General features: G+C 37.9%; 1 protein-coding gene across 3 annotated transcripts; it reads right to left on the bottom strand.

The window, feature by feature from the left end:
- Positions 1–20,159: 20,159 nt before the first annotated feature.
- On the bottom strand, positions 20,160–56,726 carry EMC2 (ER membrane protein complex subunit 2). 3 transcript variants are annotated; one of them, XM_053988194.1, is made up of 11 exons: positions 56,391–56,707; positions 50,288–50,401; positions 49,576–49,640; positions 45,211–45,296; positions 42,327–42,384; positions 31,465–31,550; positions 31,235–31,294; positions 28,719–28,800; positions 27,467–27,577; positions 26,474–26,578; positions 20,160–20,582 (listed from the first exon to the last, which is right to left on the bottom strand). In XM_053988194.1, exons 1-11 carry the CDS (start codon positions 56,476–56,478, stop codon positions 20,496–20,498), a joined length of 942 nt encoding a protein of 313 aa, XP_053844169.1. In that variant the 5' UTR covers positions 56,479–56,707; the 3' UTR covers positions 20,160–20,495. The 3 variants fall into 3 exon arrangements, with proteins under 3 accessions (XP_053844169.1, XP_053844188.1, XP_053844178.1); XM_053988213.1 differs by lacking the exon at positions 56,391–56,707 and adding an exon at positions 55,954–56,026; XM_053988203.1 differs by lacking the exon at positions 20,160–20,582 and adding an exon at positions 25,236–25,755 and having other exon boundaries at positions 56,391–56,726.
- Between the last annotated feature and the right edge of the window lie 15,363 nt (positions 56,727–72,089).

The raw sequence follows: 72,089 nt of genomic DNA, 5'->3' as shown, positions 1-72,089 counted from the left end.
TGCCAGAAGCCAGGCTCAAGCTGCAGCAGGAAGGTGTCCATGCTGTTTAGCTGTTAGGCTGCTCCCACTCCACACAGCACTCGCCCAGGCAATGTCGGGTCACACTGCGGGGCCAAGGACTTGCCCAGCAGGCAGGAGTACAGGGCATGGAAAGAGTCTGCCTGGGCACAGCCTGGGCCTGCTGCCTGCCCTTGGGCTTCGGTTTATCAATGTGTTGTGAGGCTGGGAGTGCAAGGCACTGTTACAGCCCTGCAACCCTCCTGCCTCTGTGCCCTGAGCCTCTTGCAAGTCCAGCCCAGAGAAGAGAAAATGCTCATCTCAATATTTATAAGGAAGTCAACCCAATGTCTTCAAATGTTTAGTGCGCTTCAGCTTGGCTTTGTCAGTTGGGTAGTGCTGGCATAAGGCATGTTTTTACAAAGAAATATGGTTTTAAAAAATAAACCCTATCCAATTAGTCTTCTTACATTTATTAAGGCAATTTTCTGAATAAATTCCATTTTCTGAATAAATTCCATTTAATTCCATTTCATGACAGAATGTCAGATTTTGGATGAAAAACTTTAAATGAATCAAGTCCCTTGGAAAACTCAGTGATTAATTTTTTTAATATTTTGGAGCAAAAACAACTAAACCTTTTTCTCTCCTGTTATAAGCCAAAGTTCAAATATTGGAGCAAGGTCACTTTTAAACAGACACATTCCACCCAATCATTGTTTAGGTGAAACAAAATGTGAAAGTCTTTGTAGATTTATGCAGTAGCCACCAATGAAATTCTATTCGATATAAATCAAAGAAATTGGATCTATACAGATTGATGGGAATAGGGGTCAGGAAAGCATGCCCATTCCTCAGCAGTCAAAGTGACAGATTGTGTAGGTTTTCCACAAATCTGACGTGGTTTCTTAATTAGAAACATAAAGGAAGCGGATATACAAATCCCACTGGTATCCGGTGGAAATGAGAGGAGAATGCCAAATGATAAACCAATATTTATAGGGGATTGTTTCCAAGAATTTATTACATTGTTTTTCCATTTAATTACCTTGAACTGGTTCTACAGAAATACTATAAAAAATATGAATGTGCTCTTCTTTTAAAAAAATACCAAAGTCCAGTTTAAAATGAGCTAATTAGTCTAAATATATTTGAGATCTGCTGTGAAATCCCAAGGTTTAGTCTGCTCACAGCATAATCACCTCAGCTGACATCTCTCAATGGAAAAGTCTAAGTTTTACAGGGCACTGGGAAAGACGATCTCATATATTATTCCAAAATTTACAAATCTCTAGGGCAACTTGTTCCATTTTTAGCAAAAAAAAATCATACATATTGTATGACTTGTGGTTTATTATTTGCATTGAAGAAATTAATTGTAATTGCAAAAGAAGGAAGCAAGCAGCAAGAAATCCATTTGCCACAAAAATCACCTTTTTTAAAAGTAACTTTTCCTAAAAGAAATTTTTTGGGTAGACTGGCTCTAGATTTTTTTTTTCCTATCAGCATTCAGAATTAAACAAGAGAAAATATGTACCATTTCCTCTCAGTCATATCTTTGAACCAGATTCTGTTTTGATTTTAACTTTAAAACAGACATCTTGGGAAATTGCTGAAATCAGCACCTATTTTGAGATCAGAAATAGTAGTCAAGTGTTTCTATTCCAGACCAACAAAAGTATAACAGTACATACAAAACCATACAAACACTGTGAGGCAGCAGAAGATAGGGTATATTTCCTGCAGAATGAAGTAGGGTCAGGTATTTTTCCAAGTAGTGTTATTTTTTAAAAATACTCTGTGCTACAAAAACACCTTAGAGTTTATTCCCAGACCTGTCTGATTTAAATAATATACCAACCCTCTTCTAGAAGAATTTAACCCAAATTCAGAAAAAGACATTGAGCTTCATATGTCCTATTAAAATGTATCGTTCTGACAAACTTAAGCATATTGGAAAACCTCATTTCTTCAACCAAATCTAAAGCCAAAGGCAATGGTTTGATATAGATTGGCAAGACAGTATAACTATGAGGTATGGATAGTCAGTGATATTTCACATTCCTCTAGTTTTCCATAGGCGGCAGGTAAAACAAAGATGTGCATATGGCTGTAAGGAATGGGGCTGTGGATAGAGCCCTGCCCGTGCTGCAGTACAGCAAGGGAGAGAGCTTGGCAGTGTCTGGCTGAAAACCTCTCACAGCGGTAATGGAAGGTGGAGTAGATCCTTTTTACTGAACAATGGGTGGGATGGAGATTAAGTTTGGAAAGGTTTTGTGAACTGAGAGAAAGGAGCTTATTTTTGAAATGATAAAGAGGGACCAGGGAAGCATTACAGAGAGAAATGACACAGTCAAAGCAACAAGGCTGAAGGATGACCCATGCAGCAATATGCTGATGGAAGCAACGAGCAAGGCTGCATTCATCATACCTAGAAAAAGCATGCAGATATCAAGACAGGAGGTGGTGAAAGCTACAGGGTGAGTTTTAGCCATGCAGTTAGACAGGACCAGCCATGTCTTAGAGAGGCTAGGCATCTTCAACCCTTCTTTCTCTCTGAAAATTCAGTCCTCTTTCCAGGAGTGAAAACTCTGAAAGATGTGGGGAGGTGATGTGTCAGTTAGATGGGTGACAGCTGTGAGGTGCTGCTGTCTGCAGAAGTGATGACAGAAGGGCGACTCAGAGCCTGTCAGGCTGCTTTGTGGTATAAAGAGGACAAGATATCTCAGCTAAATACAGAGTCTCAATTAACAGAATCAGGTTACAACCAGAGGACAATTTTTTGTCCCCAATGTACACATATCTGTTGCTTATTTTATTGCGTACAATGTGCGAGAGTGTGTTTTGACTTTGCACAGCACAGCTCATGTCAACGCAGCTGTACCCTGCCCCTCTCCCCTCCAAGAGGGTATTCTCATCTCTACTGGCTTTTGCAACAGTTCCTTGACTGCCCTGTTCCCCAGACTGTTGGGGATGTCCTTTCTGTGGACAATGGTTGTCACAGCTCAGGTCTGGCTAGAAAGTGTGCTATCAGTTACACTGCATGACTGCACAGCAGTGCTGTGTCTTGTTTAGTTTACTAGGAGTTTTCAGACTAATTTTGTTTGCCAAACTAATGTTAATGTGCTAGAGCCAATCTGAAAGCAACCCTATTACTGGGGAGAGTGGACAGGGTGGAAGGAAACATGTAGAGGGGGAAGTTTGCAAAAGAAACCTGCTGAACAATTCCCAAGATTAACTAACTCACATAATCCCAAGAAAAGGTTCCCCCATGGTATATGTACTCCTAGTTGGGAAAAATCTACGAGAGCCAAGTTTCTGCATTAAGTTGTGGGCCTGGCTTTCCACCCACTGCAGGCTGGGAGGCTGACCAGGTTCTTTTAATCTGTCCTATAACACATCGTGCATATTAATCAATCAGTACTAGGGAGACACGTGCATGCCCATCACTCATTTTACCAGACAAATTAGGGCTGGCTTGTTCTGCAAAGCTATCTGCTCATTGCATGGGTCCCACCTTAAAGCTCCCCTGATGATTAGTATTTATTATCTGCACCACAGTACAGCCTGTGCACCCCAAGCCTCAGCATATGAGGTGCTATATACAAAACCAGCATGAAAAGAGGTTCCCGTGCTCCAATGAGCTTATTCCAATCTGGCTGCTTAGCAATATTGAAATGTTTTGTTGAATATTAAGATTGAATAAGCAGACAAGGTATGTGGCATGTACTCAAATATTTTTTAATGAAAATTTCTGACCCAAATGACCTTTGAAAGGTAGAAGCTGTCATTCCAAGAAATACATAGGGACAGGCGTCATCTTTTACAGCGCAGAATCTGACACGCTTTCAAAACGCTGGCACCAGAAGGGAGACTTGGGGACAATTTTTGGCATAAACATTAAGAAAAAGTGCCTAAACACTGGAAGAAACAGAAAAACTCACACCTTTTTGAGAATTTAAACTAATCTATGGTGCTTCAGGGTATTTTTCTCTAGAATAAGTATTTTGTCTTCTATGGTGCTATACAGTACATACAGCAGGGAATACCACTTTTGAGAAGCAAAATAAGCCTCATGACACAAATCCTGCTCACTGCACTTAAGCAAACATTCTTCATATTGAATCCAATATGACAACTTATGAAAAGTAGAGGAGAGAATTTGGTCCATTATGTGGCTATCAGATTTAAATTACACCAATAACTGAGACGCATGGGGTATCAGTGACAGGAATACTGGACCCAGAGTGTATGATTACTCAATTACTTCAATGTCTGTTGGATGCTTAAAGGCTAAAACAATTTTGGGTTCCTTCCAGTCAGCGCATATCACTGTCAGCTCTTCAGACAGTTTACCTTTCCCAAGAAGCTTTTGCTTACCTTATCACCTTCCCAGATCTGTTGCTTGCATTCTCCAATTACTGCACTTAACTGCAAGCCACATTACATATACTTTACACTTCATCTTTATCTGTTCCATTTTGGTGATGTGATATTAGGCAAATATCTTAAACTTACAGCACTGGGCTTTAAGTCACTGACATCTTAGATTTATTTTTCCCAAAGCTTTCAGTTTTAGCAGGAGCTCAAATGGAGCACTGAGAAAACAGAGCAGGGAGCTTGTAGCCACAAATGTGAAGGCAGTTAGTTTGGGAAATTAATGTATTCTTAAAGTGCAAGACCAAAACAGGTAAAAATCTTCAGTACTCTGTAATTCTGACTCATGAAGGAAATTGCAAAATTTAAAGTTGAAAAGAAACTTAAAACATAATATGAATCAAAGAGGTGAAACATGAGAAGCAAGTGGTCTAATTAATGTAGGTTATAAGAAATCTATAAAAGATAATATAATAGCTGGAAATATTTCTTATAACTGTTATTTCTATTTTAAAATCTTGACAGAAAGAAGCTGTTCACAGAGTGAGATAGAAATATCTATTTCCTTCATTAACCACTTTTATCTGATTTAACTTTACCCTGCAGTACCACTACTTGAAATGTAATGGATCATTCAGGGAAATAACAGCCAAGACATAGATTACTTTATAAAAGGAATGTGCTTAATACTTAATATCAGAATCAAACATGTTTGTTTTTTCTAATTTGTCACATGGGTCTTGCTTATGTGTGCTGATAAAATTAATTCATAACCAAGTGGCTGCTGTTTCCATCAATTACACATTTTGAGCATCAGTCATCACTTTTTACAAATTCTCACTAATATTTTTCTTGGTTTGTTTTTTCTCTGAACTCTTTCCTGATGCAAAACTAAAGGAACAGTTGTGTAAGACAAATAAAAAAAATCAGCAAAGACAAATGCGATACATTTATCATAATCAATATATGCAGAAAATTTGTACCAGTAAAGGAAAATACTAAGAAAATCAGCAATGACTACAGTTAATAAAATTACTAATAGTTCTATTTTTTCATATTAAAATATGGTTGTAATATGACATAATAATCAATACATTGAAAATACTTTCTAAAGAAAGTGAGGCTCTCCACACAACTTCATATTTCTTATCCTTATGTTTCCAGGGCAAGGGCTGAGGCTTACAAAGCACAAAAATCCCAGAACAGAGGGCTAGAAACCTAATTAGCTCTTCACTGTAGCCAGTGAACCAAGGCTCTGAAAGATACTTTACAGGCACTGAAGGCCCTGATTTAAAACCATCTTTGGGTTACTGACATCTTCAGTGAAGCACTTCAGCATTCATTTGATTATGAGCTAATGCTTAAACAGGGCTGACTCAAAAAATATGAGAAACTTTCTTTCTTGAGAGGATTTCATCAGCACTGCTGGTTGCTTAGCAGGTCTGTAAATCATGTTTTTTAAATATCAAGTCCAAATCATACACACATACCCCACCTATGTGTACATAAAACATAATCATATAAATTAATGGACTGCCTTTCTCAATAAGGCCATATAAACACACTCCATTATTTAAAATTTAAGAAAAAACCCTCCTTAGGTAATTATATTAATCATTGATTTGAACTTTGCATAATTCAGAGCTAGCAACCCAAAACCTGTCTCAAATTAGAAAAAAACTTTGATATGGTAGTAGTTATTGTTAAGGTGGAATTCTTGTGATTGAACTATATATCTGGTAATGTTTCAGATAATTAAACTGAGCTCTAAGTAATATGAAAGGGTACAGTTATGGTCAGTTTTTATCTTCTAGCACTGCAGGGCTAGAAGAAACAGAGAGACTTGAAAATTATACGCAGGCAGGTTTGGAATGGGTCCAAGGTAGACCACACTGGACTAAGTAACATCTGGTGTATATGGCTTAGGTTTTTCAGAAGTGTGTCTGGACAGCTGTAAAATAGAAATTACATACATCTCTGACTAAAGGCTACATGTAAAGCTGGCAGAGTCAACCATGTGTTACTTGGAAAGGCACTGCTCTCTTCTCAGAGCTGGGTACAACCATCCTGGAACATGTGCAAAGACATTCCAGTTATGCTGTAAAGAATTTATTTTACATCAAGTGAATGAGAAATTCTTGTAAAACTTTCATCTTTGACTAACATTTCTCCTACTTCTCTTTCATGTTTAACAAGTTGAAAATAAAACAAAATCAAGACATTTCTAAGAGCCTGGTTCAGCCTCAGGACATTACCAACATGGACAACACGCAGACGACTTCAGGAACTGTTACTGTGGTATAAAGTGCTCCAGAAAGCACCTGAGCCATCCAGTGCCTTGGGTGTTACTGCAATGACACTGTGTAAGCACGAAAGAGCATCTGACCTGGCATAAGTCTAAAAAGGTTTCTCCATTTAAAAAGAGATCGAGGGAACCAAAAAGATGCATCTAAGAAATTAAGGAACTAACATGTTTAAGTACAAGTCAGGATTTTTTTTTAAGAAAAACTAAATGGCACAAAACCACCAAAAACATTTTTCTATCATTTGACAGGCAAATTTTTGTTGGAAAAGAAAGAAAATTTGGGCAGAAAAAAGTGTAATTTATCTTTAGTGAAACAAGTAAAAGGCAGGAAAGCAATCGTATATCTAAAATCATAGGCTGTCTTTAAAATAAGTTACATATTTAGGTCATTTTTACCATTCCCCAAGGAGAGCTGCTTGTTCCTGGGAGTGGCCACAAGACATATGAGGGTGTAAGGGATAGCCTAAACCTCAGCTTTCCAAGATAACTTCCACCTCCCGGTTCAGTGTGCTGAACCCTCAGACCTCACGACCACGTGGTTGGTTGCATTTTTGTTTCTTAGTAGAAGAGCTGAAATGCCTATTGATCAAATTTGCCTTGTCTGTGCCAGGATGGGGATGCTGGCTGCTTTGGAGTGACTGTAGGAGCAATGCTGCTCTTTGATGGATGAGCTCTCACTCCACCACATTCCAGTGTTTCAGCCACTTTGCTGCTGTGACTGGAGGTGTGAGCACAGCGTGGGATTGGGCTCTTCAGGAGGGAGAGGTAGGGCAGTGTGGTTCACACAGAGGGCTCTACTTCAGTTGTAGGGAAAGGAAAACACAAGAATTTGCTCTAAAGATCACCACAAAATATATGCTTTTTCTTTATAATTAAGCTCATAGCTAACCCAAAGGCATGCCTGAAACAGTACTAATAATACATTGTTATATATAAATAAATAATAAATATGTGAGACAGTGGTGCCCATGGGGAGCTCCTGCTAAGAGCAAACCTCTCCCACTAGATTGGGTGCCCAGCAAAGTTCCAGTTGTGGTAACTAAGTCCAGTCAATACTTCAATAAGATTGGGCCACATATGTTCAACATGCCAAGCCATTATTAGTCCTTGAGCCTCTAAGATCTGAATCCTTTTTCTTCTTCTTTGTATGCAACACAACGCATTTTTTCTAAAGGGATGTCTGAGTGTTGTCTCCTGCTGCAGCCACCCCCCAGCATGGTGAAACACGGGGCTGGGCACGTTGGTCACACTCCGTCAGGGTGGCTGCAACACCAGCAACTTCAGCTGTCACTCCTGGCTGGCTGGAAGCCACTTTATGAAGGTTTGTGACTTGTTGCTTTCACAAAGAGTCATACTGCAAAACTCCAAGAGACACCCAAGAACAAAGCACCTGCAAAATTCACTTACTCCAGAAATATTTTTTTCATTTAACAGCATCTGAAACCATTAAGTAAGAAAAGAACAGTGTTCCTGAAAGTAAAAAAAAAAAAAATAAGCCAAACCATTTTCCTTCCAAAGTGTGAAACATAATTCCTAGACTATAAGTATTGCCAAATTTTATCCCTCAATTACATTTTTGCTCATTTTAAATCTAAATTTAATGCAAACTGCAACTGAGATTTTACAGCATATCACCTCCATATTTAAAATTCTGTCACTAATTCCAATATGTCAGATTTCTTCCAGGCAAAATGGACCTTTAAAAGCAATGGTTTATATTAAAAAGGGCTTAAAGGGCTAAGGACCTCTTTACAATAGGAATGCTCATTGCAAAGGTAAAGCAAAGAGAAGTTAGAGTGCAAGAGTTAGAAATTACATGATTTTGTCTTCAGAGAGGAAGGTTGCCTATGCAAATATGCCACTGCCTAGCAAAACATTTCAAGTGACCAAGGTAAAGGATGAGCAAAATTTTACTATCAGGAATGAGACCTGGTTCCTGGTCCTGTGGAGCTGAAATGACAGCTGGGTAGAGCCCCCTTAGAACCACTATCGATCTGAGAGATGAAGAAATGCAGAGAGGTGAAGGACTGAAAATATGAAAAAAGGGACACATAAAAATTTTCTGTGCAACAGTGTCACTTCCAAGTTTTCTTCTCAAAACTCTGCCTTGCTTGAAGCCATGCTCCACATTATAAACTGTTGCGCAGTCATTTCAGTGTGGCAGATGTTAACACCACAGTCACACAGCAGTGTGTACTGATATGCTGAGCTGCAGTTATTTGCTGGCATTTTATTTCTGCTTCACCATCTTGCACTGTATGCTTATGCTGGATACCCTAAATTCAGCTCAGATCAGAGTCTTTTAAGCAGAGATAGCAACATCCACCATGCTTCAGAGCACTGCCTGTTTCTGCAGTGCCAGTGTCATAAAATATTTCCCTCCAAGCTTCCTTGGCAATAGTTGCTAACCTGAGGGGGAAAATTATTCCCTGCTTTGTGCTCTCCAGATATACACCATCTCAAAGAACTCATTCTTTAAAATACTAACAGCTTAGTATTTCACTACTTTTTCACTTTTACATGGAAAATACTATTACTTGCAAAGTACTCTCAGCTTTTCTCCATCTGAAAGTATTCTTTCTGATTTAAAATACAGGGAGCACAGAAGAGGTCCAGCTGCAAACTGAAATTCAGACAAGCTTCTAAGTAACACCATGGGCAGGGATGGCTTCACACTGACCTATAATTCAGTAACAACTTGATAAATTTTCATAAGGCCCAAATACCTAGAAGGTCAAGAAAAAGGCAAACATACTTTTTATAATAAATTTTGGAAGTTTACCTACACCCACATCCCTGGGTGACCTGTAAGTGGAGTCACTCAGGAACTATGTGATGCAGCTGTGGACTACTGGAGGGAAAACCAGCAGACCACTGCAGCATAGGTCCAAGGCTGTCTGAATCTACTCATTCACTTGAACTTGCCTCACATCCATGCTGGGTGGACTCAAGCTAGGAGGCAACTTTTTTACTTGTGTGACTGAATGCCAGGAGCAAAACCCTGTGTAGCGTGGGTCTAAGCACACACCAGCATGTACCCATGACACGGAAACAGCGTCAGGCAGGCACCCATCCCATGCTTCCAGGATCCTTCATTTGTATGGAAAAACCATGCAGCAGGTGACACAATGAGAACCTAGCAACATCTCTGACTGACTATTTGCAGAAATACTCTCCTTATAATTGAAGCTTGCTATTCAATTTCTGCTAAAGCAATATGCCCAATAAAAAAAGCAGAGGAAAGGAGGATGAAGGTAATACAACACCAGAAATAATGCATTGTAGAAGCTTATGCTTGCAGCAATATCTATACAATATTCACAAAGAGGTGGTGAAGCTTAGCCCAGTTTCAGCCTAAAAAGCATTAGGCCTGTGCTACACTCCTGTTGAACCCCTCAGTTCCCAGTGAATCCTCTGAGATACCACAAGCACAGAGAAACATCCCGAGCCCAGCGTGCCATTCCAGGCCACCACGTGTTCCATGTACTCTGACAGGACCTCTGGGGCACGTTCCCCATTGGGTTTGAATGTAGCAGAAGGCTGGCAGCTAAAAGTATCCTGTCTGCACTTCACAAATGCATGTGGGATTTGTCCCCAAACAAAAATCTTCTGTATAGCCTGGCTCTGGGGAGGGCTCTCTCACAATGAACAGGCACAGCAAGTTCGGATATACTTTACCTCATCAGGTAGATGGCTTATCAGGACTTAAGCCTGACTATACCTCATAAACATGTCCTTTAAAGAGTCACTCATAAACTGGAAACAACACATCCTGCAAAGGAGAAAGTGTGGCTTACAGTTAACTTATTTATTCCTATCTAACATACTACAGACATCCTGATTTTTACAGCATTACATGTTTTGAACCTTTTCAGTGAAGTGGAGGTTTCTCATTTCAGCCTAACTGCTGTTAATCTGTTCCAAATGTTAACGTTGCAAATAAGGTCTGGTTACCATCTCTGCCCCAAGTCGATAATAGGAACAGAGCTGATCAGCATCTGGTTTAGTTCAGAGTACAACTTGCTGCCTAATGCTGCAGAATTTGGGTTGGAAGATTGTTGCATTTCATGAACACCACAAAAAAAATTAACTAACAACACTCACATACAGTCATGTGTCATTATTTATTGCTCTATAGGCTTGCTAAAGATGGAATATCACATTACCAATTTTGGCAAATTTCAGCACACATAAACAGGCCAAAACCTCTTAACATAAATTTTACCAGAGCTGCCTAATGACAATAAAAAAAAAAAAAAAAAAAATCAGTCACTTACTTTTCAGACTTGTGACAGAAAAATAGTTTTAAAAATAAGAGAAAATTTTCGATCAGTTCCTTATTTTATCATGTACTTTAAACACTTGACTTGTCATGTGTCCCATTCATTACAAGGTATTTGGCAATGCAGCACCTTCAATACAGGGAAACCTAAGATTACAAATTAAAATGGTCTAAATATTATTTACAAAATATAAATTAGTATTTTAATGGAATATAATATTTGACCTAAAACTCACAACATCAAATTCACATTCAGATAAAAATAAAAACTTCTGCTGGGTTAAATGAGAGCTGATCAAACTCTCAATATACAGAATAATTAATTTCAGGATTGGCTGTGACCCCAGTAACATTCAGAACCACTTCTAATTTTTTTATTCAAGACCTTTTCATACTTTATTCCACATCCCTTTACTGTGTGATCTATCATTTTGCACTTGATCATACAAAAATTATGCATAAAATATATTTTAAATATATTTCTCTTGTTAATCTAAATGGCAGATTATCTTTTATATAGTCAAGACTACAGGACCAAAAACTCTTGACAACTATAGAAAATAAACCATGGATAAATAATAAAACTTTTAGGTTAGCAATGCTAATTTATATTCCTTAACTCTTCATATTGAAGTTCAGTTTGAGCAGAAAAACTAATAACCACCTCAACTATTAAAAGACCATTTTTAAAAATGAATGCATTGAATGCATAAAACATCTGGAGCCAGTATAAAATGTACATGAATTCTGCCAAATTTACCCTACACTCTCCTGTCATTCAAAGCACTGACTGGAATAAGCCACATGACATAAATTTCTTGTTACCTGTGAGAAATTACTTCTTTCCCCAGACAAATTTAGCTTGTTGATCAGCCAACTAGTAATACATTTGTGAAGTTAAGCAAGATAAAACTGATAAGCACTGTATTAATTTCATAGCAACACCTATGAGCAGTGATTTTTTGGGGAAGCAAAAGATTTCATTGATTACATTTTGCATTTGAGAAATCTGAAGGAGAAAAACCCTAAATTACTGAATTGAACCAGGCTGCAGAGCCAAGTCAGTAACAAAACTCAGGAAGTGGGAGGTTGCTTTAAGCTGGTTACAGAACTCTACCATTACCCACAAGATTTTTGTCATTAAAAAAGATTGAGTAACTCCCACTGCACAAGGGAAAAATAACTAATCAAAGATAATTTCCAGTGAAGTTACCTATTTTCTGCATACAGATTTCATCAAAGATATTTTAAACTACCTAGGGAGGGGAAAAAGGAATAACCCTACAGACTGAATGACTTGAGAGAAAAGACATTACTAATGTAACAAAGAACAGAATTTACAGGTGTCTTTTAGAGAAGATCAGGATAATAAGGAAATTTATCTACATAACCCTGCTAAAATCAAATAAAAAATGAAAACCCACCATACTTAAGCAGGTAAGAAAAGTGAAGTTATGTTTTCAGATGTCTTTGCAGTGGCATGCACCTTCCTTGCCAGCACCAGTTACGTCACTTGAGGACTGAGCCAAGAAATGTGCTAAGTTAAACTTAAAGATTTGAAGATGCATCTGTACGTCTGAAAGATAATTTACTTTATTCAAGCTCAGTTAACCTTTCAGTAGTTTGCTGATACATGAAGTTCACCATGAAAGGAAGGCAAAGTTTGTCTTTTCAAGCTGCCAAGAGAAGCTGTCTCATACTGAGTTCTCCCTTTTTTCCAACCCTCTCTAGGCCAGAGACTTGACTTCACACATGATGGATAGGTCACTTGCTGGGAATACAAGAAACACAAGTTCAAAGTCTCTTGTAATCAGGTAGACAATATAAACCCTCACCTCCTACCACACAGGGAAATGACTCAGTCATTAGGTTACTGGTAATCCAGTGTGGAGTAAACCTTGTGGGTATGTTTTTTTCAGCAGTGAAAAGGTTTCTGTTGACTTTTTCTTTTTTTCTGTTATGGAACAAAAGCAGCAGTCAAACCTCAATTTTTTTGTAAAATGAAATTCTTGCATGCTAGCCAGTCCTCAGTAGTATAACTTCCCATCTATTTAGTCTTCTTCATTCAGGGTGTTTGTGCTCACCTTCCTCCTACTCCCATAGAGGCACTGAAATGCTGGTCCCACAAATTTCTTCTGATCATGGTGTAGCAACAGCAGACAGACATCCTTCTGAAACTTTTGATTTCTCTGGCTCATATACCTGAAATGACCAGAGGTAAGTGAATACAGCCAATACATGGCAGTCTTCTGGTATTTCTTGTTCACTGCCACAGAACACACTCTCAGGTCTCACCCACCAAAAGCAAACAGGGCCAAAAAACAGACAAACCACCCAGATGTCATCCCTCCATCCTCATATGTGTCACAGTGGCCACAGCACATGGACAAGAACCTGCCCCAAAGAACCACCACAGAAGATGTAACTGGTGGGAAGCAACAGGCGAGAGACTGTGGGAATGGGCATGGAGACAAAGTACTAGGGCTTCTCCAGAACCCAGCAGTGCACAGATTTTGTTACACCTTCCATGCTTCAAGCAGACCTCTAACCTCACTAACTCCTACAGTTTCCCGTATCTGTAGCCCTTTTTTACATTAATTTTGTTTAAAATCTTGATCTTACTGCTTTAGTCAGCAATCTACTTTCATTGCTTTCTTTCTCCACTTTAGGTGCAGATGGCTGTCTTTGAAAACGTACTTGCCAACTGCTTACAAACACAGAGCCAGGGTGATTCAGACAACTATCTGTTCTGCTTCCACTTAGGAGTCTGGCAAATGAAGGACACAAAATAATTAAAAAAAAAAAAAAAAAAGGTGCCTAATGTTAAGAATAAAATCCATGTCTAAGCACTTAAGCACTTAAATATGTGGTCAGATTTAAAAAAAAAAATTGGAATCAAGAAAGTGTCAGCAAGGCCAACTGGGAGGTGATGACTTGGAGAATTCCATCCCTAATTTTGTTGTCTAAATAGGAATCCAGGAATAGGCCCAGGATCTCATTTTGACCAAAATATTTGTATGTATGCTGCCTAGAGCTGGAAGGAATAAATTGGATCACTGATCTCTGAACTGGGAAATCATTGCAAGTTTTTTTAAAAGCACTGCTCATGTTATATGGGCATTCAGAAGATTGAATACAATGGTTGGGTATTGAAAAGACACAAGAAAGTTTGTTCTCATCCTCAACACAGATGTGGGAGCAGGGTACCAGGTCCTACTGCCTTGGCACAGGAGACCCAGGTGTTATCAACCCAGAAGCAGCTCCTTTGCACTGACGCCAGCCACCCACCAGCCTGTAAGGCTCATACCCCCAGAATTCACTCTTATGTAGTTAGCTGAAACACCAAACTTCCTTTTTCTTCAGCAAACTTCACACTACAAAAAAGGGTCTAAAGACAATCAGATGTAAGTCTCTTGCTAGGCTTCTCCATCCAATTCCAATGATGGTATCATGTATTGATTTGCTCTCAAAGATGCTCTCAAATGAGCACATCTGCATCTCCACTGAGAATGGTTTGTATGTGGAAAAGCCTTGATTTTCTTTGAAACAGTTGTAGCTGTTTCTTTCACATGGCTATCAGGCTCAGAATTACCTGAATACGGGAGCTTCCCAAGAGGAGCAAATTATCTGTATTAGCAAAGGCTCCTTTCTAAGTCTGGGTGGTGCCTACACTTAACCAAATCAAATTTTACTTAAAAGCTTTTTAGAGCTTTTGGCTCCATATAGACATCACATTTCTGGGAAGTTTTGATCAAAAAGCTTGGCATGACTACAATTACAATATTGTTACAAGGCACTAAATGCTATTGATATGTTTAAAACAGAAATTCTGTGTTCATTTTATATACAATTTATCTCAATTGCATAAATACCAGGGTATTTATAGATTTATCAGTTTTCATCCTCTCCTTGAATCTTTCAAACATTCAAGCTTACAATAAAGCCTAATAATGGCCAAGCAGCCCATAGAATAATCATTTAATTAAAAAAAGGAGTAACAACACTGATTTCAGAATTGAACAGACAGCAGCTATTGACTTTTAATAGATCTATTAATAATTTTTTATGGTTTTCATTCTTGATTCTAACTTAAACAGAATAAACTATAACAGCTGTCCAGAGAAAGAGATACAGTTCTACTGGGTAGTTTTCTTATACTGCTGCCCACCTCGTGATCTATCCACATTTACATGATTTTCAATGTTTAAACTGAAACAAACATTCTCAGATGGGCAGTGACAGCTATGAGTGTCGTTTCTGTATTTAATGGAATAAAAAACACAAACTAACTTGTCAGACACACCATGGTGTCAAGCTCAATTACCTAAATAAACAGAGGCAATGGTTAATTTTACTTGCTGCTCACTTTTTTGAAACTGCTTCACTGTTGATTTTTGCAGTCTCTTCCTGGGAGGATTACATCTGCCTGGTTTAAAGTTTCACTTCCAAACATCATGTCCAAAACTTAAAAGCTTGCTACAGAAAAAAAAAAAAAAAGTATAAATTTGGGAAAAGATCCTTCCTTCTCTGGGGAAAAATAGCCTGGATCCTAAGAGGAATATTATTTAAGCAAGCCCTGTCTATGAGACAAGAAGTGCAAACAGGTTGTGGCCTGCCATGATGGAAGCCCACCAGAAACTTTCCATGTGAGCAGGCACAGTAAATGTGTCTTTCTCCACTGCCTTGAGGTAGATGCCTACATGCCACCCAAATGTCACAAGGAACCATAAGTTCACATTGAAAGCAGTTAAAATACACAGGGATGATGAGAGAAACATTTTTGCACCACAATTTATTTTTTATTTTAAACACAACCTAGCACCTATCATTATTTTGGCAATGCAAAAGTGCGGCAGATGTTGTCACCTTCTGCAGGGCAGAGAGCTAGTGGATCTCTGCTTACTCACTCAAGCTGAAAAGGTGGCTCATCCTCCCTCCAGCCATCCCTTTGACTTGGATAAAGAAAGAGCCTCCCATCTGGAACTGTTTTCCTGAAGTGATTCACCCCATGCTGTTTCACACACATGCACAAAAAGGCCCAGTGACTGTGAGACCCAAACTGCAGTCACGTCACCATAACAGATCTTTCCACTTCCAGGTCATTCAGCACGGATCACATCCAACCTGACACACTTTGTCAAGCACCCACAAAGGGTCTGAGCAGACTCAGTCCAAGGCAAAGGCTTACATGCTGACCTTTAGGTGTGCACTGGTCACTCAGTGCACTGACGCAAATAGCGTGCAAAACCTTCACAGAGCCAGGATCACTCCAGCAACTGATCCATCTGCACCTTCACCTTACACAGTCCCAAAGCAAAACCAGATCTTCTGCAAGATTCTCCAGCTGTGGAGATGCCAGTTGGAGAAAAGTAAAAATCCTGTGGGGAGCCTCAGGGACTCATGGCAAAGTGCAGCCCTAGTGGCAGCTGGGCAGAGCTCAGGTGCTGTGCTGGGTCTGCGAGCACACGGCCCTGAGCACCAGCTCTGCAGGCTCCGGGCTGTGCCAGGCCAGCCTCATTTAGTCCTTTGCACCATGACTGCTCAGCTCTGGGATCCCGAGTGCAGATGAATGGCATGTTCTTTGCAACATGCCAGTGGAAATCCCACTATGGCACTGGGTTGAACAGGCCTGTGTGCTTCTCTAGCCTTTCTTCCTTCCCAATAAGCATTGAAAGGACTGCATTACTTTGTACAGGGGACTTCCTTCCTCATCACAAGGCAAAATAAAGTCACCTATGAAATGCAATGATAAGGTTTTTCATTTCACATCCAGCAACTGAAAAACAACTTTACCAGGTGATGGTGGTGGGGTTGATTTGTCTTTATTCTTCTGGGGGTTTTTTGTTTGTTTGTTTTGTTGTTTTTGTTGGTTTTTTGTGTGTTTTTTTTTTTTTTTTTTTTTTTTTGGTTGTTCTGGTGGGGGTTTGGGTTTTTTTGTGTGTATTCTGGGGGGAGGGGTTGGGTTTTGTTCTTTGGGGCTTTTTTTGAGGCACATTAATGACTCATTTATTGCTGGTAACTAGTCTCTGCATAGACTCAAGTAGTCTGTTGTACTACTGTAGACAGTAGTACAGAGGACTACTTGCTGTAGTTAAGCAGTAGTCCTGACATTCTATTCATACACTGAACAAGTACTAAGCAATATTTTGAGAAATACTAAGCCACATTAATTTTATAGACAAAACCACAGTCAAAAACTCTACTAATGCTCCTCTACTCTGACACCAACTTGAAGGAGGGTAGGTGCAGTCCTTTCCTGCATAGGGGTATGTGCACATCACACAGCACTGCTTCACTGGAATCTCTATGGTTTAGACTATAATGGAGTTTTGAGTTTAGAGCTGAATATATAGAAACTCTTAAATTACAAGAATTATTATTGCAAAATTGACTGCAGCTACAGTTGGTGTTCTTGGAAGATGAGAGTGCAAGTAACAAGAAGCTAACAAACTCATGCCAGTAAGTCAAGTTTAATTTGCTTTCCTTTTCCCCTCCCTTCTAAAGCTGGCTGAAATACAAGTTCCACTGTAAATGCAGCGACTAGCAAACATGGATGCCATTACAAATACAGCAGTGCCAAGAGGAAGTCCTCCGTTGACTAATAACAGAGTTTCCAATAGCAACTGCAAGATATTCTGGGCACTGAACTGAAGAGATTTAGGGATATATTCTAAACAAGATGTGCTTTTTGCAGCTACATAATATGAATTGTATAACATTTGGACAAAAGGTTTTGAAGAAGTTGCCAATAACTTATATTACAAAGGCAGAACTGGAGGTTTTGGTGGCTCTTCAATGACTTTTACCTCATCAGGTAACACTGAGCTCTCCTTGTCAAGCCTATTACCAAAGTATGGTTGAGAAAATAAAGACACAGTCATTGCTACACAGCCTGGCATTGCAAAGGTCCCAAGCTTTTGCTGTCAACTGAAACAATATGAAAACATGGCCTTTTATTTTGGAAAGAGGAGACTGAATGCTTGATAATATTTTTGTGTAGCATCTGTCACTGTCAGAGCACAATACAGAACATAATGAAGTTCATTTGTTAATTAAGTAACCCATTCTCTGAAAACCTATTCTTTAATGCAACACAGCATCCGTAACATTACAAAATCATTTACTAGAACTGGAAATTACTTTTAAAAAGATCATATTATATGACAGCTTCTCTTCTCAGCAAGCCCTTTCTTGCTGAGAGTGCAGGGCATTTCAAGCAGTTACTTCCCCTGCAGAGGATTTTTAAACTTTTTTAAAATTTAAATATGGAAAATATTCTCAATTTCCATTGCTGCAATTCAATAGTCCTGTCAGAGACTGCCCATGCATTTTCATTGGAGTAATAGCTAACTTTTGAAGTAAATATAAATTTGTCAAATATTTGCAAGGTTGACTTTAAGCTCTACTATGTGGAAATCTTGCCAAAATACAAGCACAAATCAGAGTGCTAAATAGTAAGGAGATGCTAAACAGTAATGAAAATGAGAAGGTGCTAAGCAGCCAAATGACATGAAAATTGTCATCAAATAACTGAAAACAAGAAACAGAACAAACTTCCTTACAGAGAAACTGATATACTAAATACCCAAATCTGACATTGCTATATTAAAAGCTGCCTCTGAACAAACCTTTATATACAGCATATTTCAGCAGGAGGTGCCTGCTACACAAAAATACTGCACTGATGGTTTTTAATAGCTTGGAGGTAATTGTTATGCACTAAGTAATTTTAACCTTCAGTACAACTTCCCACCATATTTAATTTTAAAATGCAACTAAGTTACATGAGATGTAGGTGCAACAGGAAAAAATACTAATGAGGGCTTAAAACTCTAGATGGCACACTCATACAATCAAAGACTACAACAGAAATACACAGGACCCACTATGATATGTTTCAGCTACAATGTTTCCCACCCAAAGCATATATAATCTAGCCACAGGTACTGTTCTGAGGCCAGTTTGTGAATTATTATTATAAAAGGATGTGCACTATTTCCCCAAGTTACAATTGGATGATTTAATAAAACACTATGCAATATCTGCAGTTTTGTATTTCAACAGCAGTGAATTAAGCTATTTTATGATTCCACATACAATTAATTCTCATGGCATGGCATCTGTTCTGTCACACTCCAACCTACTTCATGGATAGGAGTGAGATCCTACATGCTTCTTGAAGGCGCAGTCTCACGCAACAAAACCGCTCAGTTATACAAACTTACAGAAGTTTTTGTTGCTGGTTTGTTTTTAAAAAGGAACTCAGCTGTGTTTTATTACATCAAGTCCAGGATCATAATAGAGACATTTTAATACACAGCCTTTAACCTATCCATCTATACAGATTAGGCAGTATAAAATCTGAAAGTCTAATCATCTTGGATGGCGGTAGCAGCCATGAAAACAACATTGCAACACTGGTATTAGAATTTGCCAAGGGTACGTCGATGCTGTTATGCAATCTTACTGAAGCCGTAGTAAATGAAATGATAGCTGTGCAACTGAATTGCCACAGTGCACATCTGAACAACATCCAGAACGATCAGAGGTACAAAATGCTTGAATTAGGGTGTTTGAATCATTATCTGAGTAAATAAACCAGTGCCTGAAGACAAACAGAACACAGTTTTACAGTGTGCTAGATGCTTCATGCTGACGGTGTAACAAACACTATCCCTCAGTAAGTGCAAGGCAGCTGAACAAGCCATCATGTCACCCTTTCAGTGCAGTACCTCTTGCTCCAAGTGGAGAAGCCAAAGCACCACAGCAAAGGGGTACCCATACCAGGGACACAGAGCTGTAGAGACAGAGCCCCAGATGAAATTCACCATGTGGAACACATGTACAAGAAAGGAGACAGAGAAGGAAGAAAAAAAAAGGAATATGCATACACCGATCAGAGAATTACGTGGGCATGGAAGCATTTGCCCACAAAGCCACAGAGAAGAATGTCTTTGCCCTTAAGCCAGTACAACAGCACCCTGGAAGCCAAGTCCACAAGTAAGGTTTCTCCATTTCTACAGTACAAGATATGAACTCATTAAGAAAACCCTTAACAAACTTTCTTCTCTAATAAAGTGTACTCATAATCACCCCTTGATGTACTTTCCAGAAAGTGTACCTCTGTAGCATGTTTTTACTCTTAAATGTGCAAATAAGAAAAATATTTAGCATATGTTATTAATCTACATATATAAATTTAAGTCTCTGTATTTTTTTAATCATTTAACAAGTTTATTTCTACAAATTATGGCTTAGAAGCAAGTACTGTACATACAAAAATCTGAGGATACTGATGTGCAGCACGTCATTTCTTCATGTTGTTTATGTGGCTAAGTTATTAATTTCAGTGGGTATTCATCACATTTCTTATAGCAGCAATAAATAGGCATTTTACTTTTCATAAAATGTTATTTTATATAGCACGTAATCAATACAAAATTAACTTTTAACAGCACTAGAGTAACATAACCCACAGGTCATTACAGGTTGAGTGTGGTATTGGAAAATTTCATATTAGATCTCTGTGCCAAGCTAAGACTGAGTGATTTGCAGGGTCTCCAACATGTCTTCCACTGCCTTCAAGGAGTATTTTGTTTCTTTCTTACTGCGACCTGCAAACTAAACAGGAAAGAAAGGATTGTTAGTTGCCATATATCTGAAATTCTATGTCTAAATCCTGTGGAAATAACAGTTCTACACACCAAATACCAATAATTAACTCTATTTACTAAAAACTTAAAAGCACAAAACTAAACCTCAGAATTTTTACCAGAATACAAGCTATATCTCTTCTTCTATGAAGAAAAAATACCTTCTGTTAAAGCAAGACGGAAAAAATTCTACTTATCAAAATTTACTATAAAATAATCTAGACAACATACAATTATATTTTATAGCTCAAAGTAACCATGTGGGATAACATTTACTTGATTGTAGCCTACTATTAAAACACCAGTTTCAGAGAACATTTGAAATAAAGTCTGTCTTGATAAGAAAGAAAGATACAGCTTAACAAATACTACTAGTGGCTTTAAAAAGGAAGGAGTAGAAGGATAGGAAATGCTGACCACCCCATGCTGAACTCAAAAGGGTTTTTCTAATGATTCTGGCAATTGCCATCACTCAAAAGCCAGATCTAACAGAGGGGATTCATTGACCAGGTTGGTCTTTAGTCAAATGAAACTCCTAACCATTTTTAATACACCTGCACTAAAAAGTTTTACATTTCAGGTTGGGAGGGGTGCTAAAGAAATTACAGAAACAGTAACTAAAACTTTCTTTTAGTAAAACAGCCTATCCTCTACTTAAATGTTAACATCTAAACACTCAATAAATTTTCAATTTGAAGTTTTTTATTTCAAATACCACTGGTGTCCTGCATAGTTAGTCCTTGATTTATAATGTGTCCCTTCTCTCTTATAATTAACTTAATTTAGCAAACTCTTCATGACCTGTTAAGAAAGATTAAGTCATCAAACTCAGGTAATATCACACTAGCAACAAGCTGCAGGACCTGTTAACCTGCTTTTGACCCCTAGGCTACAATCTAGCATTGCAATTCCCAATCAGCACTGAGTTTTTTTAAAAAAATAGTTTTGGCACAGTAAATAATAAGTTATCTCAAATCAAAGTTAGGAGAAATTTTGTTACTGTGACAACACTTTACAGCTTAGAGATGTACTGAAAACACTGTATTTTCATGTTTTAGATTTCCAAGTGCTTAAATGGTGTACCAGGTTTTGATTCTAGTAGTATATATAAACCCATTCTTCAAGTTGTGCAGTTTCCAAAGTGACATGCAATAGTCAACTTCAGAGGAAAATCCAAGATTTCTTAAGATACTCCAAGGTGAAAGCAGCAACTTATGCTTTTATCTGATTGAATAAAATATCCTCTCTTTGTACACATTAAACAGACACTTGGAAATTCCAAATCCTTTCACAAAAATAAGCAAGTTTAAAAAACACAGGTCAAAAGTTTCAAGTGAAAAATTATTTCAAACTCAAAACATTCAAAAATTTCAATAAAAAGCACAGAAGCCTAAATATACTGTGGTCAAAAAGCACTTGTCAAGACACGCAGAAAGTACGCAGAGAAAAGCTTCAAAATAAAGATTTTACTTATTCTCGACATGGACACTGGAAGCAAAATTGACATATGACATTAGTTTAAAAAAATGCTACTTGCTAATTTCAAGAGAGGTTGCCTTCATGATACTGACATGTAGTTTAAACTGAACAAATAAAACCAAACTCTACGTCATAACAACCAGAAGCACACTTGGAAATGTAATCACTTCAAATTTGCCCTGACGAACAATTATTTTGTCTATTCAACCATTACACAGCAATTTGACTGATTGAGCTGGAATCCATTTCTTAAATCATGACTTAATTTTCTGTTTCCCAAATGGTTAGTAACAAAATCACCTCTCTCCAGCCATAAATAACATGGAGATTGCTAACACAGAAGAGTTTAGCAATGTACCAAAGAAGCATGTATCTGGAAAATTACTGTGAGTAGGATCACATTAAAGATTTTTGTGAGCATTTATCAAACTCGCCTGCCTCTGCTGAAATGCTTCTACCAGAGGACATGCTAAACCAATTACCTAATTGAAGAGCACCAGGTAGCCTTATTTTGTTTTGGTGTTAAAGTAGCTGTGACTCATGTCCTCAGTTAGAACAGACAGAAGTTCCTCTCAGGGTCTGCATATTTGGAATTATCCAGTTTCCCGGTCATAAGGCAAAAGTAAGCTTGTAATAATAATAAACTCAAAACTAATTCTTTGAATAGGGAGTACTTCACTAACTTCTGAAATAAAAGATTAAAATTAAATTTTATTTGGGTCTTTTTTCCATCCAATTAAATTTAAGAAGCCTGGAGCATAATGACTTTTTTTTTTTCAGAGGATGTGTTAGCAGCCAGGAATTCCAGCTCTGTACAGCAGCCCTAGCTACAAAACATTTCTGTCTTCCTGAAGAAGTTTACATTTCTCCTAGATTAGACACAGATGAGAAGTACTAATCAGCATGGATGGTTACATATTTAACATCAAAATAAGTATATTAACTAGCTGGAGTGTCAAATATCTGTGCATTTCAAAAATTTTTTAAACTATTCTTTATCACCATGTTTTCCTGTAAAGACAGTGCTGCACAGTCTAACCAACATTGGTGAAAAAGGTTTTCTTTCTCTACTCAAACACTGCTTTCTTTAAACGACAATAAACTAAGAAGTTCCTCTGATTTCATAGAGGAATGCACAAGAAAAGCAAAAATCAAGTGCCAAAGCACACTGCTTGAATGACAGAATAAATTGAAAGAAGGGGACCAGTAAAAATATTTCAAGTAAATTGCACACAAAATACATTTAATAATTAAATAAATTTTAAAAAGAAACTATAGCCAGTCATTTGAAAAAATAAAGGCAGTTTTCCAAAATTACTGAGCAAACTGCTGGTAATTCAAGTTCAAATCCAAACTGGAAATGGGGAAAGATCTCACTGCAAGACAATTGCTCAGAAGTAACTTTTTGCAACTTGGAATTTAAAGTCACAAATTCATATAATTTTTATAGACCTCCAAATCAGGATTCTAAATTCATCCTGCTCTCTAGAACATACACCTGAAAAATTTCATTTAGCAGTATGAGAATGTCCAACCAATAAAACAAGTCAATGTCAAACCCAATAAGCTGTTAAGGCTCTTACTGCAATTTACAGGTGGATAATGCATGGGAAGTGGGGAGAATTTACAGAGATCATATAAATATCCAGCTTAAAACCTGTCTAGACATACTCTCCCACTAAGGCAGGAGCACTGTAAGGGCTTCCCCTGGCACAAGAGACCAAGGTTGCATCCTCAGGTCCAAATGGTGACAATTTCCAGCTGCTCAGCTCACTGAGGAGCAACAAATCAACACTGACTCATGGGGGAACTGCCACCTACTGCATCACCTAACACCTCTGGCTGTAGCTGCTGGATGCTCTGAGTGTCTGACACAGAGAATGGAACAGCCAAACACTTCTGCAGCACTATAACAACGTCAGGAGGGTGGGCTGGGGATGTCCTGCCCAGCTGGGCTCTATGGAGCTTCTTGTGGTTCTTCTGGGAAGGGGAATGGGGGTATTCACACCCTGGCTTGAGCTTCAGCACTTTCATTTTCTCAAGAGCTGAATTTCCCCTAAGATTCTCATCACACACAGTGTTCTTCACTTTATATCCCAAACAGCTAACAAGAGCAGAAAAGGAGGCTATATATGTATGTATACACATGTACATATATACATATGTATATATCTATATATGTATGTATATATGTATGTACGTTAGTTGTGTTAACACGACTGGTTCTGGTAAGCATCAGCCAAAAATGCTTAATGTAGGATCCAAAAGAACTCCACAAAAACAGTAATAGGAATTTCAAACTAAAAGAAAAAAACCCCAAACAAACCAACAATCTCCCCCAAAACCCCCTGCACTTAAAAATGCCCCTAGCAACACACCACTACCAATAAAATTTGTGTTTTATTAGAGACATTATGATGTTAACAGAAAGCCATGAGGAGAGAAAAGAAGGAAAAGGAAAAAAAAACAAAACCAAACAGGTGTGCTTATCTGGATGCGAATCAGTTAACTAAAAACTGTCATAATTAAACATCCATTATATTTAGAACCAGGAGATGCCTATTTCCAGGTCTTCTAGGCCATTCCACAGCCCACACTGGTTTTAAATTTCCATCCTGATGCACCCTGAAAAGGACTGTTTCCCAGAAGTGCTAACAAGTCTCTACCAGTACTTTGAACTCCAGTCACAATATTTACTTAAAACATATGCAAATCCACTCTAATCTAAGCAGTTAATTTTACTAAGATATAAAACATGGAATACTGGTTTTCACTAAAAATTCACACATCTTTTAAAACCTGTTTTGTTCTGTCAATTATGAATCTGTGGTGTATTCCACTCTTTAATGTTTTTTCTAAGTGTTTGGTTGTTTTGGTTGAATTTGTGTTAGGATTGTTTTTTGTTTCTTTGGGTTCTTTTGTTGTTGTTTTTGTGGGGGTTTTTTTTGTTGTTTTTTTGGGGGTTTTGGGTTTTTGTTTGGTTTTAATCCTGCAATACTTGAGTTTTCCATCTGCACTGTGCTTACAGGAATGTCAGGCATACTTCAAGTCAAAAGAAGCCCTGGTTATTTATGAAACATCAGACAAAGTAGTTAACTCATACACACCTTATCACCATGAGCAGGTAAATGGTTTATTACTGAAAAGCAGAGCTATTTAAAGAGCAGAAGAGAAATAAACTTTAGGCACATGAGTATAAAATGCTTCATTGTCCCCAGGGATACAATGCTCTTCACTGTACAGTCAGAAGCTACAGGGCCAATTAGGAGAAATGGAAAATACCTCTAAGTTGGAATATATCAAAAACACATCAGCCACAAGAAGCTTCACACTTGGCAAGGAACTGAAATGCAGTTAAGTATTAAGAAAACTGAACTGTCTGTAAAAGGAAAATCTAATTTAATTCCATAATAGATGCTGCTTGTAAAAAGGCCATTTGGTAGTATTAACTGTGAAACAGTAGCAAGAAGAAAAAAATTAAATATTGGGTTCCAATACTGAAATATTGCAGGAAGAAAGAAGAGCTATATTTATACGAAGTCTTTGCATTTAACACCAACACTTTTGCTCAACAAAAAAGTTGTGGGGAGAATTGGACAGTATCATGTTGACATCCAGGATTACTTATGTATAATCTTTGATTGGCAGATCATTAAGAATAGCTGTAAGGGAGTGAAATAGACATAATATATTTAGGATAAACAGCAGAGCCTATGAGCTAAAATATGTTTTCATTCATAGTTATAGAAAGAAATAGAGGCTTATAATACAACAGTAAATATAATAGTTTACACATAACTTTTCAAAAAGTTGGAAAGACTCCCAATCACTTCAGCAAGCTTTGATTATGGCCTACAAAGTCTACATTTTCACAACTCAATGAACATTTCTCTATGAAACTACACAAAACCAACTTCAGTCACAAGTATTAAGGCAATTAAATATGATTTTGAAAGGTTAGAGTAAACTCAAGTAAACTAGAATTTTCATTTGTTTTCTGGTAAAATAGAACTGGGTAACAAAGTCACTCTAAGAATTAAGACATACCAAGTTTTACCAAAATAGCTGTAGAACCAAGTCTTGAAGGTCGATATTACAATAATGTACATTCAGTTAATGTTAGTAGGAAAAATATGTCTAAAGCTTTTAAGTAAATGACAGCAATTAGTAACTGTAAAATTATTAATTAAGGTTTCCAGGAAACCTTAACCTTTTATTAATTAAGGTTTCCAGGAAATCAAACAGAAGCAGAATGTAAAAAATCCAAGCAGATTATGCTGATTTACATGTAATATTTAACCTCTTGAACAGCAGCTGGTAAGAGTGCAGAAAAGAACTATAGAGCATGTTAAGAGTATCATACAGCAATGAAGTACTAACCTGGTATGCTCTGTTTATTTGGTTTGCTGCCCAGCTGGCATATTTCATATTATCTTTTTTCATTTTTGCACTTGCTTTTGGATTGGAAGCAATATGACTGGCAGACTAGGAATACAATAAAATAAGAACAAAACCCAGTGTAATTATAAAATTTATGTGCATGAAATAAGCTGAGAACACTGAGCATCCTTACAGTCTAAGCCCTATGCACAGTGATAGTGGAAAAAGACAAAAAAAATGTTAAAAGTTACCAGCAAACAACATCCAGATAAGAATCAACTAGACTTTCAAAAAATACTGTTTGTTCTATTTAAAGGTACATGAGACTTTAGTTCAGTTCTGTACTGAGTTAAGAACCAAACCTGGTCATGATCAGCTAATTCAATTTGCTTCTCCTAAAGTGAGAGTTATGAATTAGTTTTCCACATTCAATTTTTTACCAGAGACAATATAAAATACATCACTTGTATGCCCAAGCTGACATTAAAAACATGACATTTCCCCCTGTAGCATCAGAAAACACATTTTAAAAGCAGATAAGTCTCTACATAAAATATGCCTACCCTCACCTGAAAGAATAAAAAGTATTACTTAAGAACCAAAGAAAGATTTTTACTTATATAAATAAATCCACTGTGCAAGGAATCACTGCTACTATGCTGGTGTTTTTCAGCAATTCATCATCTTCTAGAGAGGACGCATGACTTTAAAGCCTTTTTGAAGAAGTTACCTTCCCATGCCAATAACGATAATTCTTTTGAAAATACAGGCAAGAATTAAAGGTTAAGAGCACTTCAGTAAGGAGTAGTTACTAGCACAAAATTATCCCTACTCCAAATGGATGTAAAATACTCCATATTTTAAAACAGTGTTAATAATCTGAGCTATTAAGTTAAAAATCAGGGAAAAAACAAAACAGCAAACAGCAAAGGATAAGATGCATGAATAAACATATTCAGAATGATAACATGGAATATACCTAATCATGCTTACCATGTAAAGTCCAAATAGAGCTCTCATATTTCTGTTGTTAAGCTTCAGTGCTTGTGCAAAATACTTTCTTGACAGCTCAAGGTTTTCAAGCCCCCCCTGAGTGTATTTAACCTGTAAAAATTGTAAACTCCTGTAACTTGCATGTCATTCATACCTCAGGCATTCAATCTAAAGCAATGATATTACAAAAATTCACTCCAAGTTTGTTTCACATGTCATTTCAAATCAGGTGAATCCTATCAAAGGCCAAATACTGGTCTGGGAGAAATCCAGGTTCTTTGCAATATATACATTTTAAAATATTTAACTACAGGAGAAAAAACCCTAGAATTAATTTCATTAATGTATTGCTCCAAGATTAAAAAGTGATTCTTTTTCACCTATAAATACTTGACACCTTGGGAATGCCTCATATGAAAAGTAGAACAAACTTTAAATCTAAATTCTGACTACTAGAAATCCATACTGACCCTATGTTCCCACAGCATGCATGAAAACAGCTCACAAAACAACACAATGCCTTTCATTATGTATTCAAAATAGCACACAAAGTTTAGAGGATTACTCCATTGTTTTTCTATTAATTTTTCCAGATATTAGATCAACAAAAAGAGGGATAAATACTAGAAGATATGCTTCAAAGTCTTTCTATGAGAAAGCTACTTAGGCTTTCAAGTTTTAATGTCAACCCAATTTTGCCCATGTTAACTAAACAAATTAAACGCATTCTAAGCAGTTAAGCAGTATAATTTAGGGGGAAAAATAATCTGGAAAAAAAAAAGACAAATTCAAATGGCTAAAACCTTGAGCTAAAACTTCTAATTTTACCTCTAGCTTTTACCTGTCTTCCACCAGTGCTTCTTCAGGCAGAAATTAGTATGTGGATTCAAAGATCTGAGTCCACAGTAACAGGCAATATATCATAATCTCCTAGGCAGCATTGTTGTAGAAAAGTTCAGCTTCTCATGCACTTAAATTTGAAAAGTGCGTAAAGACTTCAACAAGAAGAATTCATTTAAAATTAGCTTTTGTCTTGAATAATTCCTCCCCTAACTCTTATATTTAGCTTAGTCACGCTGTGACTGAGTTGCTGAGTATGAAAACACAATTTCCAGAACATGTTCAGTTCTAGGAGATGTTAGCATTCCCTGTGAATCTCCTAGGGAAAAATTAAAGAAACCATTTTCACCACTTCTGTAACATAAAAACAGAAAATGTAATCAAACATAATTGATTTTTCTGAAATACCTACTTCAGCATATTGTTGACAATATAAGTGGTTGTGTGGATTAGTCATCATAAGCTCCTCTAAGCAGAAGGCTGCCTTTGCATAGCTGAGGAATACAAAAAACAGTGATAAAATGAAACATGAGTACACAGCTCTTTGCTTCAGTTTTTTTACAGCACAATACAAGTATTACTTTTCCCCCCATAAAATCACATGATTCACAATTAATTAAAATGCTTCATTTTAAAATAAAGTTTAGAACCAAGTTACTATTTTTACATCATAGAGGAAAAATACACAAAATCTAATGGTCTAGGTATAAATGGAACAGCTCATGAAAAGCATTTAATATACTAATCTCTTATTAATAAGTGCCATTTCTTATCAGCAGGAGTGATGAGTAGAAACAGGCATTAGGTACTGTAAGACACTGAAATGAGACTACAAAAGGAATTCCTTTTTTTTCCTAAGAAAATTCAACTACCTGAGAGTTCATAAACACAGCTACTGCTCACAGCATTTACACTGTCAGTTAACTCTACCTGCCAACAGTCAACCACAGAACTAAGACAAAAAACCAACATACTAAGAACAGTTCTAAAATTCAAACAGTCCAAATCTATGTATGAAAATAGCATCAGACCTCTCCAAAATGGGCAAATCCTTATCATTTGAGAAGGCTAGTCCTTGAGTTTTTTAGTGAAAACTTTCAGAAAGAATTAAGAAGTCAAGTTCAAAATGCAGGTTTATTGAGAAGAATCTTAGCTTTGTAATCTTTCCAATAATAGAACTGTCTGCAGAATTTGCATCACCTAGAGATATGTGATAGCACTATTGCACGGTTTATAGCATAGGATTCCAAAATTCAGAGACAGAAGGTTTATGATGGCAGTGTGGTTAGATATTTAATATTGCAGTAAAAGCAATTTAGCAACTATGAGACCATATTAAACCATATTATCTGTAAAATCTTTTATCCTAAAATAAATATGCTGTGGTTTTCTCCAGTGCATGTTATGATTGTCATTTATCTGTATAATTTATTAATCTGGAGATAAAAGGGCAGCCACCTCATTCTCCAAAAGCAGAAGCCAGAGTCCTCATTGCAGAACAGGGTAGAACTGACAACTGTGTAAACCTTATACATCTACATGTGCTTATGAACAAAAATGAGAGCATGGTGATTTCACAAGCCCTGTGACTTGTGACCCTGATAAAACATGTAAGCTGAGGAATTGCCTTCTTTTTTAAAACTTAACTTTTAGTTGGTTTTAGCCAAGAGCCCAATTTTTCCCTATTATCAAAATAATATTAATGATGCTTATGGAAGTATAGTGAGGACGGTGAATTCTTTCAATGAATTGAAGTTCTATATATTGTTTTTTATTGGAATTACAGACCAAAACAAATACAAGCAAAAGCAATTTCTTTCTTGGGTTTTATTGCACAATTTCATAATAAAGATTATAGCGAAAAAACCCAACCTAATAATGGAATACGTATGTTTTAACCACTCTATCATTCACTTTCGTACTGACAGATTTGACAAGCTCAAATATTCTTCCAGCCAGTTTTTTTTTAGTAGCTATTTTCTTGGAAAAGTGACTGGTAGATTTCTCCAAACAAATGGAAGTTTAGCTATCAAAATTCTAGTTTATTCCTGAAGTCATAATTTAAAAGAGTTTAATAACTATTTTCTTTGAGAATGGGGTACAAGGAGAGGTGACTGGGGAACAATTTTTCCCTCACAGTGAGAATGGCTATTTCTTCCTTGACAATTTGATTCTTTTACTACCCTCTGAAAAGGAAAGAAGGAAACAATGTGATATAATTCAGGCTGGCCTGAAGAACCAAAGAAAGAGGGGGAAAAAAAGATACGCCTTTTGGTGGAGGTTTGAATTAATGCTGTGATATTAGAAAACTTGCACTAAGGCTTTGGAGCTAATCCTCTCACACTGGGATTTCCTCCTGTCACTCCAGCAATAAAAAAAGCTAACAAAAACATTAAATATCCAATAAGCAAGTTACTACAACATTCAGCATTCTTGATCGCATTGGGTTTTGTACCCAGGCGACCAGATGCCTCCAACTCTAGATCTATGTTTTGCTTTGTGGGGCTTTTTTTAAAGGTTACTAAAAGTTCTGGGAGAGGTAGGCTAAAAGAAAATTGGAATATTGGTTGCAGTGATCAATTGATTTTAGAAGTAACAAGTAAAATACATAACTTGAATGAAAAATGATAGGAAGTAAGTGCTGTCCTCTGCTGCACTCAAACCACTTCTTTCAAGCATCAGATTTTTAAAAACTACTAGAAATATATAGGTAATTAAGTAAACTTTTTTGTTTGAAAAACAAATGCCTTCTTAATGTATTTGGTAGCCAAATAAGCTTGGTAATTATTTCCAGTTGAGGCCTAGTATATTGGAAATGAGACAGCATACTTTGTAACACTAGTCCTTAAAAAAATCACTGTGGTTTTTGACTTACATAGAGTGGGTTTCAAATTAACATTTTTTATGCAGACTTAGCAAACAACTTACTCATGTTCATTGATGTAAAGTTCTGCAAGTTCATGCCAAGCTTCTTGGTCACCAACAAATCTGTATAGAGAATTCAAGAGAGGGAAAAAGGAAAAAAAGAAAGAATGTGCAAGGGATTCTGTAAATGACTAGCACTGAAGCAAAAGCGTAAATTAAATGCAAATTCCACTTTAATTAAAAAGATTTATCAGAATAGCAAAACACAATCCGTATTCTTGTAAGACACTCACTGTTCCAGATACTCATTCAGCTCTCGGATGGCCTCGAGATTTTTCCCCTGGGCTTTTCGAATGGCAATCTTACGCTTTCTTGCTGCCTATGGGTTGACATTAATAAAGGATTAGGCCTCATAATTCCCTGGGTTTTTGTAAGGAAAGCAATTTGACTGTGCAAATTATTATCTCAATACCAGTGGAATTCCACTGCAGAGATACTGCTAGGTTGAAGTTTATAAACATACCCTATCATATCCCACTGAGAGACTGAAAACCTCTTCTTACAATCACATTATGTATGCTTTTCTTTGGAGGCACAAACTGTATGCATTATTTCATTCAAATAAATGACTGTCCAGATTCTGATAATTACAAAACAGCAGGGGATGCTAATCTTCAGCCATTCCAACTACCCCCACCTTGTCATTCACAAGATCCATGACTGTAGAGGAGAAATGGTGACTGAGTCCTAGAGAATCCCAGAGATGCATCTTGGTTGTCTCTGTGTAAGTATGGCTTTCAGCCATTACAAAATATTCTTGCTGATGTGCTGAATGGCACCTTTAACTAATGCTAAATACACACCAGTTCCCTAAACAAGTCTCTCATCATTCTTGGAGCACAAAGTAGGCTCTGCAATGAAAAGGCAATAAAAAATAGCTATTTCAATGCCAAAAACTGAGCAGTACTTTGATATGTGGGTAAAAAAATGTATTTCAGCTTAAACAATATAAAATTGAGTTATAAGAATTATAATGTATTTAAATTTTGAAGTCCATAAAAGTAGTCAGAGACCAGAAGGAGGAAAGATATAGAGGACTGTAATAGCTGATCATTCTGTGCATTAATCCAATATTCCAGCTTCTGAATGATGCCAGTTACAGTTTTCAGGACCCGCAAGGATCTCATTGAGTCCAGCGCTTACAAGAACAGTCCTTACAGAGGTCAAACCTGTGACCTTGATGCTACCAGCACCATGCTCAAACCAACTGAATATCAACAGACACCTGAGGTGTGATTCAAAACAAAGGAATCTTCCCAGCCGGGAGCAAACAGCACACCTCAGTGAGCCTGAAAGTCATCAGATCAGAAATCTGACAGAATGGAAGGAAAACACAATTCCAGTAGAACGTAACTCAAAAAAGGAATGCCATCAGCTTCCTTCCTTGCCTCCAACCCCTGTGCTCTTGGGTGACCACAGCCACTGAGGTCAGACATGAGACAACACACGGGCTGGTGTCCGTGATGTCAACATGTACACACACCCTCTTGTTTGTCATTTCTCCATGAGATAATATTGATGATGAAAAATATAAAACACATTTCTCTGGTAATTAAGTCTCACTGTTTATCCCCTTCATAGCTCTCATTCTATTTCATATCTTCTAAAGAGTTTATATAGTTGGGTATCATCCTTTGGAAGCCTTGACAGGACAACTCTTCAACAAAATATTGAACAATTTTAATCTTTGTATTTCAGATAGCTCTGAAATCAATTTCTTCATGATAGCTCTGAAATCAATTTCTTCATTATTTACCCTAAGTTCACAGTCACATATACTCTACAAGAGTTCTTGTATATTTACAACATTTTAAACATAATTACTCTCCTAAATAATTTTTTATCCTTTAATCCATTTGAAGAAATCAATTGCTTCCAAAACAAGAGAGTGGTACATTAGTTCAAGCACCAAAACAGAAAATCTAAAAATACTTTTGACATTTAATTAATTTCCTTTTAATTCATCCCCTTTATCTCCTTCACAAACACATATTCAATGGAAATTCAGTGAAAACAACTCCAGGGAGGAAAAAAATATTTCACCCTTGTGACTAAATGTAAGACACAGACAGAGAGAAGACTAATCAGAGGCCAAATTACAACACAATGAGTATGGTTTCCACTGCTTCTTTGTCAAACTGCAACCTGTGAAGCTACATACATCATTCTACTTTTACTGGGAGAAATCTGGCTAAAAGCCATAACAGGAAATTTTAACTGCTGACACATTTATTACTGTAACAATAACACACTCTCTATTTTATTTTTGCTTTTCTAAAAATAAAGATAACAGCATAATTAAACTTACTTTCTTTAAATTTAAAAAGAATAATCCCACATGCTTATCATGCTGCTATAACAAACAAAATACCACCACAAAATAACAACCAAAAAACCTCAACCAAACCATTGTTTGCTGTCACGTTTTATGGAGTTTTCAAAGCATTTGTAAAGCAGGTCACCCCCTTCTCTGGTGGGAACACCAGGGCAGTGTTAACGCACTGCCCAAAGCTGACATTATACACAGCCCAGTGACCTGCCCACTGAGCCTGAAACATGAAAAGAGGAAAAGTGGGGATAACAACGTGCACAGCCAAAGGAATGCATCAAGCAATTACAGCCTAGGAAGACAGAAGGGTTTTTGCAGGTAACAGGCTATTGACTTTATAAATGTAGCCCTTGGATTAACAACTCATTATTTTCAAAATTGAAAGAAATCAAGAGCCTGATTAAAGTAAACCGTTGAGAACTAAAATAATCTATTAAATATATAAAATCAATCAATGCATATGAAAACTTAATTAGCCATGGCAAACAGGAACAGTCTACATAAGTCACTCTCCTCTCTATTTCTAATGCAACTCCTTCAATTGCATCCAAGTCAGTCCTCCAAGAGAGTCTGGAAACAAATTTTTTTCCATAGCTGCTTTATTTCTAAACCAGAGCACTCACAAGTAACATAAATCACAGGAGCCTCAAGACATTAATTTATGAAAAGCTACAATTATTTCTAGTCACAAATATAAGCTGATGTTTACCTATAGCAAACATGTAATCTAATGCAATCAAATAACACAACATATACTGGTGGTAGCACTGAGGAATTAAATTAGTTTTGTTCACATTTGACAGAATCTCCCTGCTGCACCAAATTCCAAGAAATTTCTTCAAAATCACACTTTTACAACTTTTAAAACATCATTTTTTTTGTCTACCTTCCTCATCACCAAAGATATAAGCAGCATCTGGGCTTGGAATCTGCACTCACTTCACCCTCAAAATGCTGGGAGATAAGTTTATTTACAGAGAACTCCAAGTTTACAAAGGAGAGGCTCAGCCACTCAAAACAGTGCTGACATCCTGAGGAAGAACAAAACGTTGTCTAGTAGCACAGAATTTCTGAAAGTCTTTTTAAAAGCACTGAAAAGAATCTGATGAAGATGCGGAGTTTTTTTAAAAGCAGATTCTAACTTTTTCCATCACATAAATAAAATCATAAAGCCAAGAGATATGCACAGAGGTGTTCAGTAGATCTGTGATCCACAGGATTGATATGACAGGTGAAAAAATGAAGACATGAAAACAAACTACTATTGCTTTTAATTGTATTCACTACTCTCCTATCTGACTTCCAAGTTTTTCTTTCAATCATAAAGTCTACCAGTTTTTAAATAAAAATAAAATTCAGTAATTCCAGGAGTCAGTACATTAAGAAAAATACACACAAAAAGGCCTGCATTACAAACAAAACATGGAGCACAGTTTGTGTGCTGTAAACTTCTAATTCTTGTTCTCATTTGTATTGCCCCTGAGCTCACTGTGTGAGTCAGCTTAAGTGCTGCTCTGTGAGCTGGAGCTCACACAGTTTCCTGAGCATCCTCAGGACAGCAGCATAACTAACAGCAATTTACACTCATAGCGTCAATCTTTCTTTGTTTCCACACAAATTAAACAAAATGCTTTACTGCACAGAACCACTGCCAACACTAATAACCACTTTAGCATACAAAAGTATTTTTGTAAAGTAAAGCCAGACTCACACCAATTCTTCAGAAGCTTTACCTAGCATTTATACCATATTTCCTATTTATTACCTACCTTAAAACCAGCTGATTGAAAAAAAACAGGCAATTTCATGTTCCATTATGTTAAAGGCCCTCTTTACCAAAAACCTCACATCTCAAAACACATTCATTTTTAGGGGACCTATTGCAAGATACTAGAAAACTGCAAAATGGAGAGTACAAATTAGTTCAATTATTAATTTTAAGTCCACCAAGAATATTCTTGAGAAATTATTTTTTAAATACAGGGACTTGAAATTATTTTGAAGTCTAAAAGGCGTACTAAAATAGTCACAAACAACTATATTGATAAAAATTTTAAAAATAGCATCAAGGGGTACATTTCAATTCGTCACATCACAACAGTAAGACTTTCTAGAACAAGCCTCATACAAAAATTAACTCAATCTTCTTTCTCCTTCCACCTTAAGTAAAAAGGAAAAGGAAAAACCTCCAGTGCTGTAACAAGATCTGCAGAATTTGACCACGCAGATACTATGACACAGATTTCTCCCTCAATTTTCCAGAGTTTAAAGCAAAACACTGGAATGGTTATTGGCTAATTCTGTAAATCCATAATTCTTTATGGAAAGATATATGCATCTTAAAGAAATACTTGAAGAATCAGTATCATATGGACTAAGCTACTTCAGTATGTACAAATTTATTAAGGAGTGACCCTTTCTAAGGTATTTCTTTTTTTGTAAAGACTAGTAATTCCCAATCTGGCATAAGCACTAATCCTCCATTTGTCATGATTCGTTTTAATTAGCATTAGGTAGACTCAAAATGAAGTGAGGACTTGAACATTTATCAACTTCTGTATTTCATTAGTAAAACATACCAAGAGAGTCATTAATTGTTCTAAATTTCATGGCTGTAAAGTAGTAGTAGGAGAATTTTCAGGGATTGAGCCCCTAGGAAAGGAAGAATTTCTTATCTGTAAAACTACTACAGCCTTAAACACATGATACTTTCCATCTTAAAAAGAAATTTTTCTTTCCTTTTAACGTTTTAGAAAATATGTATTTGGTCTAAGAGTTTGATCCATTGAAACATTTTCCTTCAAACTGTAATATGCAAATCAAAACAGAAGTGTAAACAGCTACAACGGAGATACAGGGAAAAAATTACACAGATGTCAAAAAAGCACATAAGCAAAACCAGTACATAACCACAAAAAGCCACAATAACAAATTTATTCCTACCAGAATTCAGACTTTTTTCAATGTTAATCATGCAAGACAGTTAAACCTTGCAAACGTATGCAGGCACAGAGCTACTGGGCTGAAGCTGCCCTTTTAGGAACAACCTCAAAGCAAAACATAACTTTTTGTATCCAATAAACAACCTATAAAGTCTAACACCAGCATAGAGTAAATTGGTAGGAGCTGTACAGGCTGAAAAGCTAAAGCCTGGAATTGGCAAACATTAAAAATGGTATATACCAACAAAAAGTAAAAACAGTTTACACAGAGGAAAGTAAGGCTTCCCTTATCTAGGGGAGTTCTTCAAGGAGTCCTTAAATGTAGATGAATAAAGATCCATGTAAAAGTCATCTTTGACATAAAATATAATTTCAACAAGATGTCTCACCTTGATGCTTAAAGCTCTGAGGGAAACTATAGTTACCACAGCCTAACAAGGGAAGGTCTTGACATGGATAAATAAGTAAGTCAAAAGATATAAAATAGGGAAAAGAGTTCTCTGCACTGAGAATCACAGAAACACCTGTATTAAAACCTACTGCTCAGCACTCTTGATAAGAGATCTAACAAGGGAATTAATAGTGATGTAAAGTTAAACGTTGATAAGGACTTATTTAAGTATAAAGAACAAAAGACAAGTGCAAAGAATAGCATTCACAATAATTAATCATAATGAATACTTTTACCAGCACAATAAAATGACCTGTGAAATTTAATCTACATAAATGGCTGCATATAGGGTCAAACAATGCTAATTTAATGTACACAAAAAACCTGTCTGAATTTGTCCAGTTAGGAGGGAGTTACTGGACTTGCAATAAACAATTCTACAAAACATCAATTCAGTGTTCAGAAACCATCCTAAAAAATCCAAAAACCCTGCCGCAAAACCCTAAACTGAAAATACTGCGATATTGGAGTTATCAGAAAAAAAAATACAGAAGAGACACATCTGTGGCATCACTTTGTTATTTGTAAATTCATAATGCTCCTGCATTTTTAATACTGACTGCTGTTCAGTCCTCTCATTTCTCACCAAAATATAGGAAAAAACACAGAAATGACACGGAGAACAGCAGAGTTTTAAGGCACAGAATGGCAACAAGAATAGCTGCACAACAAGACTTCTTAGCTTAGAGGCAAGAAAAGCACAAAAGATCCCTAAAGTCATGAGTATTAATAAAGTGAAAACAACTGCTGAACAGTAATAGACAAATTCAGAGGCATTACATGAAAATGTTAGATTGAAGGTGTGGGAATGGAAAAAAAAAACCCACAAATGGGAGATTTGCACAATCCATTAAAAAATTACAATATTTAATTTCTCAATTATGTTGTAGATGTAGGCATGGCAAACTTAAGCAAGTTTAAAAATAAATCTATGCAGAAATTTCATTAAGAGCTCTTAAAAACAGAATTAATGCTTCTGGCACAGGAAAACTGCATCATGAAGATGAATAGGAACTGGCAAAACAGACCACAGTATACTGTCATTGCCCTGCTCTTATACACTTCTGGTATCTGCAATAAGTCAAAGCCAGACACAGGACAAGTAAAACGGACTTTTACCACAACTGCAGTACAGTTGCTCTTCTGTTCTCAAATACTTAATTTCAAGAGACAAAATCTCCATCAATATTTAAAAGTACTACGCGCACAAAACATGGGACAAATGGTGGAATGCACTCTGCTCTCTCACTTCACTGATCATGACTGAACAAGAAGCAAAAAACCCTGCAATGATAAATGATGCTCTGTCAAAAGCAAAAAACCCATTTTTTTAGGACCACATAGGGCATTCCCAGCTGATGGGTACATCAGTTCACACTGGGAACTAACTGAAGTAGGAACAGCCATTCTTCACAACTCTCACCAACTCCATCCTGTGTCAGTCAGTGCCAAGCTATCTTGTTCAACTCCCTTTAAACCTATCACTGTACACACCTATGTTTAGGTCTAGTTCTGTCTTTCTTGGCAGTGTGGCCAATATATTTAAGGAAACACATGTCACCTCAAAATTCTGCCCATTAGTAGATGCTTCATTTGGTGAGCAGTTTTCCCTTTTGCAACTCAGAGCATCCTGTAGATAAAGGTACAAAGCTGCAAGATGTTCACAGGAGGTCCCTGTTGAAAATGAATTCACAGCTACTGCAGCAGTTTTAAGGAATTATCACAGTTCAGATGAAAAACAGATTTCCAGTGCTCAAATTCAGTGCTCATTATTCTCATCTGATTTAGTGGGGACAAGGAGGTAGGGAAAGAAAGGTTACCTATACAGTCAAGATAGCAGTAATGCAGAGTCACAGAAAGTGATGAACTCAAATATTCATAGTGTATAACTGCTGCCTATTTACATGATACTGAATCCTTCTAGTACATAGAGGTCTTCAACCACCTCCTGTGCCTCTTCTGAAATATGCCCAGCTCATCCACAAAAAGAATCTCAAAATAGTAAGAGAAAGGGTAACTTCACGTGACCATATCCATACAGTTGTTCCTGCCCACTTCAATAAACAACAGAGTTGATGAGAGCACAGTCTTACTACAAAAATTTTAAATTCTTCATTCACACAATTCTATTACTAAACCCATGATGGTAATGAAACTATCCACATGTTCTAAGCTAAGGAAGCAGACAGTGTCTTGCATGAAAAGCTTGGTTGAAAAAGTGGCAAGAAAAATAGCTGAAGAATTATCCTAATAAAGACTCCAGATTTTCCATGGATTAGAATTAAGGTGGAACTTTGTGCCTTATCTCACTTTCCCTGGTGTTGACCAAGTGCTCTGCAATCTTCTTGATGGCTGAGCTGAATAATCAAGAGAAACTGCAGGTGCACTAGGATGACACTGGAGCAGGTTAGACACCAACCTAAGTCTTGAACACATTAACTCAATTTCCTTTCTCATCAACAAGCTTCTCTACTCTGCTGAACAGACCACCTCAAGAAGAGCCTGACTGATGAAAAATACTTACCTGTCTAACTAAAAGGTCTTCTTCCAAAGAAGAGCAGGATAAGGATTTCTCAATTAAATACATAAAGAGCAAAAACAAACAAAAAAAACCCCTTCTACCAACACTACTAAAAAACAGTAACTCTCTTTTATTTTGTTCTGAGAAACAGAATAAGCATTTTATCTGAAGATCTACAAACAAAGCAGCCACTGTTCAGCATCACTAGAAACATTTTCAGTTGGACACTACATGAAATTTTAATTAATAAAAGAGCCCTACAACAGAAAATACTATGCAGCCTTAATAAGAGGAAGCTGTCAGCTTGACCTCTAAAACACCATCATTTCAACCAAATCAGACAAGAATGGAAAAGATTCTAATTCTTACCCTATTGAAATGTATGCAAGTTATGCATTTCACAAGAGTCACATTTCATTCATTAAAGTCTTTAGAAAAGAGACTATGACTCAACATCTACATACTTTGAAAAATGAAACAAAATCTCTGAGGTGACATTAACACTGTTCCATTGCCAAATGAATCATCTTTTTCAGAAAGTAAGTGCAGAGTGAGATAAAACTTAGAGATGTTCCTATTTTAAAAAATAAAGACTATTTTGAATTGTATCCTAAGAAATTAAGTAATTAATGTTAACTTAATTTCAGCAACAAAACTTCACATGAAAGTGTAAATGTTCATTACATAATTTGAGTTCAAACTTTACCTTTTAAAATGGAAAATTTTGCTACATGTCTAAAAGAAGTAATTTTTTGAATAATCTTTTTCCATGCTACTTTTTGATCAGTCAGTGCAAGCTATGATTTTTACATGATTTGTGTGAACAAATGTCTATGTTTCACTTAAAGTACTTGCCAAAACATCTAATGTATATAAGCAACTCCATGTGTCAGCAGACCAGAAGAAATTTCTATAAAGTTAAGTGAATGCCAAGACAAACTCAGCAACAGTTGCTTTTCTAAAAGCTTGAAATATTTATTTTCCTACAGCAGTCACATGTGTGCATGGAAATAATTAAAAGGTAAATGACACAAAGAAATCTACACATGACAACTTATCAAAACCTTTTACTTAACTTTCACTCTTGACATGCAAGCCTTATCCAACCAATTCTAGTTATATAGCAAGGAATTTTCCTTTGCATGTAACATTCTCCAATTCTATTATTAGAATTAAGAAATTCAACCACACAACTGTTCTAATATAAATTTATAACTTATGTTTCTAAATATTACAAGTTTATGGATCTTTATGATTTGGTTACAAAGAAAATCCAAATAAAGAAACAATCATGCATTTTACTTATTTAAATATATAATTTTGTTTTGTAATGCCATCCAACAAAGCACGCAGATGATGTTAGCTATGTTGAGATGAGAGAACAGTAAAACTGCCAAAAATGTATACTTCAAGATCTGTGGTCCATAAAAGTCACTACAATATGGTGCTCCATCTTCCATTGGTATCAGCAAAAGGCCATAAAACATGTACCAAAGTGACCCATTCTGTGTTTTCACTGTAAGTGGGTTCCATATTGGTCCAACATGACTCTGAAGATTCTGTGTCAAACTCTTTGGGCCATGCAGTGATAAAATCCACCATTTACTGTGGACACCAATGCATCTTGTGCTCAAAACTTGTTGAGCTCAAGCTTCTACTATTTCAGGGAGAGTGAAAAAGAAGAGTGAAGAACTGAAACAGTTCCTTTTACCCTTGCACAAAATCTGTGAGTTCTAGCACTGCTAACAGACGGACTTTAACCTACCACTGTTGTTCAAGTGCTTAACTTGGTATTGTTTCCACATGTGTTGCCTCAAAAATATCTTTCTGGTGTTTTGGGGTATTTTTTTAATGTTGCTGCTTGCTTTTTAATTTGTTTTGATAGATTTTTTTTACAGTTTACTTAGTTAAAGGGGTGGTACATCATCTATATCCAGCTCTGGCATACCCTAGTTCTAATCCCAGTTATCTGTGTTTCTGTGGGTTTTCTCCTCCTGAATAGAAGACCACATCAAATAAGCTGACCAAGGAAAGGAAGAGGTTCTACACACACCTAGGAAGATTTACGTGAGATTGCCAAAACATCTGAAATAGCCCAAGTATTACACTTACACAGAAGTTTACCCAACAGACAGTTCCTCAAAGCCAAGTAACACATACACCCTCAATGATTAATATTTTTGATTTTCCAATAAATAATTATGTCATACAAAAATCTGAAACTCCATAGTTTATTAATTTATCAAGTTTTATCCTTGTGGGAAAAAAATAAATGAAAATATATTGCTGCAAGTTTCTCTAGACTTTTATTTTGCCAGCTAATAGCTCACAGTGGCTTTTACCAACAATATTCAAAAATGCTTAGAAGAACAGTACAGTCTGTCTCAGATTTTGTTTTATACAATTGACATGCTTTATGCATTCTGATTCAAGAGCTAGTAAAATGTCCCAGACATGAATCAAAATAATTGCTATTCAAGCACTACCTTAGTGTATTAATAGTCAATCCTGAAGTAAGATCATGCATTAGGGACATAGAAGACATGCAACAGACTATATTAGTCTTTTAAATACTCCATATTCTGGGAAATGAAAGAGTTGAAAGGCCCAGCTCTAAACACTACTAAGACTTCTGGAAAGATCACTAGTTATAGTCTGTCTCGAAAAATCAGTGTTTAAGAAGGTATTACATCACACCTTCCCATGAAATGGTAACATTGGTTATTATAACAGAAAACTAAAGGAAACAAATACAGCAATACAGACACACATTTTTCTACACTGAAACAGAAAATATAGTCACAATTTCAAACAACACATCAGTGCCGTTTAGAATTATCTTTTAAACTTACTGTATTAGTTGAGTCTTCTTGTAAAATTCTATCATATAACTGGATAGCATCATCATACCTGTACAAAGAAATCATTCACATTTATTTCTGCTAAGACAGAACTTCTGACTTTTTGTCTCTCTTTGCAATAGCTAATAACCCTCCTGCATTTTTTATACTGACATATAATATACATATACTAAGCAAACTATATTTATACAAAATTATTTTGAGAGTGCTTAGTATAAACAGTAACATTTTTGTAATCAGTTAAGAAAAACACATGGAAATTGCTTCATGAAATACCATTTCAGCAGCAACCTGGATATTTTACACCCAGCATCTCATTCTCCTGCCTGTTCTCTTGATGTCTACCCAATAGGTTCAACCATCACATCCCTACTCCCCCTTTCCCATCTCCCAAAAATAGAAACTCCAAAACTTGAAAAGTTTTAATAATGACATTCCACTTCACTGTTGTAACTTAAAACTTCATGTAAAGTTCCTTCTGTTGTGACTTTAAAAAGTATAAGCAGCTGCATACAGCAAACTGGAAACATTCCTATAGGAGTCTACCATAGATTATAACATAAATCTTTACAGAAAATGTTTTCCACGATTTATCACTTCTTTTATTTTTTTATCAATTAATTCTGCTATCTGAAGTGTGCTTGAAACAGGTGACTTCAGGTGCTATGAGCACTTCAAACCTTCTGGGAAACAGCTCTGTGTGTTCAGTCAGCTGTGTACATGGCCCCAACAAATGAAATAATTCAATTCAAACCACATTTCACTACACACCTGTTGAACTATCGCCAGAGAACTAGGGCAGACATTGTGTCTTCATGTGTAGTTTGACAAGCAGTTTGTCAGAGATACTGCTGATTGATTTCTGATGCTCTACATTCCTTAGACATCACCTCAGACACTCATTTACATACCTACACTGTTCCCTAAGCACTGCTGACACTACCATAGCTCAGCTGTCCACTCCAGCTACCCTAAGTTATAGGAACTACTGTGAAAGGAAGCACAAAAGCAGAAACGAGTAGAAGGCAACTGCTACAGACTTGAGCAGACGTGCTGTAAAATGCTGTATTTGTGTTCTCTGTTAACTGCTGCTTTGTCAAATGCATTTTAGAAGACTGAATCTGATGGCTATAATCCCAGCTTTACACTGTGAAGTTCTAGAACATTATTCTTTTTATTAGCAAGTGTACAGGGATGTGTCAGTCTCTGGGGATGTTCTTCACTGTTTCCTTTTCCTGTCAGGGAAAGCAGGATTCTCCCTAGATGCTACAAGTCACTTAGAATTTAAAAAGAAATTTGCTTCAATTGAAGTGAAACATGATGTCTGCAGCCTAAATCTTTCTAGATTTCTTTTATAATCACAGGAGACAGACACACTTCTTTGGGGCAAAGCTTAGAGCACCTGCAGATGGGTTTCTGTTCAAACAACCCCAAGCTGAAGCCTCTTTCTGCTCTGGCTTCTAGAGAAAACCTATGGACATCAAACTTCAGTTTTTGTTACTTTCTCTGGTCCTTGACAGTCTGATCTCAAGGATCTGATCTGACAGAGACATTTTGTTGAGAACTTCGATGAGCACTTTCAGAAAACTGTGGCTCAATAGTGTTTAATTTCTGAAACCATACATGATGTTTGTGCAGCAGTCATCTCCCACAGAGATCAGGTCCCATGCAATAACATCTTTAATGCAGTCACATAAGCCTGAACAGAATTATGATCTATTTTTACTTCTGAATAGATTTCAGGAAGGGGAAAAAAACTGCTGTAATTCTCTGTCTTCCTACCCTATATAAAATGTAGATAAGAGAGCTAAGTTTACTGGAAACTCTTCAAAAATACGCACTTTATATAAAGTGAGTATGAAACAGAGCACCTGGTTGCCCTGAGACAGCTCCAGTGAATGGAGTCCACTTATTCATTCTCGTTGATCCAAGCAATGGACATTTGTCAGTGTTTCATATCAAATACCATTTTCAAAGCTAATTTTGCAAGAATGTAATGGATGAAGTATGCTAAGTAATTATCTTTTAAAAAAGCATTTAGGCTGTACTTCCAATTCCTTTTTATTAAGATGGTCTAAAGGCTCCAAACTCACCAACTCTATGCAAAATGTGGCATGGAACAGATTTCCTATCATTCAAATGCACTGGAAGTCATTCTTAATACCCAAGACAAGTGCTATAGAACAGAATGCTGACAACAAAGATGCATCCAAGGAGAAATGTGTACAATAAAGTTAATCTGCAAGTCCTGAGGTCATTCATGTGGAAAGTTGCAAAGTTTTGATCTGTTCATTATTTTAATAATTTCTGTTGAACTTCATATGTCATAACCCTTCTACATGATATTTCAAAAAGGTCTGATTTTTATGTTCAGCCATTCTATTCCATTTGGTTTTTGATTTATTTTCATAACAAACTCTATAGATGTAATAGTTTTTAAGTTAATTTACCCACACTCAGGAAATAAGGGTAAAGAGCTGCACCCTGCAGTAATCAGTAAGTAGAACAATTAAGGCAAAAAAACCACTGGCACTGATTTTCATATGCCGCCTTAGCTCTCTGAAATGAAACCTACACCTCACAGCATTTGCCAAAAGACAGTGTTCTGCTGTATAATGACTTATGCTATGAAGGAAGAGATCCTTCAGATCTATGATCTCTGATGGGAAGACTGCAAAAATGAAACACTGCATAGTATCTGCAAAAATGCATTACAGATGTCTAAAAGTCTTAATATGATCATGCACACTGTTATTTCCTATAAAGGAACTGCCCAGCATTATTTTGCCATTTTGCAATGGCTGAATGCTTTTGTAAGAAAGAGCAAACATTTTTTTTCAGACAGTAAGTACATTTTTTAAAATTCAGGTTTTACCTTTCCATGGCTTCAAATCTCATTCCAGTTAATCGTTTAACTCTGTGGCTCCCAGGAAACTGCCGCCTCAGTTCCTGAAGACAAAACTATACAAAGAACCAAAAATACTATTGTGAATATAATTATCTTCACAGAAGCTAGAAGAAGGAAAAAAAACCACAAAAAAAAAAGAGGGCTTCACTCATAATTCAACTATCTACCATAGACAGTTGAATTATAAATAGATATCTACAATGCCAGTTCTGAGTAAAAGTAAATACCAATTTTTGAAACAAACAATAAAATGCATTGACAAAGAGAAGGTCAGAAACTGAAATTCAGTCTGTTAGATGACTGATTTTAAGAAGTATCTTCCATACAGGGCATTAGATTGCCAGGCCCCCTTGGAAATAGTTATGTACCCAGAAAATAACACTCACCTACCAAAACAGCTCTGACACTATTAAAACCTAAATTCTATTTAGTTGCCCCACAGTAACACAAGACAGTAAAAAAAACAAGGACAGTAAGAGCTTAAGTGATACTTCTTTAATAAATGGATATTTCACAATGGAACAAACTATGCTAATATAATGCTCTGTGTTTATTTTTAAAATAAAACTTTGAAATCCAAAGAAAATGTTTGCCACTGGCTTGGGTACAGCCTGCTGGCAGAAGAGGCATAATTTTTAACTCCTGAAATCAGTAAGACATCTAGGCTGGGTAAAAAGAATTCATCACAGGCAGATTTTTCTGAATTAGCAGAGGACATTTGGTAGAGGGACTGAGTCACAACTTCCCCACAGCAAGCTAACTCATAACCATATCATGGATGTGGCTATTGTGAAGTTCCCAGCTGACTCATGACAGTGGGAGGCAGGACAGTCCATAGGTTCTCAAAACAGACCAGTGGTGTGCATCATGTTAAAAGCTTCACACTGAATCCTCTTCTAGGCACTTATTTATGCAACTCAACTTAGAAACTTATTCTTCAGACATAAGGTTCTAGCAGAGACCTACATAATCTGTTCCATCTCATCAAATTCACAGGTCAAAGGACAAAGTACAAATCAGTAACAATGAGGATCCCTCTTTGTTTCTGTAGATAAACAGGTTGCTAAAGCACATCCAAGAGGAATATTTGCATCTCTCCCAGATGCTAAGAAACAGAAAAGAGAAAAGCAACAGTGACCAAAGTTGTGATGCTTAGCCTCAAGCACGAGGGTCACATTCATCACAATTAACTTGATTTGCGATGAACCAAGATCCTTACAATGCAACTTCACACAGGAAGGCTCAGGTTCAGCACAGAAATTGTTTACTGGCACTTGGAGTGATGTCTAGGTGAACTGCTGTTGCTCTAGTCATAAAAAACTACATGTACTTAGCAGCATGTTACATGATGACTGAACTAATCTCTGACCATTCTTAAGAGACAGGAAAATTTACGTAAAAAAAGTATATCCACTCCAGCTTTTAAAACCCAGACAACCCTGTAGACTTTAAAAAGAACTTTTGCATACAATAAATCCATCCTGTGGTCTAGTGATCAGTGAACCCTGAAGGATAGTGATTTTTATAAACACATGTACTATTTTTCTCCAAAAAAAAAAAAGTACAAATAAAAATATTATAACATATACAATACTAAAGTCCAATCTGTAGATAGACTTTTACATCAAAAAAATCCTCATTGACAATATGAAAGTAGTGCTCAAGTGCAGGAGTAATGCAAGATGAGAACTGTTCACATTAGATCTCATTACACAACCATTACTCAACTGAACACAGCAGTCCAGGGGCCAAAATAAACTCCTGTAGATTAAGCTATCACACACAATAAAGTGACAGGAAAAGTTGTAGGAAAGTCATGAACAACTCACTGTAACACTGATAAAACCAAAAGCACATTAATAAACTACACCAGTTATATCTTCAAAATGTTCTGGACTCAGCAGCACTGAATGTCCTCTTTTTAAACTGGGACTTGTTACCCCCATAATAATTTATTTTATTGAGGACCGGTTTCGCACCATGTCAGTAATCTACTTGTGAGATTCTCTCAGTTACAATGGCAAACACAATTTGCATGTGAAACTTCAACTTGCACTTCATTTGCCTTCTGACTTTTTAAACATCAGACAAAGGCAGAAAAATATAAACCTGGACTTCAGCAGGTAAAACATTGGTAATGCAAGTGCTGCCAACAATAGGTGATTGCACTAAACCACCTGTATGAACCAACTGGCTGGCTGCAGCAGGGGCATGCATTACACATGGATTTTTGGTGCAAGACAGAAAGGGCAAAGTAGTAAGTATGGAAAAAAAAAAGAAAAAATTGAAAGTCAGAGGAATTACTTTGAAAACTACCTCAGCTTCTCATTTGGAGCAGATACCTATCCCCCTAAGCAAAATGCATCCTAGCTGTCAAAAGCTCACTGCTAAAAAAACAGAAGAGCCAAAGCTGTTTGTCTACTTTGGAGCTACAGCTGTCGTAAAATGCCACAGATGATGTAAACTTGTTCACATTAACTACTTATTTATTATAAATTAATCAAATTTAAAAAACCTCTAAGTTTCCACCTATGCTTTTAATCTCATTTCCAAGCTGCATACAAAATGTTGCATTCCCTCATCTCAAGCAATATTCCTTAAAGGGCACAGACACTGAAATTTAAACTCCCTGCTAGGGTTAGTAAAAACAAAGAACGTTTCACAACTGATCTTTCAACACTGGCTCTGTCAACAATTTTGTGAAAGTCTTCTTTAAAAGACTCTGAAAATAAAGACCAAATCTGTTTTACATATAAATCAGGACACAAAAATGTATTTATTTAAACACTAAGTCTATTTGTTTTTGTTTAAACAAACAGCTATACTACAACAGTATTTTCTTCTGAGGGACAAAAGAGAGGGAAGTTCAGTGGGTTCACAAGTTCAAAGTCTTGTAGTACTACATTTTCCAGCATATTCCATTTCAACGTGTATATATATATATATATATATATATATATATATATATATATATATACACATATAGGGTCAGATAACCCTGTCTAGTTCTGCCTGCTTTCAAACTGCCCTTCTCCCAACTTCATCCTCTAGTCTGACTCCTTGCATTAAGTTTTACCCAAATGACATCACATGAACCACAAAGATTTTATGAGATATTTTGTCATCTGACAGAGAACAAGGCACTGGAGGAGGAGTTGTGGTGAAAGACCTGGAGCCCTGAAAATGGCTTTTTACCTAGGATAAGCTCAAGCTTGGTGGCTTTCAGGGCACAAGGTAAGCCTCTGTTTTCTTCTGACTGTTTTGTGAAGGAGGGGTGAAAAGATTATTAACATTTTTCTGTAAGACAAACTTTTGCCTCTTCCTGTTTTTGCCTTTAAAGGATCAGCTAAGCTGACTGGGTTGTTTTGTTTGTTTGTTTCAGTGGCTTTTTTTGTTTTTAATTTAAGAAACAGGTTACAGTTCAAAATAAGTTAACTCTATCACAATTGTTATTTATATCAGTCAAATAAATTTGCATACAAATTGACTCAAATATCCATTAACAATATTTTTATCAACAACCACCAAATAATTTGGATTGCAATGGAGTTTTGGAGGTTACCTGTTCCAAATTCCCACTCAAAACAGAGCTAGTTTCCAAGGGAGTGCAGAACCATATCCCAATCTATTTTTAAGCATTTCCAAAGGAGATTCCACAGCTTCAATGTGCCATTTGTCATAAACCATGCACTAAATTTTTCATAAAATGTAAGTGGAATTGCCTTTGTTACAGCTTATCCCGCACTTGTCTTTTGTTGCACACCTATGAAAATATGTGCCCACCTTCTTTATACTTTCCTCCCCATCAGAATTCAAAAGGCTTTCCTAAGGCTTTCCTAAGCCTTAACACAGATCTCCAGCCTTTCTTTACACACTATGCAATCCAGCTCCTTATTAATCTTGAAGACCTGCTCCAATATGTCAGTGACTTTCCCCCATGGTAGCCAACATGACATATAATATATGTAAGATGGGTCATTTTACCTCAAAACATTCAGAAAACCAATATAATTTGAGAGGTTTTCAATAAACAAACATTCTCTGTACAATATGGCAACTTCAATATTATTCTTGACCTTTAGCCCATACCAGAGTAGCTATAAATATTTTCATGGCTATTGGAAGAGATGTGATCTGTCTAAACAAAAGTTATGCCTTAGAGGAGGTAGGAGGTGGCAGTTTCTTCATAGCTGTGCATTTCTTGATAGATATTCTTTCTACTATGCTAAGCTATGGAGCGCAGAATATGCTGTAACTTCCAAAAAACAATCTGAAAGAGACACCCAGGATGAATACATACAGTGTGAAAGAAAAGTCAGCTTGAAAACTTACCAGTGCCAAGTCATCTCGACTGCAGTCCAGGGCAGCAATCATCACCTGTTCATAAATTATCCAAACTGGACACAAAGAGACAATAAATGGAGATAACTGGTTTGGATTTTGTTTAAGATAATAGGAAGCGCCTATCATGTAAACAGGAATAATTAATTCTGTCTGTACATTTTTCTCCTTCTACTCTCACAAATCATGGCAGAAATATGAACAAATTAAGAAACTGCTGGAATTAATCAACAACTTATTTAAGCAATTTAGCACTTTTAGTGCCAAAGTACTTTCTGACATCTTGAAAGGCAAAAAAGCTCTAATTCTCTGTTTTTCCCAACATCATAACTGCCATGTTCTAGACAGATCCTTGTGAGGACTTGCTTCAATTTCTGTCACAGTGTTAAATAACAGAAAATCATGCAAATAATATCTTTGTAACAGTTTCAAATGAAGTTTTCACATTGCAGTCTAAATACTAATATAGCAAGCTAACAGTTCTTTCAGGTAATTTTTAGGGCTGTTTTCACTGCAGCCTACATTTGGGAAAGAAATAAGCTCTTGGAATTCTGGAAGCCTATTAGGCTAAGAAAACAATATATATTTCATCAACATCAGCACATACTGGAAGACAATATAAAACCTATTAACTAAAATACAGATTGAAAAAAGAAAACCTAATCAGTCAAGAAAATTTTTAAAATAATGATTGTTTACTTACTGTCATCTCCGAGTTTAGATGCGTATTCATTAATTAACTCTTCTCCAACATCCACTATCTGTTCACTGTTTCGATAGTTTTCTTCCCTCCACTTCCTCATTTTATCACGCATATCTGTGGGCAAAGGGGAGAAAAAAAATTGAGATTTTCAGACAGTAATGGCATTTGAATGTGCATATGATAGATAAGAAACGCATCTGAAGAATGGAATTAAAGAACGACAGAGCTAAGAAAGTGACTTCTACTAAAATTAAAAAACTACTAGAGAACAGATCTCTGAAACCTTATTACCCAAACTGTGCTCATGCTCTAACATTATCAATTCAGCTTCTAAGTTAGCAGTCTCTCAGGACAATAACCCATGAAGTAAAAAAATATACCTGGTTATCCAATAAATAGTAAAATTTATCCATTGTTAGGTAAAATAGGCTACAAGATATTTCTCCTGAGTAGTTTCACACATTTACAAACAACACTAAAATTGCATTTTTGCTACAGGTGGATAAATTTTCACTTGAAATTTTAGAAAAAACATTAGAACTTCCACTCTGAAAGGAATCTACACATTCCTAGATAAAGGAGCTCCAATAAAGGATGTGAAGGCTTTCTACACCAGGGAAGTGGCCAAAAGTACAAAAAAATATCACTGTTTACCTAGGCAAGGTAGAAATGACAGTTTATTATTAGGATTTTTGTTTCAAGAATACATTTAAGATCTCCAAGAGAGCAGGAATATTCATTAAGTCAGGTAGAGAACACTACTTTGCCTGAGCTTTATTTATCCTCTAGACCAGGAAATTGCTAAGAATGAGATTTTTTTATATATATATACATACATTTATCTAATTACAGTTGTTCTATACACAAGAACAAAATTTGAGAAAACTTAAGGAAAATAGTTTTCATTACTAGATAGTGGCTTTACTAATAAGAAGGTACCAGGACAACCGTTGCTAGTATTTTTTTGAAACTTTACAACAGCTGAAAAAACAAATACAGCGATAGATCTAAACATTGTCAATTTTTCTTGCACTTCAAAACACAGAGCTAACGTAAATGACAGTTAAAAATTAAGCACTGAAAGTTGTTCCATCTACCTGAAGGGATCTCGGATCACTCATAAGACTGTTATTGTGCTACATTTTGTGTTTTGAAATTCAACCAAAACCACCACAGGGTTACATTTCATATGCATGGGCAAAGTTAAATAGTTCTGGACATATGATGGTCCCTGGAAATTCAACGTTAGACGGCAAGAATGTGAGTGAACACAAACATTCACAAAAGCTGACAAGCTAAACGCCTAAAAATAAATAAGCTGTCTGATTTCCACCCACTCATTTACTTGGAAATTATCAATGCCTTCATTCCAGTGTGATTCCAAATGGAACAGTGTCTGAATTATGTATTAACAGAAGGTACATCTACCAATCATCTCACAAGTACATTTACAGCAATGGAAAAAAAACCTCTAGGACAAAGAATAGAACATCAGCTGATGAATGAAACATTTATTAATTTTAGATATACTGAATTTCATGTAAAAGGTAGAAGAAAGAAAACACTAAGAACTGCAGTAAAATTATACAAGTCTTTTTACAATGTTGTCGAACAATGAATTATTTACTAAGAAATCTATCAAGAGAGTCACACAATAATAACTCGAGTCTTGGGAGACACAATACAAGGCTGAGGAGACACAATTAGGGATTTTAGAAGAAAAAAACAAGTAAGCTAAAAAAAATATCTACGTTTTAATTAAAACTTCTGTCACCTATAGGCTGGTGCTGAGCAATTGATACATTTGTTTTCGACTTGGGTTTTTCTAAATTGGCACTTATGGCAGGTGTAAATCAAAATATTACAACGTCTAAGGAACAGAGGCACTTGGGACAATGTTTCCTGTTGCCTAAAACCATGCAAGAAGTCTACCTCAAGCCAGAAGACACAACCTGTGTTTCATTTTTGTGTCCAGTAAGGTGTCTGTTCATTTGGCCTGAGCAACCAGATATGAAACAATCCTCCTATAATTACCTACACTTCCACTGATGAATTGGAAAATAGTTTTCAAGTCCTTGGTATCTAAAAGCTCCTAATTAAATGAAGTCAATCACCACTTTGGAGCAGACAGAATTGCATACTCAAGAATGTCACCTTGGCACACTGCTGCCACCAAGGCAGTCACCCAGGGACCCTGCAGGCATTACATTTCCAGAGCTCGTTTGTATATTGATTCTCTGTTGCAGATAGCAAATCTTCACCCACAGCCCACCTCTGTGCACTCTCATCTGGCAGGTGCAGGCTGAGGCACGTGTGTCATGTTGGGTGCTGCAGATGCTGCCTCTAACCCTAGCAACTGTGCTGTCAAAAGGGCTTCAAATAAAAAAGAAACCCAACATCTCACCTTTGCCTGCTGTAATCCCATAAATCCATATATAAAACCCAGAGTAAACTGATCTGACCCTTTGATTACAACTGAAAATTAGGAATAGCTAAAAGAAAGTAAAGACAGCAGAGAACACAACAAAACTACATCAGAAACAGTTAATTGCAGATAGATTATTACAGAGATGAAATGCTAGACTGTTTCCTATTTCCTAGAGACTTGCCATACAAATTGAATATGAATTAATTTTTAAGTCACAGAAAGGGAGTTTGTCACCTAATATTAAAGATAGAAGGGCTCGGTTTTTAAATTCATTTGGAATTTTCTCTTTTTGTATATAACATTTTCCCAGATACACATTTGCAAGAAATACACACACTGGTAAACTTCATCTTATAAAGCATTTTATGGTATTTTCAAAAGTGACAAAGAATTCCTTGAAAAAAGTCTCATATGAACATGGTAATGAAAACTTTTAGAGTGCCACTATTGAAGGAGTGCCATTTTTAATACAGAAAATAGCAGTACTAATTTAATGTTACAGAGAACTTAAGCAAGAGGCATTCAGAGCTAATAAAAATCTAAAAAATACTTCTTCACTTTTTCAATTTATATCAAAAGAAAGCTAGTTTAAAGAATATGCCATTCCTTTCTCTTTTCTATTCTGATAACCACTTAAAGAGAATTATTGACTGAAACAAGAGTTGCCGTGACAGCACTGAAAGATCCCCACAAAGCTCAGCAGCGACAGCTGAAAGGCACTGATTGCCTTTAGCAGGGTGTGATGTGTTTAACACCATTATGCTGCTGTGCAAGGTTAAGAAAAGAAAACCTGGCTCATTCTGTCCAATTCTGACAATATGTCAGATGCATTTTCTGTGAAAGTTAATTGTTATTTTAATAGTTCTTGAACTACTGCCTGTTTGCAGATTGTGCTAATTTTACACTCGTGTACTCCAAAATCTGCTCCTAAAATGAAGGAGCAAAATGAATTTTTGTAATATTTCCACTCATGGGACAAATTCATCTTTAATGTATCACTGAAAATAAAATAAATACTTATTTATGAAGTTCTACATAGCTTAAGAAAGTCCTAGTAAGAGGCTACATATCACCAGGTACCAAGTGATGTGTAAACGTACATCACGCTCCTTGGCTACACCCACAGTTTTTGGCTTCCTGTCACTCCACATAGTTTCTAATGCTTTTATTTATGAAGGAACCAGGAAATATGCCATTTTCTCTGGAATAATTAGAACCAGTACTTAAAAAAAAAAGGAGCAACAAATCACCTTTGTCTCAACTAAATATGCTTTACTGTAAAATATATGTTACATAACAACATACAAGCATCTCTTTCAATACCACAGCATTCTGTGGTATTGGATCATCTAAGTCCATTGATCAAGATCATGAAGTTAAACAAGATGTTTTCCTTCAACACAGATTTCCAAATATACTTTAAAGCTTGAGATACAGCAACAAAGTAAAGAAAGAAAATATAAAACCCACAGCTCCCACACTGGAAAACACAGTTATTTTCAGTAATCTTTCCTAATCACCTGTACCATGCCATGTACCTAAAAAATTTAACCATGATTAAACTCCTACCTCTTTCTCAAAGAACCTGAGTGAAAAGCAAAGCAAGGTACAAACTATTTCATTTGTTATATGTTATTCTTCTTTCCTAACCTTGAATCATAGATGCATCTTTAGCTACTATGTAAGTATAAAATGTCTTGTTCAGAAAGGCCTGGGTATATAAAGGATATATGAACCATATACCTAATTTCACATAAATTAGGCATTTTAGAGAGATTCAAAATGAGCTACATAAAATTCCTAGAACTGTGTGTTCTTTGCTAGGAACTAGTTTACAACACTGCTGGGATCACCCCACCCATGAAAAGCTATGTTGCACCAGGATCTGTTCAAGCTCACACAGAGAAAAGAGAAAAGCTATCTTTTTTAAGAGGAGCCCTTGCATAGTCTGTTGCAGGACTCCTTTTTCACTTTACTTTTCATCTCTTGCAATAGAGAAAAAATAATACAGAATTTTTCAAATATGTGCTTCCAAAGTGGAGACAGCCCCTTGTACCAACACACACCAGCCTTACATTTGGATGAACACTTGAAGAGACTGAGAAGTTGATATGATAAAACTCATACACTGGTCCACTGAAATTTCTCATTCAACCCTATCCATACGCAAAACTCTACAGCTAGCACAATGACACAACTGTCAATCAGAATTCTTGGAAACAAAATGGGGAGGTTATTTCTAAGAGTAGGAAGCTCACCTCAATATGAATTAACCAAGTCCAGAAGCATTAAGCTTGAATATCCTACACCTGGCCTCTACATTAGAGTACAAACATACACTCTGCAACACCCTGGGCCAAAACAATCTAGGGCTAAACATACACAGACACGTCCACAGTCCGTGTTACCCACCCTGTGAAAAAGCTCATTGCTCTCTTCCGTCACTGATACCCAAGAACAACCGAAAAAAACCCCCACAAAAACCCACAAACAACTAAGTCCCTGCATTTTGTAACAACATCTGCTCAAGAATAATAAAAACTGAAAATTTTTTCAACACAAGGTGGTTTAGGGCAACTTCTGTGAAAAACTAACAGTAACACCAGTAATGGTCTATATGAGCTCCATTCAAGCTGAGCTTTACAAGTACTGTACGCTCATTCAAGAGCTAAAAAAGAACGGTCAATCAAGGTTTTCCCAATGTTCCTTCTGTTAGCTACAAAATCAAACTAAGCATTCATTCATGATTGGGGAATTATTCTGCTGCTCAATTATTTCTTCACAGATTGACAGTACGTAAATGAAAACCCAAGACCACACAGCTTCTCTCTGCATTATCTTCTCTACACTATGTCTGCAGTGCACAGTACATAGCTAAAGGTTCCCCCTTTACGGCCAAAATTGTTACTATAAGCCATTCATTTATTCTTGATAGGACACTGAGCTTGAGTGCTGTCTTGAGCTCACACTTCAATACTGGTTATGGAAAAATAATCACTGATAATGTCAAGTAAAGCTCAGACAGTATCGCTATATGAAAAATAAATCATCATTATGATCGAACAGACGTGAAAGCTGTAAAAACCCGGAGGGCAGGATTCTCAAAAACTTTTGCCACTTAAGACCTTCTAGAAATTTCCCCGCAAATGCTTATGATCGAGTTTTACGAGAGTATCAGGAAATTTTCAGTTCACCAGAAGATGAACTATGACGCAAACTGCTGACCCTGCCAAGAGACCATTTTTGCTGGTAAGCGCTGTCCCCAGGGGGAAGGCCGGCAAGCGGCGACGCAGCGGCCGCCGCCGTGCCCTGGAGACGCGGGGTCGGTCCCGCGGAGCGGAGCCGAGGGGAGGCGAAGGGAGGCTGGCCCGCCGCGCACCGGGGCAGCGCGGGACGCTCCGGGCCAGGTGCGCATCACCGTCCGGGGACCTGCGGGCACCGAGGAACCGAGCACAGATCGCCGCTTTTGCGGCCCGGCTGCCCACAGCCCGAGGAGCCGGGCGGCCGCCAGAACCGCCGCCCCTCGCTGCTGTTGCCCAGGCCTGGGTACGGCCTCCCGGCGCCGGCCCGAGCCCGCCGCGCTCCGGGAGCGCCGCCCCCTCCCCGCGGCCGGGGGCCGGTGGGGCCGGGCACAGCCCCTGCCCCGGGCGGGGACCGCCGGCTGCGCGGCGTTACCTTCCCAAGTCACGTCGTACATCTCCGACACCTTCGCCATCTTGGCGGCCGCGCCGTGACGCAGCGCGGTGACGGCTCCGGCCGTCATTGGCGGGAGGGCGGGAGCGGGGCCGGCCCGGCGGGGCAGCGCCGGCGATGGTGCGCGGCCGCCTGATGCCCGCAGCGCCCGCTCAGCCCGGCCGGGGCCGCGCGGGGCTCCTTCTGTACCCTCCCTCACCGTCGAGGCGGCCAGAGAGAGCCTCGCCCCGCTGGAGGGGAGCCCCCGCAGGACCGGAGCTTCAGGCAGCCGGAGCCTGTCCCGCCGGGCCTTTGGGCTCTGTTAGTCCTTGCTCGCGTCAGGAGCGCATTGAGGGGGCCACGCGTGACCCCCAGTCCGCGACGCTCCGTTCCTGTCGCGCCCGCGGGCACCGGGGTCAAAGTCTCAGAGCCCAGACTGCAGGTGGCACTAAGGGCTGCAGATAATTTCCTGTGTTATTGTCCTTACAAACTGTCCAGGACCGGTTCGCATGGCATGAGTCATGTCTTGAACACACGCCGGGCGCAGATGTGCCCGGTGTGGTTTGGGTTCAGCATGAGAACAGCCAGTATTTTTTCTGCCCCTGGCATCCTGGAGAGGGGCATGAACCGTCAAGGATGAACCATCGGTTTCTCTGTGCGTGGTTTGACATTCGCCCATCGCCAGGCACCCACGAGAGTCGCTCGCTCGCCCTCCCCGGCCACAGCTGGGCAGCGGAGAGGGGAAAAAGAAGTAACAAAAGGTTCACGAGTGAGATAAGGATCGGGAAGAACACTTCAAGGCAAAACAGTCTCAGCTTTAAGGTTGCAAAGTGAAGTTTGTTACTAACCGAATCAGAGGAGGATAATGAGAAGTAAAATAAGCCCTTAAAACAACTTTATCCCCTCAGCCCCTCCTTCCTTCCCACCGACAGTGCAGGCAGACAGGGCGTGGGGGTTTGGTCAATTCATCACCGACATTTTCTTCCGCTGCACCGGGAGAGGAGTCCTTCCCCATGGAGTCCCGCCCACGGGGGACCGTTCTCCGTGAAATTCTCCGGCGTGGGTCCACTCCCGTACCACGCCTGCTGCAAACGCGAGTCTCTCCCACAGGCAGACACTCCCCCAAAACTGCTTCAGCGTGGGTCACTCTTCCACAGGTGCAGTCCTCCAAGGACTCCTGGGAACAGGGTCCTCTCCACCGGCTCTCCCAGCCCTACAGAGCAGCCTGGATCACAGCCCCCTCCAGGCATTCACCTGCTCTGGCATGGGCACCTCCCCACGGGCTGCGGGTGGATCTCTGCATCCCCCGTGGATCCCCACGGGCTGCGGGGGCACAGCTGCTTCACCATGGTCTGCACCACAGCCTGCAGGGGAATCTCAGCTCCAGTGTCTGGAGCACCTCCTGCCCCTCCTTCTCACGGACCTTGGTGTCTCCATGTTGTTTTCCTTCACATGTTCTCAACTCCACTTCTTCTCTGACTAGAAGAAGAACCTTTGTTTTGATTTCCTTCTTAAATATGTCATCACAGAGCTGTTACCAGCTTCTCTCATGAGCCCGGTTTTGGCCAGCAGCATGTCCATCTTCAGAGCCATCAGGTGAAGCTTCCAGCAGCTTCCCACAGGAGCCACCTCTGTGGCCCTCCTGCTACCAAAAACCAGGTTGTGCAAAACCAATAAACTCTTTGTGTGCCCCAGACACCCCACGGGCAGTGAACGAGCACAGTGACAAATTTCTGACCATGGGTCAGAGAAGCCCTGAGGGTATCTACAGTCAGGAGTGGGGCCACCAGTGCCCACCTCTGTGTCCTCTCCACTTTTTACCTTCTGGCATCACAGTTTCTGCTGTGGAGATGAAATGTTTCTTAGTAAATAAGGCTCCTGATTTCAACACTGTATAGTTGGTAAGAAATAGATATAGCTCTGCTGAAGATATTGAGAAAAAAAAATAGTGATGGATTTTTCAATTCACGTATACTAAAGAAACTGGGTTTTAGAAAATATCACCAGAAACTTAATTGTCTGACATTTAATTCTGACAACATCTTGTATGGGAAATCTCTCAGTCAAAATCAAAATCAATCCCCTAGCTCCATCAACAAATGAACCATATCAAGAATGTGCACTGTATTTATCTTCCTCCTCTGACTAGAATAAACTACTAATTCTTAATACTATCTGGAAAGATGGGGGGGTGCCTGATTTTTCTTCCTTCTAAAGTGGTTTTTGATTTTCTACATGACTATATTGTTTAAACCATGTATAGCATAGCTGTATTTCCATCTAATTTTAAAATGACAGTGTCTGTATTATCTGAACATTTTACAAAAATATTTCTATTATTTGTTCTCATAGTATATGAATAGGGAACTGATATTCTTGTTCTATGTGTAAAGGAGTGAATACAGAATGATTATGATCCAGATGCAAAAAGAATTTAGCACACACCTGCTCCGCACATTATGGGTAGCACTGAAATAGCTGAGGTAAAAAGAAAAGTTAACTTGGAGGGTTCAGTGCTGCTGGAATGCCTAATGTGGGACAGACAGAACTTTTAGGCATATAAATCCAATATTTTGATCCTTTTAAAAGCTCCATCAGCTATCATCTAACACTGAAGGGGCTGAAATTTCAGAAATGTGTGTTTGAAGCATTTGGGAGGGGTTTGGACTTTTGGTTCTGTGCTTGTGCTCCATGCTTGTGCACCTGCCCACAACTTTGTCTTGGCAAGAGGCAAGCAATAGTACACCACAGGCACTCAGTCCAGTTACTGTTCTCAGTGATCTCTCTCCTAGCTAGATTTAGACAATTCCCCAGTTATGCAGTCCTTCACCTGAACTGTAAGAGGAGACCAGGCCCTGTAGTTATGCACTGAAAGTGTTGCCTGCTGCCTTTCTTGGACGTGGTCTCGAACAACTTGCCTAAAATCACATATGCTGTGTTCTGCCAAGCTCAAAGCTGACACTTCCACTGCATACCTCTGCTCTTACTGTGGAGCAGAAAGCCATCCACACTCACTAAGAGATGGGAATTACTGTTACAATATCACATTATGCCAGATGCTGTTATAGTTGGAAACAGAAATGGTTTTGGTATTAAGCTTTTTCATCTTGGAAACTAAAACAGTGGTTTTCAAAGCTGTTTTCTGATGCCAAGGAGCTTCATCACTTAATTCAAAGTTTAAAGTGTTTTGTTAATAAAGCTTAAAATGTTCAAAAAGGAATAGTTGTGTGAAATCTCTTTTTGGGATCTGTCATTTTCTGCTCTTCTGTTATGTTCTGCCATTTCTACAGGAACCAAGTAGGAAGGTAGGGATACCAATTTTACATAATCAGATGTAAATGCACAGGTTGTTTGAGGGCATTATTTTAAAGCACAGAAAACTCACCACCTACTTTTTGTAGGTACCACAGCTAGTTCTACATTTAACCAAACGAAAATTAAAAAAAATATATTTTTGCTTGGTTTTTTTTCTCAATTTGCTATTAAAAAAAAAACTTTCTCTTTACTGTGAAACCAGTCTGTGAGTTCATTAATAATCCAGTCAGAATTGCTGTTCAGACAAGTGATACTTGCTAAGCAAGAAAAACAGAATAGTTTAATTTGCAGCTTACCAATGGAAGCAAAGTATGGAAGTCTGTGTCCTGTGCATGAGATATGGGGCATGTAGAGACATTTGGGCTCATCACCTAATAAATAGCATCCATTTTAGTTCAGTAATATTGGGGGATTTGTTTAGTGACCTAACAATGGTGGCATCCCTCAAGTAAGTAGGACATAGGAGAAAATAACTCCAGGACAGCCATGACACAAGGAAGAATGTGCATATGTAGGATTCATGTATGTTGTGAATGAATAAAGTGAGAATTTATCCACTGTGTGAATCAATGATTCATTTGCTTAAGATGCAAGATATGGACGAACTTCATTTTATGTGAGGAGCATTTAAAGATCTTACTGTCTTGTTTAGTGATTCTAAAGATAAGTCCCAGAAGTTAAATAAGTGGATGAAAAATACAGAGAATTAAAAAAAAATTGAATAATGCAATTGAAGGACTTTGTGCTTTAATGTAGGTGATTTTGAGTCTGATCCTAGTGTCAGCATTCATTTATTAATGTTGGAACTTCAGATATTTTCTTACATCAAATTTAAAACTTACCAAAGTGAAAAAAAATGAGGTAAAAAAATAAATTAACACATTTGCTTTAAGAGAATTACTATGATGGTTAATATATACAGAACATTTTAACATACTTTTAGGTTTTATCACACCATCACCACAGTAAGAAGTGGCAAGTAAAATTTTTTCAGTCATCTGAAAAATCTGAGGCTTTTTCATATCATTTTGACCAACACAAAATATTATATATTGAAACATACATAGCAAAGTGGTATCATTTCTAATTTTTAATCCAGCATTAGTATTTACAGTCAATTTAAAATTAATTCCTTGTTTTGGATTCCTAAGCTAAAGAACAAGAGGAGAGCATAGCTAGAGGAATTTTTTTAACCTTAGGCTATAAATCTTCCTGGCTATTGACAGTCACAAATGGAGAACATGTCAGAATCACATCATTCAGTGTGCCAAGAGAGAAGGCAAAAAGGAGACAATTTTGGAAAGCTGGAGAAAATATAAATCAACTTGATGCATTGACAATGTTAGTGATCCTTAAGCAAGTCAAACAACACTTCCTCTATGGCTTGATACTCTAAACCGTACCCTGAGAGCCTTCTGAGACTAATTCTAAAAGGGCAGAAAGGTGAACAAACACTGCACATCCAAGTTTCTGATTGCACAGAGAAAGGTAGTGTAAGTTCATGTTTACTAGCTGAGTGTACAAAAGCTTGAAATTGCTCTCCTAAAGACACCTCTCTGCACACTTCATTAAGAATTTTTGCGGAGTCTTAACTGTGCCTGTGGGCATTAAAGAAGTGTAAGAATTCTTGAATTGTAATATGTTGCCGAGGCTTAAATTTGGTGCTGGAACCTGTTTTTCCTTATATCTAAAATGAGCCAATTTGTAGTTAGGAGAAGTCTTTGCCGGGGTCAGATGGGAGCTGAGGAGGGGACATCAGGCCAGGGCAGCCCCCTTTCCCTGCCGGTGGACGCCAGCAATGGGGCCAGCTCCGCTGGGAGGTGGCCGGAGCGCGGCCCTGGCACGGAGCGGGGCCCGGCACGGAGTGGGGCCCGGCACGGAGCAGTCCGGGCACGGAGCGGGACCCGGCACGGAGCAGTCCGGGCACGGAGCGCTCCCCGCAGCCGTGCCGGGTGCGGGGCGGAGCGGTCCGGGCACGCTGCAGGCCCTGCTGCCGCCGCCCTCCGCCGAGTTCTCTCCCACCGCCCGGGCCGTACCCCGCGCTCCTTACGAGGGCTCGGCAGTCCGTGCTTGCAAGCGGCAAGGCCCCTCTGAGAGAGGGCAGAGCAGAGGAAATGTCATGCCTGTGTGGCGGCGGGGACGAGGGCTTCTCTCCTGCACAAGAAGAGGACGAGCAGCGGTGAGACGTGGGAACGCCTCGCTCCCGGGTCAGCAGACGTGCCAGCTCCCGAGACACCAGCTGGGAAGACACAGAGGAGGGCTCGGATCTGGGGGTCTGCAGCTCAGCACGTCCCATGGATTTCCTTCAGGGATGGCGGGGACACAGCAGGCAGCTGTCAAGGAGGGTCAGATGTTCCGTCCCGCATTCACCTCTACAGCTCCCAGCCCAGTCACTCATCTCCTCATAGCTGCAGTAGTGTGTCATATACATTTGGGATCTTTTTTGACTGACTTGAAATAAATTGTACTGAAGTTAACTGTATTACAGTACTCTCTCTGGGCTGAAGTCTGCTCTCTGAATGTTTCTTTAATGCCCTCCTGACATCCTGACCATTTAAAAATCTTCTCATTTCTGAACCCCGTATCTGTCTCACAAAGAATTCTCCTGTGCTTTTCTCCATCCTCATTTATTAACTTTGCTCCCTTTCTCAAGTTCTCTCCTTGTGTTCAGCTACATCTCATTATTTTTGTGGCGTTTCTTAGATGATTTTGTCTGGGCAACCACTGGATTTGGAGAAGAAATTATCTTTTTGTAGGGTAGCATGTTTTATTCATGGATAAAGTGATTTGTGTTTTTATCCTTAAAAAGAAAGAGGAATCAGTTATTCTACCTGACAAGGCAAAATGATGGTGACAGTTTGTCACTGTTAGATAATCCATTCTTGCTTCAGCAGAGGCAGGAATGACTTCCATGCTGTTCCTTGAGCAAGGCATCACCTCATACTGAGGAAAATAACCAGATTCTGTATACATGTTTCTCATCTTACACAGAATCACCGAATCACAGAATGACTAGGTTGGGAGAGACCTTAAAGATCATCGAGTCCAACCCATGCTCCAACACCTCAGCTAAACCATGGCACCAAGTGCCTTATCCAGTCTTATTTTGAACACATTCAGGGATGGTGACTCCACCACCTCCCCAGGCAGACCATTCCAATATTTTATCACTCTTCCTGTGAAAAATTTCTTTCTAATATCCAACCTATATTTCCCCTGATGCAGCTTGAGACTGTTTCCTCTCGTCTTTGTTGCCTGGAGAAAGAGACCGACCTCCACCTGACCGCAACCACCTTCTCAGTATTAGAGATGAGAAATTAAAATACGGGGAGCTCATGTTACTTATCTAAACTCCTAAACCAAAACAAAGGACTTACTCCCCATTTATGCATAATCTAAATGTCCAAATAGAAAGTCCTTATTCCTGGTTTCAACTATATTGCTATTTAGTATTCACACACATTTCTTTTACATGCTGCTCACATTGTGCACTGCCAGGTCCAGCTGGAGTTTGGGTGTGTTTGTGAGGTATCAAATTTCAACACTGATTTTTCTAGGTATTCCAGCCCTTCTCCTGCCTTGACTTCTTAGAAATTTACTGGCAATATACATATCATTATTTGTCATTTAATCCCTTATTTTCCTTACAAACTGTTGGAAGCTGCTTGGCCAACCTTTATGAGCTTCCACACTGCGAGCTAGCTGCTGTTTTACCAGTCCAATCAGTTGCTCTCATACTCAAGTCACAGGTTAGAAAAGTAGAGTCTGTGTCCAAAGAGTGGGGCATGTTTGAAGGAGCTGCAGTGAGCACAGCCATTGCAGTAGTAAAGCGCATCAGTATTAATAGCAGCCGCCTCAGCTGGTCTTTTATTATACCAGAGCCACGAGCACAACACACATATGAAACAGCTTAGCTGGGAATCAAATGAAATTCATTAAAGGGCCAAGAATGTCTTCACTATTTAACCTGCTACAAAATCCTGAATATGGACTCTTGCTGGTTCTCTCAATGCTAATCTACTCTTTGCTTCATTCAGTTCTTCAGCCTGGGGCTTCTTTGTGGAGGCAGAAACGGAAGAAGAACAGTAGTAGAACATGGACACTACAATAGCAGGTATCCCTCAGCAAGTGCAAACCTCTGTGCTCTGAGCCTGTTCCATGAGATGGCTTAGAGAGTTTCTCCACAGACGCTTTTTGTAGTGCAGCCTAAGCTGCACCCTCTGCTACTAGGAAGTCTCAAATTTGCCCTCTGTGCTTGATCTTGGAAGAAGAATTTTGGAGGGGAGGAAGTTTTCTCATGGATTAATAATGGAAACATGTTTTTGACTCTTCTGGGGTGTCATTAGCTTTGATTTGGAATAGAAACTTTAGTAAATTGTTTACACATCTCCCCCACCTTGCTACATTCTTGGCAGTGTAGCTGCCAAATGACAGAAATTATATTTTAGAACCACAAGCAGAAAATGCCTCATAATAGTCAAAACTGTGATTCTAATTATCGTGACATTGTTACACACTAGAGCTGTTATATAAGATTTTAAAAGAATATACAATACATCATTACAATCTGCATGAGTGAGTGTTAATGGACTGCAGCTCCAGAAAAAAAAAAAAGTTAATCAAAACAAGGCTGTGATTTTGCCTGCAAATAAAATTATTCCATCCATGGAAACTGTTCCTGTTAAAAGTCAGCAGCAGAAGGGTTCCTCTCACTTTGCTTTAAATCACAGTCTAGAGGTCTATATGCAAGCTATTTATCTCAGGTTCAGTTTATACTCAGAGGAGCAAATTATGCATTTGTGGGGTACATCTCATCCTATAAAAGGTGTCCAAGGCACAAGTTGAATCACAACCAAATGCAACTCTGTCTTTCCATTAATTATGAAGGGAATTGAGAAGAATAACTCATTTGCAGATGTCTTCATTGAAAATGTCTGTGTTTAGTTAGATGAAGTATCTCTAGAGAGGTATATTCTGTCCTTTCTTAAGCCTTGCTACAGCCACTGAAAATGAGACAGAAGAAACTGCTTTTAGGAGATCTCTCAGGGAATAGGCTATTAAAGTTCTCAGCACAAAGCTCCTGAGCGTCTTCTTTCTTCATGCTGGTGATGTTGAAGTTTCTCAAGCTGTTATAAAGTGCCAGTTTTTATTTAGTGGTGAGTTAAAGAAATTATCATGCCCTTTAGTTTGTGTCTATCTTCTGCAGTCACCAGACGTTAAGAAGAGTGTCCTTGAAGAAAGTTGTTCACTAGCATGAAGACCCACCATGCTTTTCCTGCCAGGAACCTCTGAAATATATACATCCTGAACAAGATTATCAGCTTTAAAGAAAGCTATGGAGGCCTAACTAGTGGAAGAGATCTTTTGTATCAGTCATAACCATGTTCTATTTGCAGAAAAATTGCAACCCACCATGTTAAAAAAAGATGGTGAAGGTAATTAGGTGTTGTAATAGACTGCTTGGGCAAATTACAGAGTCTTTGTCAGTGAAGGGTATTAAGAACAGACAAAATAGGAGTGATGAGGATGGATCTTATATTTCTATGACTGCCTATATTACTTGACTGAAAAGACAATAATTTACCTTTTAATATGACGACAGTTGCTTTGCCTTTCACTGTTCACCTCTGCATTACCCATCTTGGGTACTTGTAGTCTTGATAAAACCATAAAATGCAAACTTTAGCTTTATAATACTCAAGACAGGATAGGATACAAGAGGAAATGAGGAGAAACTATATGTAGTCAATTGAAAACAAAACACTGAACGAACTATTGTATTTCACACTGAAAGCACATGGGGCTGGTGTGGGTGAGTTGGCTGCTGCTCAATAGGAATAAGGCAGTGCTGATGCAGATGGATGTAGGATGAACCCTCAGGGTCATTCCGTGGGTGCTGAAGAAGCTCGGCAGCTGCAAGGCTGTGGCTTCCTCTTCTTACACACTTGTTCATGGGAGAAAAGATGGAAAGGGAAAGTAGAAAGCAAAGGAAAACGATCGTAGAGGACATCATTCCTAGCAGGACCATACTTATGCCATATGTAAGATTGGGCAGCAAGGCAGGTGTGAAGCGTTGCCTACCTTGTCCAGCTGTCATCCTGAGAACACAGGTATCCTCAGTTGTGCTGGTACAACTGCTCTCTGGTTCTCAACCAGTCAATACAGACAGGTGAAAATTAACCCTAAAAAAGCTTTAAAAAAGGAGGATTGTTTCCTTCAGCTCAGGGATGGCACTCCAGTCTCTCAGTTATGTTGAAGGAGCAATACACTATGGCCATGGATGGGAGAAAATGGCTAAGGATTTTTTTACACATGGAATGGTCAATCTCTGTTGTAGTGGAACTGCAGCTGGATAGTGTGACTATTCTTCTCATGAAATTTAATTTTATACACACTTCCCTTTTGGAATTATTCTGCATTTTAGCTTTGTTGAACCTCATTTGTTGTTATTTTAGCATTTAAAAGAAAACATTTGTTTATTTTTAGCACAGCTGATTGTGGGCTTGTTTAGCTTTCTTTATCACATATTTTGCCAGTTTAATAAAGCTCAGTGTTTGTTGAACAGTTTATTGCTGTAAATGCAATTGCAATGAAACAGAAAGCCTCAAGGCATTACTGAAATATTGCAAACCACCAAGCAATATATACAAGCCTTAGAAAAAGTGTTCCATGATCTCAAAATTGGAGGCAGAAAAAGCTCCAATTAAATCAATACTTAATTCAGCAGAAAAATCAATGTTTTATACACTACCAGATTTAGAATTTTTTCAGGGATAACATCTGTCCTACAGATCATGATCTTCTTCAGTGCAGTATTGCAGCAGTAGGAGCACTTCCAGTTTGCAGAATAGCACAAGTTAGCAGGTGACTTCTTGAAAAGATAACTATGTGTGGCATGAATGTGAGCACATACATACTCTGAGTGCCATATGGGCTATATTTATTTGGTGTATATATGCAGAGGAGAAAGAAGTATATGTGTTACATTTCATATAATAAAACAGGTGGTGTTTCTTTTTGTAAAACACTTTTTCTCCTTCTCATGCTTTTCTGTGAAGGCAGAAAAAGTAAGCAGGAAAAAAATGTGAAGAATTTCAATAACAAAAGGTGCTATAAAAATGCTATTGACCATAAAGTGGTCAAAATAATTGTAATTATATTACACACAGTGAAGTTCCAGTGTCACTTCCCTAATTTCCCTAGTCTCTTGAACTGGGACCTCCACTGCTTTTGGGAGTCCTTTCCAGATTTTCAGATCAGCTAATGAGTTCATCAGTATTCAGGTGTTATTGTGATAATAAACAAAATTACCTCCAGTTTCTCATATGTTGTAAATAGGTAAAGCAGATCATCATCATCATATGTATAGTATTTATAATACTGGCATTTGAGTGACTCTGGAAACCATGCCTTCTTGCCTCCAGCTTTCATAGTGAATTATCCACCACCATTCTGCAACTGTTACAAGATGTAATAGTGTGCCCTGGGTGGATGCACTTTGTGCATATTTGGCTTCTTAAGTCCTGGCAGTAGAAGCTAGATGGAATTCCTCAAGATAACAGGAGGCACCTGCACCCTATTGAGAATGTTATTAGTGGGAGAGAATAAAGATCTCAGCTTGTCCAGGGGTCTGTGTGTCTTATCTGCTCAGAACACAGATGTTCCATATTTTGCCAGTGCCTCCCAGGCTAATGCTCATTAGCTTTCTCCCTGGTCCTCAGGGCTCTTAAGGAACCTCTTATGGCTTACTTGCACACTGAGTTCCTTGGTGAAAGGACAAATAATGAGTATGTTTGTGCCATCTATTGCCTTACTGCAGTTTGTAAGCCCCATTGTCTGCAAGCCAGACTCTAGTGCTTACCACACAGAGGTTGAAAACTTTTAAACAAAACATCACAAACCGGTACTAAAACATGCAAGGGATTTTTCAAGAACACATGATAGTCTTGATTGGCTTTTAGATCATGATCTTTTATTGGCATAAGCTCTCTAATTTGTGTGCTTCAATAACAGAGTGATGGGTGGACTTTTCAGGTTGACTAAGGGATAGGAGATCATCTTGAACAATGGATTTTCCAAATGTCTCCCATTTTGTCACTGTGCTGCAAATCTTCTGGCCTGAACATCTTGGGAAATTCACCAAAGTCATACATCTCTCTGATCATCTTTCTGCCTAACAAGCATTTGGTCCACATTCTAAGAAATTTTTCTGATGGATCTGTGGTGGTTGCTTCATGCAACATGACTAGGGCTTTTTTTGGTGGGTTTTTTTTTTTTTTACAGCATTTCTGTGACTATTTTCTTTATATAATCATTCCACATCTATTGTAACAGGAACATTGTCATGGCACTCCTAAAGTGATGAATGGGTTGGGGACATTTTGGGGTACCACAGGGATCCTTTTGCCTGTTGGCTTACTCTTCTGAGGCTTGAAACTCACACTGTACTCCTCTTTGAGTTCTATCCTTCTGCCATCTGCCATTGCACATTTATTCATCTTTAACAAGGACTCCTCTGTAGGGCATATGTGCCTTCTCTTAGCCTGGATCTGAAGTTCCATGTTTTCCTCTTCCAGCTTCCTGAGTATTACTGTGCCTTTTGTTCTTTCTGATGATCTCCTAAATAGCCTGATGATTTCTACTCAAATTGTGACCATTGACTATGCCCACTATATTTCTTCTGTACTTCTTGGTACAGAATCTCCTTTTTCTTTCACCTTTTGTTTCATTTGGTCATGTAATGGCTTACACAATCACAGATCAATCTTTTGGGTCTTCTCATAAGCTCATATCTGCAAACCTGATTTGTTCTCTCCTCTTCCACTGCATGCCACTCTTGACTTCATTATAGACTCCAGACATATTTCTGGATATTCTGTTCCTTGGGGCTTATCAGATGACTGAGTATGGTGCAAACTTCTGTTGAATGCTCAGTTGTTACATTCAACCCACCATTGTATTATGCAGATAACCCTTTTTCTCTGTAATTTTCTAGATCTCTTCCACGTCTCTAGCAGCTCCTGTCTCCTCTGTCTTACAAGTAAAAAACCCATCACAGCAATCACAAAACCCAGACCCACTGCAACCTTTCCCTCTTCTGTTGTCTGCCTGCGGTTGTCCTTAATTAAAGGACTCAGGTATTGACAATTTTGAAGTTTCCTTACTTCAAAATAAATGTTTCACTATGTAAATAAAATATTTGACAATGCAAATCTAGAAGTTGCAGAGCTTTGCTTCCACAAAAACATTAACAGTGATAATCATACTGGTTGAGGATGAAACTGGACAATTGGTAACCTGAATTTCATGCCTGTTCTATGATGAGACACTGTTATTAAAATGAATCTATCTAGGTCCACTGAAGTTTCCAACAGAGAGTTTTCCTTCATTAAATCCTGAGGGCAGTTTATGAATCCCCTATCACCCTTATGGAGGTGATCCTATAAGCATCTCAAATGCAGCCTGACTAGCTTCATCATTTCTTGCCATGTGTGTACAGCCAGGAATCAAATCTGCCTTCTTTATTCTTCACACTGTGCCTTAAGTAGCCCCACCTTATAACAGCCAAGTTTCAATAATAGTAAATTGTATGAAGTGCTGATATAATGCATGTAATGTATACTACTTTGGAAGCTACTTTTAAAAGGATGTATATTATTACATTTTCTGTAGAGGCTGGTAAGCATGAGAAAGTTTTTCCTAAATTCTGTAACAAGCTGCTTTCTATGCTGAAATATATCTGCAAGCCCTTCTTTGGTCTTTTTTTCACATCTCACTAGTTTTTTGTAAAGACCAGTAGCACACTGTTAAAGTGAATATTATGCCTTTCCAAAACCACATAAGCATACATCCAACTTCCTTGGAAATTCAAGGGCATAGTCTAACCAGATATTTTCACACACCCACTACTTTCATTTTGTGTCCTAAGTAATAAAAATTAATTACATTGATATCACTGTGAGAAAAGCAAGCAAATATATGACTAAGACCTAACTAGGTTTTAATGGGATTGTGCTGGAAGTATGAGCTTAAAATGCATTAATTTTCCTTTAAAGCCAAGGATTAATTATATTATCTATTTTTAACTGAGTATTTCCTGAGCATTTCTTTTTTTATTACTCATTTGCAATTCTGTGGAACCCCTGTTTTTGGAAAAGGCAGCACGGAATATAAAAATGCATACTATGCCCTTCAAGGTCAGTAAGTAGAACACTGGTGTAGGAATTGAAAAAATTAACACCTTTGAAGGCCACAAAAATAAATTTATCTGGTGATTTTTAAAATTTATGCTCCACTCATTTCTAGGTCTCAAATTTTAATCTCTTCAGATGATTGTGAGTGGCTATGCATCCAGACTTATCAGGGAATCCAAAATCTTCTCTAAAATAATCAACTGCCTTTTGTCTAACAGTAACTTTCCTAAAAAAGACCAAAGAATAAGGGAAGTTATAATCTCAAGATGCACTCTGGACCTCCCTCAAACACAGCTTGACATCAGTAGCCCTTTCTTGCAGTAACTCGCTTATCTTAGAGCTTCTGAAGGCAAGTCACAGAGGGAAGCTTTGACTAGGAAGGAAGACAACTTATGTGCTGAAATTGCTTTCTGTGGAAACCCAAAGAAACTGTGCATATGTCTTTAGACTATTTCTGCAGACAAGAGGGAAAATGGTGAATATATACATTTTAACAGCCTCTGTCTTGTGTAAGAAATCATACTGTGTCATTTACACTGATAACATCTCATGAAGAACTAGCATCATAGAAACGGAAGGGAGAGCTAATGGCCAGATCAGCTTTGACTGTAGTAACATCCGTCTGGATGCTATGAGGTAAGTTGCCATGATGCTCCTACAGTGGAGCTGCCTCTAGTGAATGAATCCCAGGACCCAAATGCCACAGTGAGAGCTTTCTGGTGAAAGACCCCTTGTAGTGAGAATTAAGAGTGTAATTGAAATTTCATGTACTTCTCTAGTAGTACAAAAAAGCCCATGGCTGTGGGTGATGCTATTCAGACTGTTATATGCTGACATTCTTAGTGGGTGAAAGAGCTGCACTTACCCTGAATCAGGTCTCAGAGGCTGTGGTCTGATGGGGTCAGACATAGTGGCCACATCCAAAGAGCAATGGTCTCTGGCCTATGCCTTCTCCTGAATTACGTCTAGGAATTACTTGGGAAATTGCTAGCTAGCCTTGGAACAGCCATCACAGGGACTCTCCTGGCAATTTACCGGTGGAGGCAGTTAATTTCGTGGGAAACATTTGATTTACTAATCTAGATGCAGTCACTGAATATCCTTTAGAAGAGTCAATAAGACTGCCAGCAAATGTGAATTGAGGGATTTGGCAGAGATCAAAGGAATGGAACTCAGATACTGACCTGTGAATGGCAGAGGATTTATGGTATCCTGGCTTCTAGATTATAATGTGGATTTTCACTACATTGGTGGGGTTTTTTTTGGGTTTTTTTTTTTTGTTTTTTTGAGTATTCATTATTTTTTTCTGCCTGCACAAGACTATTATAAATCTAAAAGAAAAATTTTCACTCTCATTAAATGTTTTTTCACTACATGACTGATGCTACAAGTATTATTTCCGGAGTATGTTCATGCTTAATGAGAAGAAAAGTAGGAAAATATGTTTAGGGGAGTGAATTTGCTATGCTTGCACTCTCAGTTTTCCTAGATGCATCAAGGAGAGCTTTGATTGCAAAAGACAAGCAAAATCTGGACCAGTGCATGTGCAACAAATTATTTAGTCAGCAGCACTTTTCTTGTCAAATAGATGTCTGCTAAAAATAATAGTTGTTACTGTCTTCCCCTCAACTGCACAGTAGTTCTACAGTGAGTACCAGAGGTGCATTAGTAGAGCAATCAAACGTTTTGGCCACAACATTCTTCTCAAAGGTATCACTACTTGAAACCCCAGGGACATTAAGTAGAAAGGAAAAAGAACTTACTCCCCTTTATGAACTACAAGCTATTTCTGAACTAAAAATCTGAAAAGGTTGACAAAAAAGTAGCTACTGTGAATCTCATCATATATTAAGTGTTGTCACTGGATCACTGCTGAAACAAGGAGTTTAGGTTATCAGTAAAATATATTTTACTTCTGAAAATCAGAGTGAGATAGAAAGTCCTAATTAGAGGGAATTTACCATTAGATTCAGTATCATCTTTCATTTTACTCAGTATTTACCTAGCTTTACATTTACTGACAATTTAGGTAAAATGGTTTGTGATTTCATGACAAAGTGGTAAGATATCACAAAGTAGTTAATGTTCACCAGTGTATTGAAGAGATCCAAAGTAATGTATGGGATTTATTTGGTCCTGGACTTGATCTGGACTTGATCCTACTCAATCCAATTTAATTTTTATTTCTATAAAT

This window comes from Vidua macroura, chromosome 1 (genome assembly GCF_024509145.1).
Source record: "Vidua macroura isolate BioBank_ID:100142 chromosome 1, ASM2450914v1, whole genome shotgun sequence".
NCBI lineage: Eukaryota > Metazoa > Chordata > Aves > Passeriformes > Viduidae > Vidua > Vidua macroura.
Note: the sequence above shows the minus strand (reverse complement) of the source record. Positions and strands in the feature narration are given on the sequence as shown.

Bases quoted from the DNA above. Each gene is read 5' to 3' on its own strand.
- EMC2 (XM_053988194.1), bottom strand. From the start codon at position 56,478: ATGACGGCCGGAGCCGTCACCGCGCTGCGTCACGGCGCGGCCGCCAAG. The intron at 49,641-50,287 runs GTAAGTAAACAA...CTTTGTGTCCAG, and splicing joins ATCTAAACTCGGAGATGACA to TTTGGATAATTTATGAACAG. The intron at 45,297-49,575 runs GTAAGTTTTCAA...TTCTTTGTATAG, and splicing joins GTCGAGATGACTTGGCACTG to TTTTGTCTTCAGGAACTGAG.